Source organism: Bos mutus, chromosome 1 (genome assembly GCF_027580195.1).
Source record: "Bos mutus isolate GX-2022 chromosome 1, NWIPB_WYAK_1.1, whole genome shotgun sequence".
In the NCBI taxonomy this organism is placed as follows: domain Eukaryota; kingdom Metazoa; phylum Chordata; class Mammalia; order Artiodactyla; family Bovidae; genus Bos; species Bos mutus.
Window position 1 is genome coordinate 16,702,003 of NC_091617.1, and position 72,089 is coordinate 16,774,091.

The window sequence follows — 72,089 nt, forward strand, 5'->3', positions numbered from 1 at the left end:
TGAATTCTTAACAAGATCTGGAACAAAATAAGAGCTCACAAGATATTGATTCAGAATTTGAAACTGACTAATGGAGACAGATATCACGATAAAGGAATGGTAATGCATTAGTTTTCTGTGCTGCATAGCAAACAACCACACATTTAGCAGCTTAAGATAGTGCACATTTATTTTCTCACAATTTCTATAAGGTAGAAGCTGTAGCACAGCCTATCCAGGTCTCACCAGGTTGAAATCCATATGTTGACCAAGGCTGTGATCTCATCACAAACTGTGCTGGAAAAGAATCAATTTGCAGAATCTCTCACTTGCTGGAAGAACTCAGATTTATGGAGGGCAGAGAGGTCCTCATTTTGTCAGTGGCTGTTGGCTGTGCTCAGCTGACAGAGGTTACCCAGAGTTCCTAGCCACATGGTCTTCTCCATATACTGGCTCACAATGTGGAAGCTTCTTCAAAAAGAGCAACAGGGAGAAAGACTCTCACCCTCAAGGAGTCAAGTGTCTCTTTTAAGGCTTTTCACCTCATTTAGCAGGCCCAGCTAGAATACTCTCCCTTTTGATTAATTCAAAATCAACTTATTTGAGATCTTAAGTACATCTAAAAAATTCCTTAACCTTTGCCATAGCATGTGTTCTAGAAGCAAGTCACATTCAAAGAGAGAAGATTATACAGGACTGTGAATACCACAAGGTGGAAATCTGTAGGGTTTATCTGCTAAAAGATGAAATTTTGATGATCAAGTTCAGATGTCCAGCTTATCATTGTTAACATATGACAAAAGTGGAGACAAACTTCAAGGAGGTCACAGTGTCCTAAGATAGAATGTGGTAGTGCTGGGATGAGAGAAAGTTAAAAGAGTTAAAAGAACATTGAGAGTATACAACCATGGTGTAGCAACCATGGTGTTCCTTAGGGCTCTCTTACCCACTAGACAGGGTTTCTCTGATAGCTCAGCTGGTAAAGAATCCACCTCCAATGTTGGAGACTCAGGTTTGATTCCTGGATCAGGAAGATCCACTGGAGAAGGGATTAGCTACCCAGTCCAGTATTCTTGGGCTTCCTTTGTGGTTCAGCTGGTAAAGAATGCACCTGTAATACGGGAGACCTGGGTTCGATCCCTGGGTTGAGAAGATTCTCTGAAGAAGGGAAAGGCTACCCACTCCAGTACTTTGGCCTGGAGAATTCCATGGATTGTATAGTCTATGAGGTTGCAAAGAGCCAGACATGACTGAGAAACTTTCACTTTCACCCACTGAATAGCCGCTGCCCCTAACTGCCTATCATTTGTTGTTGGAAATAAAATGGTCTGAAAGGAGAGATATAAGTTGCTCCAGGAAAATTTATATTGATAATCCTTGTTTGTAATTTTTCTATAAATCTCTCTTTTCCTAGGATGTTGAGCTCAGATAAACAATAATGCCATTTACCTTTCTTTTAGAAGAGACACTATTTTCCCTATAAGAATCAATTCAGGACAAATAAAATTGTGTCTTTCGAACAACTCATCCCCCAAACTTAAGAGAAAAATGGAAGTGCTTGATTAAGCTTCATGGAGGGGGAAACATTTTTAAAAATTATATTTCCCACATTATTCAGCTTATTTTTAAAAAGCCAACATATTTTGGCATTTGTTTTCCCCTCTACAGTATAAATAACTGAACATGTTGTAAAAGTAGCAATACAGTTTCAACTTTTTCAACCTGAAATGCTATCTCCTGCCATTTTTCCAGCATAGAAGGGCATCACCTTTGAACTGAGAGTTGCTTATCATCCATCTGCCAGAAGGACAAGGTTACCCAGCAGTGAGCTGCTAACTTCTCCTTTCCAAAGTTTTGGGTTTTAGCAGGGCTGCATCTAAACCTCAAATCCAACCTCTAAAGTATAAGAAGAGGACAGAAAATGTCCTAATTATATACATTATTTTTTTCTACAAATACCTGCCTTGGAATATAACATAAAAAATTGTCAGGTAGTCAGGTAGAAATTGTTGCATAATTTTAGTTGAACTATTAATTACAACAATGAAAAACTAAAAAGTCATTATATTAAAAATTTTCTTCAGTTAGCACCTGTTATATACTGAACAGTATTCTAAATTCTGAGAACTGAAGATTCAACCTGAATTTCTAACAAACAGAGGATTGTTAGGCATAATAATGGAGTATATACCATGGTGTTTCTAAAGAATTGTTAATAAGATTTTTTAAAACATAAAAAAGTAAAAAAGTAAAACATTAAAAAATTAAAAAATTAAGAAGACTAAAAATTCTGTTTGTATGGGAAAATTGTAATACATTCACCCAATAAAATATGATATAATAGTAGAAATGAATGACCTAAAGAGACACATCAAATTCAATTAATCTCAAAAATAGGGCTAAGTGTAAAAAATAAATTACAGAGGAATAATAACAGCATAATCACATAATACTATGTAGTAAGAGTGAAAGAATGTATGGATGTGAGAGATGGACCATAAAGAAAGCTTAGTGTGAAGAATTGATGCTTTTGAACTGTGATGTTGGAGGAGACTCTTGAGTGTCTCTCGGACTGCAAGGAGATCAAACCAGTCCTTCCTAAAGGAAATCAGCCCTGACTATTTATTGGAAGTACTGATGCTGAAGCTGAAGGTCCAATAATTTGGCCACTTGATGCAAAGAACTGACTCATTGGAAAAGACCCTGATGCTGGGAAAGAGTGAAAGCAGGAGAAGTGGATAACAGAGGATGAGATGGTTGGATGGCATCACCAACCTGATGGACATGAGTTTGAGCAAGCACCAGGAGTTGGTGATGGTTAGGGAAGCCTGGCATGCTTCAGTCCATGGGGTCACAAAGAGTCAAACACGACTGAGAGACTGAACTGAAAAGTGAAAGAAATATATGCAAACAATGAATAACAAATTTTGTCTAGTGTTTAAATATGTGGGCCTGCATGCTAAATAGATTCAGTTGTGTCGAACTCTTTGCAACTGCATGGACTGTAGCCTGTCAGATTCCTCTGTCCACAGAATTCTCCAGGAAGAATACTGGGGTAGGTTGACATTTCCTCCTCCAGGGGAACTTCCTGACCCAGGAATCGAACCCGCATCTCTTACATCTTCTGCATTGGCAGCCGGGTTCTTTACCACGAGTGCTACCTGGGAAGCCCAAATATGTGGAAGAAAGAATTAAAGTGATTCCAGGGAGGAATGAAAGGGTCTTCATCATTTAGGTAATGTTTTATTTATTTTCCTTTATATGGGCATATGGAGCATAGTAAATTTTTGAAACCTGTTCTTATTCGCTCTTATTTTAAAAAAGATATATACAGGAGTAAAACTACCACTAGAAAAGAAAAGCATATGATATATAATTCCATTTGTTAAATAGCAGGGTTTTTTTTTTTTTTCACATTTTGATTCTCATCTTTCTTTCTATTCAATAACCATGTGTTCATTTTCATAACTAGAAATAACTGTCACTCAAAACAGTTTAAATGAGTCACTGTTAATGTACAATGGTGAGGAGTAGGGATTTTAGAATCTCCAGTGGGGCTGGGTTGTCATTTGGTCCAAACCAGAGCTTTCTCTTTTTATTGGACTAACAATTACTGAATTCCCAATTGTGTTTTTCATTTTCTAAGGCCGGTTGATGGATTTTTCTAGCCATTTTTCCTAAATTATCATCTTGGGAAATATCCCTTTGGAACATGACAGGGTTGGCTGCTGTGGGTCCCTTCAAGGTGCTTTCCCAGAGGCTCAGTAGTAAAGAATCCTTTGGCCATGCAGGAAAGGTGTGAGATGTGGGTTAGATTCCAGGGTTGGGAAGAAGCCCTGGAGGAGGCACTGGCAACCCACTCCAGTGTTCTCGCCAGGATAATTTCATGGACAGAGGAGCCTGATGGGCTACAGTCCGGTACATAGGGTCACAAAGACTCAGACACAACTAAGGCAAATGAGGATGCAGGACACACTGTCCCTTTCAGGACAGATTTCCTTGTAGAAATATCAGTGAAGTAACTTCCTCTAGCGTCTAGACAGTCAAGTTTAGAATGTCATAGATTCTGAATAACTGTTAAGCTGTTACTGTGGATATTGCATCCAGTAACTCCTGAATACAGGCATAGGGCCTACTTTTAATATTATTGTCACTGGAAATCAGGAAATTATGTTGCTTTCCCAACATTCCAAAATCATGAGCTACTCTGAAAGCATATTTACTATCAATATCGATATTGGCAGTTTTGTCCTTGGCTAAAGTACAAACACATATAAGAGCATATAATTCAGCTTGTTGGTTCAAAGTAGCCATAGGTATAGATGCTGATTCAACAACATCAAAAGAGATTGTAATAACATATCAAGCACAATATTTACCATTGTCAGCATTTAAATAGGAACGGCCAGTGAAACATGAGAAGTAAGTATCACTCAAAGGAATTTCCTGTAGATCATCACAGAGAGTCAGGAGGTGGTCTGTCAGGATCAGGCAGCTGTGAGAAATACTGAAAATGATGAGAATTCAGGAGAGCTTCTACTGCATGAGATACAAAAGTGGTTAATTCCACAGTGACTTTTTTTTTTTTTTTTTTTTTTGTAGCCTTAACTGAAATGGCAGTGACTATGATAGCCTTAAGGCAGGAGGAGCATTCCCAAGACACAGGGTCCTGAGGCTGGCTATACTCTCCTTTGTGTGTGGTGGTGCTTGTGTTCCTGGGTGAGTATCCCAAGGGCATTCCTTTCCATTTACAAAAAAGAAATGGGGAATCTGTTAATTGGAATGTCTATGGGCAGATAGATTCATCAGCTTCTTCTTCTTCTTTTTTTTTTTTGCAGCAATAACCTTGAAAACTGTAATTTGGTTCTTTCCATAAAATTGGAGTTGGATTTTTATTGTTGAATAGAACACAGAGGTTTGGCCATAAGAGAGAAATTTAGAATCCAATTTCAGCAATAATCAACTAGTCCAAGAGAGCCTCCAAAACGGTACTTAGTTTTGGTTCTAGACCATGGAGTCTATTTGGATATAGGTGGTAGTGTTTGTTCTGATGTCAAAGTCCCTAAATACCAGACCCAGGCTTGGGAAAAACTGCAGTTTTTCTTTAGCAACCCTATATCCCTTTAGGATAAAAGCTTTACCCAGTGGATGTTCTCGTCCTATGAGGAGGCTTGAGAAGGAGAGCAAGAAAGCAAACCATCCATATATTACAACAAAGTAGAATGTTACCACCAGTTAGTTCAGTCGCTCAGTCGTGTCAGACTCTTTGCGAACCCATGAATCGCAGCACTCCAGGCCTCCCTGTCCATCATCAACTCCCGGAGTTTACTCAAACTCATGTCCATCGAGTCGGTGATGCCAACCAGCCATCTCATCCTCTGTCGTCCCCTTCTCCTTCTGCCCCCAGTCCCTCCCAGCATCAGAGTCTTTTCCAATTAGTCAACTCTTTGCATGAGGTGGCCAAAGTATTGGAGTTTCAGCTTTAGCATCAGTCCTTCCAAAGAAATCCTAGGGCTGATCTCCTTTAAAATGGACGGATTGGATCTCCTTGCAGTCCAAGGGACTCTCAAGAGTCTTCTCCAACACCACAGTTCAAAAGCATCAATTCTTCGGCACTCAGCTTCCTTCACAGTCCAACTCTAACATCCATACGTGACCACTGGAAAAACCATAGCCTTGACTATTATATCATCCATATCAGCTTTTGGGATTTGCATTAAATAAGGACTGTCAGTAAAATCCTGAGGCATTACTATTCAGGTGAATTGTTTTTCTTCCCAAGTGAAGGGGAAAAATATTAATTACTTCATTAACTGAAATACTAAAGAATGCAGTGCATGAATCAATTATATTAAATAATTCACTTCAAGTAGGAATGTATGTTAGTGACATACAAGGGTTATGAGCAACCAAGTGACAAGAGATAACAATGTAGCTTAATGCTTAGAGGTCCTGAACAAACCTCCACTCTCAGCCTTTGAATTTTCTTACTGATAAAATAGGAGTATTACAGGGGCTAATACAAGGGATGATGAAGCTTAGTGACTTGTAACTTTCTATTATAGGCTTCGTACATTGAAGGACTTTTTTTATTTATAGGGTATTGATTAATTATTGAAAGAGGTTTTGAGAGGTCTATTTGATGAGAGGTGCTCTGTGAACTTTGCCAAAATCATTTGAAGATTTTGCCCATAAGAAAGGCGATAGCTGATTTAACAGGGATGAATGATTGGTATTTCCAGAATCATCTCTAGTACTATAGAGACAGAACAAATAAAAGATGTCAAAGAGTCATTTAATTTGCCTAGTGGGTTACTTTGACAACTACTATCAATTTCAGAATTATTTCTCACTTTTGGAAGAAATTTCAGCATGATACTTCTATAAGAAATCTCAGCCTGATAAATAGATAAGAGAGGAGATACTAAGGGTACAAGGGTGTATGCCTCTAAAAGAGTCTAAAAAATGGGAATAGGTTCAGAGACAGGAACCTCTTGAGGTTTATTAGAGATCCCCACTATTTGAACTTCTTAAGTATTCTGACGGAGAAGGCAATAGCACCCCACTCCAGTACTCTTGCCTGGAGAATTCCGTGGACGGAGGAGCCTGGTGGGCTGCAGTATTCTGAGGTAGGAGCTGTTTTATAGTAGTGAGATTGAACACTGAGAGAGTGGCTCCCTCTTGTGTCAGAAAAGACTAGAAGAGATTCAACTCCATCCTGGAGAAATGTTTCTCCTAAGAGAAAGGATTGGGGAAAGCACTTGTATTTCTTCAAGCCCCTATCTGTGAGTCAGATGTTCAAAAGGCCGGATACTGATGTATTTAAAATGGATAACCAACAAGATCCTGCTGTATCGCACAGGGAACTCTGCTCAATGTTATGTGGCAGCCTGAATTGGAAAGGCGTTTGAGGGAGAATGGATACATGCCTATGTATGATTGAGTCCCTTTGCTGTCCATCTGAAACTATCACAACATTGTTAATTGACTATACTCCAATATAAAAATGATTTTATTTTTTAAAAAGTGGATAGATGGCTGAAGATGCTTAAAGTGCTTACATTTATAACTCTTTTTTCCAATGTCCTGGATCATTTCAATAATAACAGAACACAGATGGTGGATTTTGGTTTTCTTTAGGAGCCTTCAATTTTCAGAGTTGAAGGTTAAGAATGTTGGCAGTCTTCCTCTAAGGCAACCCCTCTAGAGTACAAGAGAGATGATTTACCAGATTAACTAAATCTAGAGTGAGCATAGTGTTCCATTCCATTCTATTTTTAAAAATTATTTAATTATTTTTTACTAGAAAGGATAAGTCACAGTATAGCTGATTAATAAACATAGAGTTAAAAGCTACCCAGATAGAAATCAACACCTGAAGGAAGATCAGAATTTTATTTAAAAATTATCTAAAGTTGATTTTATAAATCATGAACAGGTTCATCAGATTTTTGTGTGCAAGACTGAGTTTTGTTCCACAGAGGAGTCTGATGGGCTACAGCCCATAGGGTCACAAGAGTTGGATATTACTAAGCGACTTAGCACACAATATAGATTAATAGGAAGTGTTGATGATAGTCTTTGTAATTTCAAGCAAGGCTTTTAAATCAGCAAGGCCAATCTATTTAGTTTTGCAGGTGCATAAGAGGGAGGAAAGAATATGCTTTTTAAACATAAAATCATCCAGGAGCACCTGTAGGATGGATTCCTCAAAATAGTTAGGTAACTGATATCCCATTTTCATAGGTTTTTCTCTAAAGAACAATTCTAAAACTGCTTACTGCACAAAGGGCTTGGTTCCAACTGCTTGCAAGCCTGAATACCAGCCAATTCTAAGGAAACAGCTTGCTCCCAGGGGAGCCAGGTCAAATGGTTTTTTTCATGCAATTTCCAAAAAATGGTCCCTGCCAGAAGAATGAGCTGAAGGCTAAAGGCATTTTCAGCCAACTTTAGGTGAAGCAGTTCACCGAAAGCAATTCTGATCTCAAACAGGTGCCAAAGGAATGCTTGTATACAGAACAAGGTCTTAATCTGAAAGATAAAACCTTAAAAATAAATTCCAAATAAAACCTGGAGAGTTTCAAATGCAAAGAAGGAATGAACTTGAATCATGAAGAAAGATACAGGTTTAATCCCAGGGTAAGTGAGAAAGCAGTGACAATAGTCTCAATTTCAAGTATCACACGTATTTGCTCACTAGCTGTAGACCATTAGACTGTTTTCTCTGGTCCCTGAACTGCACACCAAAATACTGAGCTGAAATAAATAGACAGTTATTTATCTAGCAAAAGTGGGTTTATTCAGGGTTAATAAAGATGTACCGGGTCTGTGACCCTCGTGAACCATGTGTAAGTCCCCAAAAGTCAAGGTAAGAATTGAAACACTTTCATAGAAGGGGGGAAAGGAAATTGAAAGGGTTACGGAAAGTAGAGTCCATTGCTTTTCACTGTGAGTTCTTGTCAGGGAAGAAAAGGAGTTTTTCTTTTTCCTGATGGGCTGTGCTGACATCACAGGACATGGAAGCTCTCCCTTCTGGTCTCCTGATTCTATTTAATTAAGCTTTCTGTTTATTAATTTTTTATAGGAGAAACCAATGCCACCAACACCTTGATCTTGACTTCTAGCCTCCAGAAATGTGATTAAGTACATTTCTGTTGTCTAAGCCACTCGCTCTGTGTTATTTTGTTATAACAAGCTAGCCATAACTTTGAAAAATGAAAGTCTCACAAAATATAATGATATATCACATGAAATAATAATAATAAAAAAACAAATAGCAAGAAACAGATTTTTAAAACTTTCCTTAGAAGCATTGTATTATTGAAGAAATCAATAATAAAATTGCTTCAATAAAATGAGAGCACAAACCCAGTGGCTAAAAGATAGGATTTACGAAAAGGTTGATGGCAGAAGTAAATATACTGAAATGTATGACAATGCTAAATCTATTAAATAAATCAAAAAGTGACAGAACTAGGATGAATACAGTTGAAAACTAAATTTCAATAAAGAGAAAATGTGTCAGAAGCCATAGTGAATGTAGAAAAAATCAAAGATATTAAATAATACAAAGAAAATTTTATATGTGTAAAACAAATATAATGCTAAAATAAGTTTATTGGTGTTTCTGAAGTAACCCATACAAATAATATTCACAGAGATATAGAGGAAAACAATCTCTTAAATTACCTAAGAAATGAAGGAATAAATAGAATCATACAATGAAACAAAAAACCTTTCAAGATTTATGATATATCAAGAAAAGATTATTTCAAAAAATCAATATTGAGGTTTATTCTGTATACCCAAACACCACTGAATTTAAAAGGTAATTTCTCAAAGCCCCAAAAAATACAAATAGTATAGATGCCAAAATGGATAGGTCCATAGAGATGTTGAAGCAATATATGTGTGCTATGCCTCTGACATCTTTCAGTCCAGGGAGTCATTTGACTCTTTTATATACACACATAATTCTGGTGCCTTAAAATTCAATATATATATATATATATATATATATATATGCTGAAAATAATATATGGTAAAATTTATATTTATAAAAATGTGAAGGAACATGTATTTTTATTCATCTCTGGACAAAAGCTATACATTTAAGTCTCTGTTATTTCTAAATAGTGGAATTAGCAATTTTGATTTTATTTCAGTTTTCCTGTGTTTCAAAAAATCACTAAATACTGCTTTAAAGTGAAATAATTTAGAAGAAATATAAAAGGTTATGATAGAAAATCTAAATATAGAAATGTTTAAAAATTTAACAAATCACAGATAATTATTTTTCCTAGGTTAAAAGGCCATAGAAATTTTGTATGGTCATGTATTTTATAATATAGCCTATGCACATTCAAGATTGATAAAAGCACTTTACCATGATATTAATCATGGCATAATGAAAGTCAAGGGTGTTGCATAGTGCTGGTATGAACACTGGAGGTTTCTCATTATTGTGTATCAGTGCACCACACAAACATGTCTTTGCCTGGGGAAAGTTTCTTAGGGAATGCTTGGAGCCTCAGTGGACATGCATTACACTTGTTATTTAATCAGAGTTCTGCATATTAGAGTGACACCTGCTTTCTTAATACTTATTTGTCTTTGATAAGCTAAAATACACAGAAAATTGTTCACTTGGGGAAAAGATTAACTAATTCAAGCCAAAAAATTCAATTTAGCAAGCCACATTCATTTGTAAACCATATTCTGACCATCTGATTGAAAAATTTGAATTAGGGACAAACTGATTAAGACTAATAAAGAAAGCGTTTTGTTTTTTTTTTCCTTTAGAATAATAAATAATTTGATGAGATATATCATACCTTATTTTCTTTTCTCATTTTACTATAGGTTTTCAAAGATGCTTACCCACACTTTTATGTATTCACTATACTTAATGGGTATGACACTGTATTTCTCTTGAATATTTACATTTCATTTTAATTTTTTAAACTAAGCTAAATTCCATCTACAAATAAAGCAAAAGATGCTCCATAATTGTTACCACCTAAAAATGTCTTGTAAGCTCATATATACCAAGAATAATTCAATTTCCTTTCATTTTCTAAATCTCTCCCTCCTGCTAGTATCACAATATTCAAGGCATTTATGTGCCAACTCTTCCCCAGAACACCTGGCCAATCCTTTAATGCCAGATGGACCTGCTGATGCAGAACAAAACAGGGAATAGTTGTAATAAATATGTCTGTGGGGGATATTGTTGGTAACATTATTGGTTGAGTCTGCTTTGACTGAAAATTGTAGCAGTCCATAGCCTCTATTTATCTGTCTACTACTAGCAAATTATTCAGAGGTGTCAGAAGGCAGGATGATATAATGAAAGAACTCTGATGTGTAAGTTGGTAGACTGCACAATCTGTGCTACTTATTCAATCTCTTTGGGGCTCACTTTTCTATCTCTAATTTGAGCAAATTAAAAATTGAGAAAATTGAGTAAGATTCTTTGGTACTTTTCTCAGTTTTATGGTTCAAAATCACAACGTGAACACAACATTTTGGCGTCAGAAAACTAACAGACTTTTAATGTCATATATAAATTAAAAGGTCTTCCCTGGTAGCTCAGCTGGTAAAGAATCCTCCTGCAAGGCAGGAGACTCTGGTTCAATTCCTGGGTTGGGAAGATCCCTTGAAGGAGGGCGTGGCAACCCACTCCAGTATTCTTGATTGGAGAATCCCCATGGACAGAGGAGCCTGGAGAGCTACAATCCTGCCAAGGGGCTGCAAAGTGTAGGACATGACTGATCAACTAAGCTCACAGGCAGCATAAAGGAAAAACTTACACTTTCTACATCTGGAGTTTCAAAAACTTTTTGAAAAATATTCCCATTTTAACAAAGTTATTTTCATAAAATCAGTGAACAGCTACTAAAAGATTTTTTTTTTTTTAGATTTTATTGCTGTTGAACATTAACCATATTACTATGTGCCAGGCAACATGGCATGAGTTGAGACCCTATTAAACACTACAAACTGAGGTTGATAATTGTACTGTTAAGAAAATAGCAAAAAGGCACCAGTGCAGTGAATAGGGAGCAGCAGAAGTTAGGTGGTGGATACACAAGTAGAAATCTCCTGACAGATATAAGTTGACTACATTCTCACTTGTCAAGAGGGATAGGAGAAGCATGAGAATTTAACAGAAGTATGTTTCAAATGTCAATAGGTAAGTGTACACAGGAATTAAATAATAAGGGCTTTTGTCAGATAGCCAAAACGTTAATAACATAAAGAGTGAATGTCACATTAGAGACAAAAAATTAAGTGCACAAGCAATTTCAAGAGTAAATTAACCCTTTATCAATGGTTATTAATGGATTTCCAGTTTCAGCTTCAGTATCTAAAGAGTTTAGAAGCATCATTCCCATGATAATAATAAATGGTTGTACAAACTAAAAATCGATGATGTTTCTTGGATCTGTCAGAGAACTGATGTTGCAAGGCAAACTGCCACCTTGAAATCTGGACAGACAAGCACATACAGAGAGTGAGGACTAACATATGCTTATGAGGAGCCAGGCAACCTATAGTCCATAGGATTGAAAAGAGTTGGACGCAACTGAAGAGACAACACATAGGAAAAACCGTTGGAGCCAAAAACGGATGGAAACACAAACGTTAATATTAACACATGGCTGGAAACTGAGTGTGGACTAGTTTGAAAATTGTAAACAGCTGGGGACTGGAGTCTGGGAAAAGGGACATATTTTATGGGTTTATCTAGGCACCCACAGTAAAACTCTGAGAAAGATCTACTGGTTTTATCAGGGGAAGGGAAAGAGAAATAGTTCTGAAATCTATCCAGAGGTGCCATTACAAAGCCCTACTCTTCAGGAAAAATAATTAATCAGAACTTATCCCACCCTGAAAAGGGGGCATTATCCCCACTTCTAGGGCCCTCTAGATTTTCTGTTTCACCTAACAGAAGAAGAAAAGCTATGAAACAATTCTGAAAGTCACAGTACTGGGAAATAGACCCATTAAAAGAATGAGATGCAATCATAATAGAGTATGCTTCCTTTGCCCTACAACTTATCCCCATATGAACAGGGATCCAGTGGATTTGCAGTGGAAATAGCTGAAAGATAAATCTTCTGAGGAAACTTCTTAGGGAAGCCTCAGATTAACAGAGGAAATTAAAATAAAATCACCATTGCCTGCGGGCTCAGTCGTGTCCAGCTCTTTGTGCCTCACTTTACTGAAGAGCTCTGTGTTCAGTAAATACAGAGTTATGCTAGAAGTTCACACCTCTGGGTAAACTCACCTTCTTGCATGTTTGGAGGTTCCATATTGGCCCAAAGTGATAAATTAAGGCATTATTAGACTTTTTTCTGGGTATGCCAAAGCATTGTACATATATATCTTTCTGGAGCTTCCCCAGTGGCTCACGGGTGAAGAAGCTGCCAGCAATGCAGGAGCTGCAAGAGATGGGGATTGATCCCTGGATCCAGAAGATCACCTGGAGAAGGGCATGGCATCTCACTCCAGTATTCTTGCCTGAGAATCCCATGGACAGAGGAGCCTGTTAGGCTACAGTCCATAGGATCACAAAGGGTTGACTATGACTAAAATAACTTAGAACACACATGTACTCTTTTTAGATCACCAGCAATGGAAGCTTATTTTTATGTATCTCCTTCATTTTCCTTTTTTTCAAAAAATATTTATTTATTTCTTGCTGTGCTGGATCTCCGCTGGATCATGGAAAAAGCAAGAGAGTTCCAGAAAAGCATCTATTTCTGCTTTATTGACTATGCCAAAGCCTTTGACTGTGTAGATCACAATAAACTGTGGAAAATTCTGAAAGAGATGGGAATACCAGACCACCTGATCTGCCTCTTGAGAAATTTATATGCAAGTCAGGAAGCAACAGTTAGAACTGGACATGGAACAGCAGACTGGTTCCAAATAGGAAAAGGAGTATGTCAAGGCTGTATATTGTCACCCTGCTTATTTAACTTCTATGCAGAGTACATCATGAGAAACGCTGGACTGGAAGAAACACAAGCTGGAATCAAGATTGCCGGGAGAAATATCAATAACCTCAGATACACAGATGACACCACCCTTATGGCACAAAGTGAAGAGGAACTCAAAAGCCTCTTGATGAAAGTGAAAGTGGAGAGTGAAAATGTTGGCTTAAAGCTCAACATTCAGAGAACGAAGATCATGGCATCTGGTCCTATCACTTCATGGGAAATAGATGCGGAAACAGTGGAAACAGTGTCAGACTTTATTTTTTGGGGCTCCAAAATCACTGCAGATGGTGACTGCAGCCATGAAATTAAAAGACGCTTACTCCATGAAAGGAAAGTTATGACCAACCTAGATAGCATATTCAAAAGCAAAGACATTACTTTGCCAACAAAGGTTCGTCTAGTCAAGGCTATGGTTTTTCCTGTGGTCATGTATGGATGTGAGAGTTGGACTGTGAAGAAGGCTGAGCGCCAAAAAATTGATGCTTTTGAACTGTGGTGTTGGAGAAGACTCTTGCGAGTCCCTTGGACTGCAAGGAGATCCATCCAGTGCATTCTGAAGGAGATCAGCCCTGGGATTTCTTTGGAAGAAATGATGCTAAGGCTGAAACTCCAGTACTTTGGCCACCTCATGCAAAGAGTTGACTCATTGGAAAAGACTCTGATGCTGGGAGGGATTGGGGGCAGGAGGAGAAGGGGATGACAGAGGATGAGATGGCTGGATGGCATCACTGACTCGATGGACGTGAGTCTGAGTGAACTCTGGGAGTTAGTGATGGACAGGGAGGCCTGGTGTGCTGCGATTCATGGGGTCACAAAGAGTCGGACACGACTGAGCGACTGATCTGATCTGATCTGTGCTGGATCTTCTTTGCTGAGCATGGTATACTCTCTAGGTGTGGTGCACAGGCTTCTCATTGCCATAGTTTCTCTCGTTGTGGAGCAGGAGCTCTAAGCATGCAGGCTTCAGTAGTTGCAGTGGCAGGCTCAGTAGTTGTGGTGCATTGAGGCTGCTGCCCTGCAATGTATGAAATCCTTAGGTTCACCAATGTCACCTGCATTGTCAGGCAATCTCCAACTACTGGACCACTAGGGAAGTCCTTGTAAGCCCTTCATTTTCATCTCATTACTCTGATGTTGTTCTGAGATTTTGGTCCAGATTTTTGATTGCCTGATTGGTATCACTGCCCTCAGGCAGCTATGATGTTAAAAACAAACAAACAAACAAACAAACAAAACAATTCAGTTCAGTCACTCAGTCTTGTCCAACTTTTTATGACCCCATGGATTGCAGCACGCCAGGCTTCTCTGTTTATCACCAACTCCCGGAGCCTGCTCAAACTTAGGCCCATTGAGTTGGTGATGCCATCCAACCAACTCATCCTCTGTCATCCCTTTCTCCTGCCTTCAGTCACTCCCAGCATCAAGATCTATTCCACTGAGTCAGTTCTTCACATCAGGTGGCCAAAATATTGCAGTTTCAGCTTTCAGCATCTGTCCTTCCAACGATTATTCATGACTGATATCCTTTAGGATTGACTGGTTGGATCTCCTCACAATCCAAGGGACTCTCAAGAGTCTTCTCCAACACCACAGTTCAAAAGCATCAATTCTTTGGTGCTCAGCTTTCTTTATAGTCCAACTCACATACCCATACATGACCACTGGAAAAACCATAGCCTTGACTAGATGGACCTTTGTCGGCAAAGTATGTCTCTGCTTTTTAGTATGCTGTCTAGGTTGGTCATAGCTTTTCTTCCAAGAAGCATTCTTCCAAATATATATATATATATATATATATATATATATTTCTTCCTTCCGATATATATGTATTTCATTTGACATATTTGTATTTCATTTGACATATATATGTATTTCATTTGACATATATTATATATATATATTTCTTCCAATATATATGTATTTCATTTGACAAGTGCCCCAAGGAAAAGATTATTCTTAACAAATTTAAATTTAGGTTGACTAAAGACCTGTCTTGAGATGGAGTGTTTCAGGGAGCTTCCAGACAGGTCAAATAGTGACAGTTCTCTGGGAATCAGACTTTTTGTTGAGCTCCATACTCATTCTGCTCCCTCCATTTGCTGCTATTTTACTGTTCTTCATGCATATGATAGTATTGCTATCAGATTTCTAGGCTACAAAAATGTTGAGGACAATACGATTTGAATAGAGCAAGTTAAAATGCTATAAAATAGCTTTTTACAGAATAGTGTTTACAGAGATTTAGAAATTTTTTCTTGGATAAACACAAGTGCATTTAGTGTATTTCAAATGCTCTGAAAAGGACAATTTTAGAAAGTTTTATCATTCTTCTCATTGCTTTCATGGGGGAGTGGATCTTTGGATGTTCTTTCTGTGCCATCCTGGAACTGCTACAATGAAATGTTAATAACTATCATGAGAGATTGGTTCGGATAACTTCTTACCTACCTGAGTATGATATTGAATATGGTAGGATGTGTTTGTCTGTGAGGTTTGCAATCCTGTGAAAACTAAATCTTTTTTTTTTTTTCTTTCCTCTTTTGAACTCTAAGTTTTCTAAAGACTTATCTCTATGATTTCCTTTTGGAACTCTATTGGGTAAAGACCAGATATGTCTTGAAGTAAAATAAAATATCTAATTCTCTTCAGATGCCATTCTTTAAGTTGGTGGTGTGTCTTCTCTCCTTCATTTATTTCAGTAAGAAATAAATATACTGTGCTGAGAGCAATGTCTTGAAAATAATTTTTGATATTGACATTATCTAATCAACCCTGCATATTCATTGGAAAGACTGATAAAGAAACTGAAGCTATAATACTTTGACTACCAGATGTGAAGAGCCAACTCACTGGAAGAGACCCTGATTCTGGGAAAGACTGAGGGCAGGAGGAGAAGAGGATGAGATGGGTGGATGGCATCACCAACTGGAGGGACAAGAGTTTGGGTGAACTTTGGGAGATGGTGAAGGACAGAGAAGCCTGGCATGCTGAAGTTCATGGGGTCACAAAAAGTCAAACATGACAGAGCAACTGAACAACAACAGCAAAGTGGAAATTGTAAAGTACCCAAGTCATGGTCAGAGAGTAAATAATCATTGATCAAATTCTAAGATCTTGATCTTTGAATTATAAACATATTAGGATGAGAGAGCCTGTCCCCCTCATTTAGTTCTTCCTAGTGGTGTCTGCAACTTCCAGGATCTTTTGCCTGATGATCTGAGGAGGAGCTGATGTAATAATAAAAGAAACAAAGCACACAATAAATGTAGTGTACTTCAGTCATCCCCAAATCCTCTCCCTTCCCTCCCCAGGTCCATGGAAAAGTTGTCTTCCATGAAATCCGTCCCTGATGCCAAAAAAGATTCTTCTATAGGACCAAATTTCTACACAATTCTCAATCTGTTTAATCAGTTATTCTTTATTTCAGTTGCTGTTTCAAGAGATGACTATTTATTGTTCTCAAGGGCAGAATGAGGTACTCACTGTTCTGCATTGCTAATATCTTTCCAAAATTGTTGATAAAATATAATGCAGAAATATACATATTCACTGATAATTTAATTTCTGAGTGAATGATTCATTTTTTCTTATTGTACAATTACTCAGAGACCATATTTTCAATCCTGAAAAAAGTAAAAGCAAAATTGCCCATAAGTCTCAAATTCTATTATAAAATGTCAAAAAGTTCAAAGTGAACTAGTTGCTTCTAATTCTCTGATCATTGTAATTAAGTAGAACTTGTTCCTTTGAAGAGGTGAAGGATCAATATCTGTTTGTGTGCAAAGCAGTTAGAAATAAATAAATAGAAAGACGATAGCCTTAAACTAAACATGAATACTATTCATCCATATTTTTTCCTAAATCAAATCTTTGAAGTAGTTCAAAACTAAAACAAAATTATAAACATAAGTATTTCTATACAATACTGATATTATACACAATTTAAAGCTACAAAGAGTAAAAGCTTGCTTTGTTTCCTGTAATGATAATCAAATCTTATAAACATAATTAAATATTGGTATATAAAACTTGCACCTTCATTACATTTTTTGACTCTTATAAACAACCTGTATGGACTGTGTTAAATTGAATGAAATGAACAAAAAACTTTAACTAAGAATGCATTGTCATTGAATGAAAGAAACTTAAATAAAACACTTCTAATTTTAAAAGCCAGGGTGTTGTATATTTCTTTTATTTAAATTTAAATCATATGAAAGCAGGAAATAAATAAGTTACAGTTATTTGAAATTTTAGACAAAAATTGAATAAGAAATTAAATTTTTGAGACATTATTTATTCCATTCCATATATTTAAAGGCAATAAATGCACTAGAAAAAATTAAGCAAATAATTTTAAAAATAAAATCTTTCCAATTCAATCAAAATATTTTGAAGGCAGGTTTTTACTTTATTTATTCATTTATTTTATACTGATTCTTCTATTGTGTACCTTAAAGGTTAAAAACTGGTGCTGGTTATGAGGTCATATGGAAAACAACTCAAACTGAATTTAATAAGCTAAATGACAAAAGGCTGATTTTCCTAAATTGAGAAGCTGTCTTCATAACAGTACAATATTTTTATTAAAGTCATCAAGATTATATTAACAAAGCCTTGAGCAACAGGATTTGGGATAGTATGTATTGTTATTTCTTAGTGTATGGTGTGCACAAATGATGTTATATATTGTTGTGAGTATTGGTGATTAAATAAAAAAATGCATGTAATTTCATTTAACTTAGCTATCAACGTTGTGAATGTACCTGATGTGTTTCAAAAAATGCTAGATTTTGTGAGAGATACAAAAAAGAAAAAAATAAGCACCTCAGTTTCTACCTACTTTCAAAGAGTTTTAATGCCAGTATGAAACATGTATCCATTCTAAAGGAGATCAGTCCTGGGTGTTCTTTGGAAGGACTGACTTTGGCCACCTCATGTGAAGAGTTGACTCACTGGAAAAGACTCTGATGCTGTGAGGGATTGGGGGCAGGAGGAGAAGGGGAAGACAGAGGATGAGATGGCTGGATGGCATCACCGACTGGATGGACATGAGTTTGAGTGAACTCCGGGAGTTGGTGATGGACAGGGAGGCCTGGCATGCTGCGATTCATGGGGTTGCAAAGAGTTGGACATGACTGAGCGACTGAACTGAACTGAACTGAACTAATGAAACATGTCATATAAACAGATAGCTGTAGGAAAAGATAAAACAAGAGAAAGGTAGATATTTAGGGTCCAAGTATCTTGAGAACTCAGAAAAGGGGGAAATGCCAATTAGCTAGCAAATTTGTCTCACTCTGATGCTGCACTGAATAGAACAGGAGGCTTTATCAACTGTGTGACAGCCAAATTTAGCTACCAATAACCAAAGTACAATGTGCTGGGACCTCTTCTGTTATGAGTTATTTAAGGCACAAGCTCCAGCTCATGTTGAAAGTCAGGAGAGAACAAAAATATTAATATAGTTACCTCATACACAGTTCCTATTTGGTCCAGGTAGCAGAGCAATTATTTAGTGTATTGTGCTATTCTACCACTTCGCCTTAGAAATAGTATATTCCATTGGCTGTAGCTTGCTTTTGAAAAAAAATTATTATTTTGTAAAAGTGTTGAGAGAAGTAAAATAGAAAAATATTGGTCTAATAAAGAAAGCATGGGCTATTGAATTAATCAAGTCAGTCAGTTCAGTTGCTGAGTCATGTCTGACTCTTTGTGATCCCATGAACAGCAGCATGCCATGCCTCCCTGTCCATCATCAACACCTGGAGTTTACCCAAACTCATGTCCATTGAGTCAGTGATGCCATCCAACCATCTCATCCTCCATCGTCCCCTTCTCCTCCTGCCCTCAATCTTTCCCAGCATCAGGGTCTTTTTAAATGAGTCAGCTCTTCACATCAGGTGGCCAAAGTATTGGAGCTTCAGCTTCAACATCAGACCTACCAATGAACACCAGGACTCATCTCCTTTAGTTGGATGAGTTGGACTGGTTGGATCTCCTTGCAGTCCAAGGGACTCTCAAGGGTCTTTTCCAACACCACAGTTCAAAAGCATCAATTCTTCGGTGCTCAGCTTTCTTTATAGTCCAACTCTGACATCCATACATGACTACTGGAAAAACCATAGCCTTGACTAGACAGACCTTTGTTGACAAAGTAATGTCTCTGCTTTTTAATATGCTGTCTAGGTTGGTCATAACTTTTCTTCCAAGGAGTAAGCGTCTTTTAATTTCATGGCTGCAGTCACCATCTGCCCTGATTTTGGAGCCCCAAAAAATAAAGTCAGCCACTGTTTCCCCATCTATTTGCCATGAAGTGATGGGACAGGATACCATAATCTTAGTCTTCTGAATGTTGAGCTTTAAGCCAACTTTTTCACTCTCCACTTTCACTTTCATCAAGAGGCTTTTTAGTTCCTCTTCACTTTCTGCCATAAGAGTGGGGTCATCTGCATATCTGAGGTTATTGATATTTCTTCCAGCAATCTGGATTCCAGCTTGTACTTCCTCCAGCCCAGCGTTTCTCATGATGTACTCTGCATATAAGTTAAATAAGCAGGGTGACAATATACAGCCTTGACGAACTCCTTTTCCTATTTGGAACCAGTCTGTTGTTGCATGTCCAGTTGTAACTGTTGCTTCCTGACCTGCATATGGGATTCTGAAGAGACAGATCAGGTGGTCTGGTATTCCTATCTCTTTCAGAATTTTCCACAGTTTATTGTGATCCACACAGTCAAAGGCTTTGGCATAGTCAATACAGCAGAAATAGATGTTTTTCTGGAACTCTCTTGCTTTTTCCAAGATCCAGTGGATGTTGGCAATTTGATCTTTGGTTCCTCTGCCTTTTCAAAAACCAACTTGAACATCTGGAAGATCACGGTTCATGCATATTGAATTCTAATTCCAAAAATGTCAATCTGGTAGCATTGACTTACTTCATTCAATCTCAATTTTATCATGTCTTGAAAGGAAATAATACCTTTGTGATTATTTTATTGATGACTATTGGTATCAAGAGAGAAGGATAAATTGTTAAGTAGTATTTAACAGTAAGTGCTTAAAACTCATTTTATTTCTTATTTTTAAATCTCAGCCAACATCATTTTTGACCTTTAGATTATTTTATTCTTTTTAGAACAGTGTCTGAAAGTTGACAGCATTATTGTACTGCAGTTTCTTTTGGCCTAGGGTAACATTATTAAGATTTCTACCCTCACCTCCTCCCAGCCTAGAAAATTTCATTATTCAACCTCTCTGGTTAAAATGTATTCATGGAAATGTTAAAAGCATATTTTATACTATCAAAAAAATAACAAAAGTTGAATATAATTAACAAAACTTAAAATACAGCTATTAAATTAAGCTTTATTTCATAACTAGACTTTTCAATTAATGATTCCTAATTGCCATTAACATTGTTATTTAGCTATTCTTATCACTGTTCTGAGGCTTTCCTTGTAACTCAGATTGGTAAACAGCCTGCCTGCAATGCAAGAGACATGGGTTCGATCCCTGGGTCGGAAGATCCCTGGAGGAGTGTGTGGCAATCCACTCCAGTATTCATGCCTGGAGAATCCTATGAACAGAGAAGCTTGGTGGGTTACAGTCCATGGGGTCCCATAGAGTCGGACACAACTGAGTGGCTAACACACACACATCACTACTGTGCATTCCTTTCACTCTTCTACTAGGGATTTTGCATGTTGCTAGCAATTTGTACTTTAATTATACCTTTAAATATCTATCAAATCTATTTATTCTACTAGAATAAATCATTTTAGTGAAAAATTTTGGCCAAATTAAAGATTCTTTCTTTTTTACTTATTTATACTACAGGCATAATATTATTAATTTAACACAGTAGGGTGAATCTTATTTGGAAATATTAGCAAGTTTACTTATAATATGGCATGAAGTAATTTAAAATTTTAATATTATTATTATTTTCATTTTTTGAATATACTTTATCAATGGTCCACAATAGGATTCATTTTATTTCTATTACTTTTGTGTTATTATTCAGTATTAACCTTCATCTCAGAGCCTCTTTCCAGTGAGATCCAACTGGTAAAAACAGATAGACTCAAGTTCAATTTGTTTAACAACCTCATGGTTGTCATGAATAAAATTGAAATAAATAGCTAATAAGCTATCATAGTCATTTGAAGAGATAGGCTTTGAAATCAATATAATTTCATGTTTAAGTAGTATTTATACATGACAACCCCGAGGTTCAGAGAAGCTAAATAACATACCCAGGGGAATCCAGCTGCAAAATAGATAAACAAATTGAACTTGAGTCTATCTGTTTTTACCAGTTGGCTCTCACTGGAAAGAGGCTCTGTAATGAAGATTAATTAGTAGAAAAGTTAGGTTATGAGAAGTTTATCAGTTTATCAGATGAATGAATGAATAAAATGTGCTATACCTATACAGTTGAATATTCAGTTCAGTTCAGTCACTCAGTCATGACCAAATCTGCAACCCCATGGACTGCAACACACCAGACTTCCCTGTCCATCACCAGCTCCTGGGGCTTGCTCAGATTCATGTCCATCTAGTCAGTGATGCCATCCAACCATCTCACCCTCTGTCGTCCTCTTCTCCTCCCGCCTTCTATCTTTCCCAGCATCAGGGTCTTTTCCAATGTGTCAGTTCTGTGCATCAGGTGGCCAAAGTATTGGAGTTTCAGCTTCAACATTAGTCTTTCCAATGAATATTCAGGACAGATTTCCTTTAGGATTGACTGGTTGGATCTCCTTTCAGTCCAAGTGACTCTCAAGAGTCTTCTCCAACACCAAAGTTCAAAAGCATCAATTCTTCAGTGCTCAGCTTTCTTTATGGTCCAACCCTCACATCCATACACGACTACTGTAAAACCATAGCTTTGACTAGATGGACCTTTGTTGGCAAAGTAATGTCTCTGCTTTTTAGTACGCCGTCTAGGTTTGTCATAGCTATTCTTCCAAGGAGCAACAGTCAAATATTATTCAGCAATAAAAAAGAATGAAGTAATTTCTTATGGGTTTTAATAAAAGAAGTAGTATTAGGTCAAAAGATAACTTAGGATGTGATAAAGTCAGAAAATGTGTCAGCCAAACTGGAGTGACCCTTCAGAGTTGTTCCAAGATGAGGCAAGGAACATAAAACTTTATGATACATGGTGCAGCATAGAAGAACCTTGAAACATTATGCTAAGCGAGAGAAAGCAATCCCTGGGTAGGGAAGATACCCTGGAGAAGAAAATGGCAACCCACTCCAGTACTCTTGCCTAGAAAATTCCATGGACGGAGGAGCCTGGTAGGCTACAGTCCATAGGATCACAAAGAGTAGACAGGACTGAGCAACTTCACTTTCACTTTCAAGCGAGAGAAAACAATCATAAGCCCTCCTCCAGGGGATTTTCCCAACCCAGGGATCAAACCCAGTTCTCTCACACTGCAGGCAGATTTTATTGACTGAGTCACCAAGGAAACCCATTAAAATTCAAATATTGTACAACACTTTTTTGTGTGAAATTCCTAAACTAGGCAAAGCTGTAAAGATAGAAAATGTATGAGGTTGTCGAGCACAGAGGACTTTGGGGGTAAATATTGAATGATTACAAATGAAAACAGAAATTATTTTTTGAGTGATGAAAATATTTTAAAATTGACCATGATGATTTTTGTAACTATACTAAAATCAATGAATACTATACTTTAAATGAGTTTTTTAAAAAAGAAGTTTCTCAGAAAGTACTTGCTTATGGGTTTTAACAAACCCTAGTATCAGGTCAAAAGATAACTTAGGATGCGATAAACTCAGAAAATGTGTCAGCCAAACTGAAATGACCCTTCAGAGTTGTTCCAAAATGCAGCAAGGAACATAAAACTTTATATCACTGCATCAAATGGTCTTTAAATGCAGGCTGCCCTTGGTAAGGGGCTTTGTCACTGCCAAGATAGCTCTCAATGGCCAAGGAAATTTCCAGAGAGGACTTCCAGCTAAGGCTTATACTCAGGTTTATGCCAGCAAATAGAGAAATAAATCCTTTAATCTTGAAAGGATGTATGTTTGTCTAGTACATCACAAAATCCGCTACTCCATTCCCTCAAAGTTATGCTTTCTGTGATGCTACTTTGTCAATCAGACTGCTGTATCACTTTGATCACATGGATGATGTAGTTGTAGAAACAATAAGGTTTTCTTTTTGTAGAACAGTTTCCCTTTCTTTACTAAAGGAAAGCTTAGCCTTTAGTAATCTAAAGCGCTCTAGTAATCTAAAGCGCTTTAGTTATCTAAAGCTCGGCCCATATCACTGAGTTAACGTGAAAAATAGAGGAGATGATTAAAGTTTGGCAGCACAAAATCTTTGTTTTGAATTTCAAATCTACAGGGCTCCCTACAGATAAGTTTATTTATCTAAAGACACATAAGCAATGTTTTTGATTTTCGAATTATTTTACTTTTGAAATTACAGTTTCAGTTGTATTACATATTAAATTGTATAGTGTAACAGAGATAAGCTAGTCATTCTTCAAGAAAATTTTCTTTGTCTTCTGACATCACAGTGAGGCTGTATTTCCCAGATTCCCCTACAATTGGTCTGGCCATGTGGCCAAGTTCTGATCAAGGGAAAATGTATCTGTTTTGATGTATGCTGCTTCTAGACATGACCCATAGAAAAAAGTAATCTGCATTCTTTTCCCGTGTTCTTTCTCCTTGGAAGCACTGAATAAAGGATGGTGGAGCTACAAGATGAAAGGTGTCTGTTTTTTTTTTTTTTTTTTACTTTACAATATTAAAAACTACCACTTTTAGGAGAGCTGTTGTCAGGTCACAATAAGCTACTTTGAACTTCCATGCATAGGAAATAAATTTCCATTTTTGGGAGACAGTAAAATTTTATCTCAGTTTACAGTGTGTGTATGTGAACTCTAAGCCTCCAGACTCCTCTGTCCATGAGATTCTCCAGACAAGAATACCAGACTGGGTTGCCATATCCTTTTCCAATCTCAGTCTACTAGTGTTATCTTTATTAATATTGGTGACATTCAGCATTTCACTTTATGTCTGCAGAATGTTTTAAACTTTGTTTTCTTTCTTAAATATATTTAAATTTATATAATGTGACTATATTTAACTTATACTGTATATTTAATATACCCCTGTTCTCTTAAGAAAAACAGCATTAAAATCATATAGTGATTTCACCTTTTAAAAGCTATTTTGTTTTATTCATAGTCTTATTTATGATGACCAAATATCTTTTCATTATATCCCTTTCATTTGCTTATTATTTGTATATAGTCTATTAATATATTTCTTAATCTAAGAAGTTTTCAGTTTTTTAATGAATCACAATTGATGAATGCTCCTTTGAAATTTAATGTAGAAGTGAGACAAAGATTAATTTCATTGTTTTCTTTTTTTTTACTTTCAAGCGATCGAATAATTTTCTTCAAAATATCACAAAGTGCTAAGATATTCACTTCAATACCCTGTATCCACTCAGGGTCTCCTAAGCACAATAAATGAGATTTCATATCTTACCCTCTCCTACTTCCTGACCCTCCTCTTTGGGGAGGATATGAGCTGCTTCCAATACAACTCATAATAAGTTGAGACAAGTTGTTTGGCAAGATTGAAGATACATTTATAGTTTGGAGAGTAACATTTAAGATGGCCCTTGAAGATGAATCATTCTATACAGAGTAGGTAAAGAATTTGGGGCAGGAATTCTTTGGTAGTCCAATGGTTAAGAATCCTCTTCTGCTGCAGGGTATGTGAGGACATAAGTTAGATCCCTCATCCGGTAACTAGGATCCCAGATGCTGTGGGACACCTAAGCCCTCGCACTACAACTAAGCCCTTGAGGGTGCGCTAGAGCCCATGCTCAGCAATAAGAAAAGCCCATGTGCCACAATTGGAGAAAGCCCACGCACTGCAATAAAGACTTAACACAGCAAAAATAATAATAATAATAAAAGAGATGGGGCATATGTGAGGTAAGGCAAATAGGATGGGATAAGAACACTCTTCTGTGCTAACCATAGCCTGTACAAAAGCATAGAGCTGACATATTTTTTGGCATGTTCAGAGAACCAAGAATAGCACAAGGTGGCTGGGGTAGAGATGATATGTTAATGTGTGATGTATGAGATAATTTGTGAATGATTTTCACTTTCAAGCTTTAGAATTTGGATACTGCATATTAATTTCAATGTTATTACAATATTTTCCCTGTCTCTCTCTTTTCCCTTTCTAAAGAGAATTAACATCATCATATCTGTATTATTAGATACACTAGGTGAATTGTGGTTAGTATGAAAGAGATTACATTAATTCACATAAGAGATTAGGAAGATCTGAATGAGGAAATAGATAAACCAGCATATTTTGAAAATTTAGCTTCAAAATGTTTCACATGATGACCTTTCCTTTTGTTCTTTTTTTTTTTAATAAGCTACTTTTTCTTAATAGTAACTTAAAGAATATTTATTTCTTAAAGAAACATATGGGAGATACTGTCCTTGTCTATTCAGTCCCCCTTTTGTTTATGGTGACCATAAAATTTGTTGTTCTTTTGTTATTTTCAGGGTATTGGGAGAGTTATTAATAATTGAACTGGATAATAGTTGAATTATAAATAAAAATATTAATTATAAATAAACATTTAATTATAAATAAATGAATAAAATTATAAATAAAAAAATTTCCTAACTCTCCAGGGAAAATTGGATAATATATGAAAAGGATGAAAATTTTTAAAATGAATACACATAATAATAGGATGAAAGAAAGAAAATGGGATACATATTATAATGCAAGTTTCAATTACTTTTAAAATTCTATTGCCAAAGAATTTCCCGTCTAAGCTTTTATGAATTTTTAAACTGAAAAGAAGTACAATGAAATTGATAATAATTTTTCCCTTCCCTTTTTACATCTTCATTCTGTTCTTCCTAATTGTTTTCTAAATTTATCCTTTTTTTTTTCTTCACTTTATCCTTTCTTGGTTTGTTAGAACACTTAAGGGAAATATAAGTGCTCAATTTTAAGTGCTATTTTCATTTCTTAAACTTGCTGCAGTTAACTTTCTACTGAAAAATAAATTCTAATGTACTTTATTCTTAAATTAACAGTGCTATATCAGTGTATGTATAACTTGTGGTAAGTTGTCTCAGTTATTTTTGGAAAGACCACATTATACATAAAGAAGATGTTCATATGTATGTTAATTTATACATAACATTAATTATATAAGATGATATAAATGTTCAAGTTTGGATGTTTACACTGCTAGATTTTTTCACTTTGAAAATATTCTGGAGTTACCAGAGCTTTGAATCTTATCTTTTTTTTTTTTTTTTTACTTTGAGTTAATCTCAGAGTACTAAAAGTGAAAATGAAAGTCACTCAGTCAAGTCCATACTCTTTGCGACCCCATGGACCATACAGTCCATGGAATTCTCCAGGCCAGAATGCTGTGGTGGGTAACCTTTCCCTAGAGTACTAAAAAACACTCACCAATTCAAATTCGTAACATAGAAAATCTACAAATATGGAATAGAAACTTTTTTAAGTCAGTACTAATGTGACCAGAACGTTTAACTAATATGGTAAATCATTAGCCCTCTAGAAGATCTATATTTAAGCACATGGTAGATGGCCATGCATTTGGTACTAGATTAAGATGTGAAGTGAATGATTTATTCTAGTCACTGAAAAATTTAAATATTAAAGACTTTATTTAGAAACAGCATATAGCCATTATTTGTATAAGTTAGTAGGATTAAATACAAGGTTACATCTCTCTGATAAGAAAAATAATATTCAGGTTTGACTTTCTGAGGGGAATCCTGCTAACTCAGTACAAACTGTCATATGATGACAATAGCCAAAATATAAACAAATACAATATGAAGCCTAGGGAGAAGAATCATGTATACTTGACATGATTCAGTAAGAATCATGTACTAGAATATTCTAGCAATGTTAGTTACTTTAGAATACATTGACACTTCTCCTACACAGCTATTCTTATTTTTATAATAAATTGTTATTGAGATTCTTATTTTTCAAATAGGTGAATGACCACTGAAGCCTAGAACCTATGCAATCACATATTTAATTATTTCCAAAAATAAATCTAATTCTTTATTAATTTTTATTGGTCATAAATTCTAGAATTGTAGAAGAATGAAATGTGTGCATGTGACAACTATTCATCATACATAATACTTCAGCTATATAAAAAATGAATATAGAAATTCACACTTAATGTTAATACAGCTATTTTAGTTTGCATACAAATAATGAACTATTTCTATTTAACATGGATTTTGCGTGCCATTTTCCACTTTATAGCAAAAAGAAAATATAACTCATATTTCATCTTTATTTAAGTTGTTACCACTTGACTTTTGGTTTTATCAAATTATTTAAGAGGATAAATTAGTTCAGACTATGGGGTTGCACAGAGTCAGACACGACAGAAGCGACTTAGCAGCAGCAGCAGCAACATGAATTTATTGAGTCTTATGGTATTTTTATATACAAACTTCAAGAAGGCTTATAAAAATCCTACACTTGACTAGGAAGGTAATCTGAAAATCCTAGGAAGATGTCCAGGTATGGTGGTGAAATAATCTTTTTTTTTATTTCTCTCTTGATACCTGCTTCACTTAATTCACAATATTGTACTTATGGAAGAATACTCCAACTGCAATCTTCATGACTGTTTGAATATCTTTCAGTTTGGGGATAACTAAAGAAGCTTTCATATAAAAGCTATTCAACCAATTATGAATATTACAAAGATATATATATATATATTATTTGGGCTTCCTTTATATATATATATAATTTTATATATTATAAAATTATAATATATAAGAATTACAATAATTAATAATTTGTTAATATATATAAATTTGGAGAAGGCAATGGCACCCCACTCCAGTACTCTTGCCTGGAAAATCCCATGGATGGAGGAGCCTGGTAGGCTGCAGTCCATGGGGTCGCTAGGAGTTGGACACGACTGAGCGACTTCACTTTCCTTTTTCATTTTCATGCATTGGAGAAGGAAATGGCAACCCACTCCAGTGTTCTTGCCTGGAGAATCCCAGGGATAGGGGAGCCTGGTGGGCTGCCATCTCTAGGGTAACACAGAGTCGAACACGACTGAAGTGACTTAGCATAGCATAGCATAGCATATATAAATTTATATATACTTATATAATTATATACAAGTATATGTAGTTATAAAATAAATTATAGCATACATAGAATTATATATATATAATATATAATTATATATTAATAATTATTGTATTGAATATTAAATATGTATTTTATATAATATCTAGAAATCTTTAAAAATACCATTTAATAGAATACTATTCTAATATAATACTACTTTTCAATAGTATTCTGTAATTCTATAAAATTTTGTAAAAATGTGATGTAGAATTGCTATTAAATTGTGCAAAATGTCAAAGAACAGATCAATAAAAGGTGTCATATGTATTGCAGCATATAGACCAGTGGTAGCATAATGCAGGATTCCATGATCAGCATTAGTATCCAATTTCCTGTTATAATAAGGAAGATTATAGAAGTAGTTAATATTACATGACATTTTCACATTTTAAAAATCTTTAAAAAAATATCCCGTAATGGCACTTCATCCTAAAAGTAGAAAAAAGAAACCATTTTCACATGGTTAAGAGAAACTGAAATTCAAAAACACAGATGCAACTCAATGTTCATAGTAGCATTATATACAATTGCCAAGGTATGAAAGCAACCGAAGTGTCCTACAGATGATTGGATAAAGAAGATGTGGTATATGCATGCAATGAAACATTACTCAGCCATTAAAAAAAGAAGGAGATTTTTGCCATTTGCAGCAACATGAGTGGACCTGGTGGGTATTAAGCTTAGTGAAATAAGTCAGACAAAGAAATATAAATACTGCATGAGATTATTTATATATGAAGTCTAAAAAATACAACAAACTAGTGAATATGACAGAAAAGAAACCGACTCCCAGATATAGGGAACAAACCAGAGGTTACCAGTGGAGAGGTGGGGAGGAGGAATATAGGGATGGGAAAGTGTGAGACACTAACCACTGGGTAAAAGATAGGCCCAAAGATATATTGCAATGTGGGGGTTATAGCCAATATTTTGTAATAACTGTGGAAAATAACTTTTTAAAATTGTATAAAAACTTAGCTTCATTTCCCCTTTGGGGGTAAAAAATGAGTAAACTGATAATGTCATAGAGTAAAGATGTGTGAGACATGTTTCAAATAGAAATACAGAAAAAATGCTTAGGAAAATTTGGGAGAATTCTAAAAGTACACAGTGTGTTTTAGCAGTTCAGCACATGAAATCTTAGATGCCAAATCACAAAATGCAGCAGAATTTTGTTTGCTTTTATTGCCATCATCTCCTAAGCAAAGCATGCAACGAAAAAAGCCATTTACTTAAAAAAAAATCAGATATCAAAATAAAATCTTAGTTATTAATTTAAAGTTATTCTTTTTTGCATAGCTTGAATATTATGGCTGAAGTTCAGTACTAAGGGACTTCTCTTTTATAACTAGTCTAAATGTTAAGAATTAGAACTTCACTAGCTTGAAGCTTATTTCAGAGGGAGTTTAAAAAGAGTTTCACAAATCATTTTCTTAGTTTCAACCAAACCTTGAAGGCTTGGATTTAATTGAAAATGTTAAAGTTTCATTTCAGGCTTCAGAGATCAAATCTTTTGAGAAAAGAAGGGCAATTTAAAGACAATTACGTTCTTTGGAATGTAATATGAAATCATCCTTATTTTCAAGTTAAGGATTTCCATGTAAAGATCACCTCTAGATTATGGCTGGTGAATAGTACATTGCTGCCATGAACACCTGTTCAGTTCAGTTCAGTCGCTCAGTCGTGTCCGACTCTTTGCGAACACCTGTGGGTACCTTTAGAGTAGCTATAAGTTAACTAGTTCCCTACCTCCTGCTGGTTCTCTAATGAAGAATGATGCTTTGCCTAAATTTAAAGGGACTCGATGTTCTGGCTCTTTTGAAATTGATCCAAGCATAGATTAATTTCTCTCTATGGCACCACTGTGGTGTTGTGGTATGTCTTAGATACATAATCAGAAGGCTGACGTTCCAGGCTGGTTATGCTAATGTAGAGGCTGTTTTATCTTACACATCTTTTTAGACCATGTGAGTCTCATTATCTTTAAATCTTATAAGGATGATATTTCTACTATTTGTTCTTTAATGGGGCCTGTATATTTTTAGTCTTCTTTGTCTTCAGAGGGTAGTTTTAAGAATAAACTGGAATTATCTATACCATAACAGTTGGTAATATACAGTGTTGTACAGCTGTTTAAAAATTTATTTTTTTCTGAGGTACATAGAAGCTATAAAATTCAGGGATGGCCAATGATTGTAGACTAATTCTATAATCTACAGATTACTACAATCTACTAATTCTACAGTCTACAGATTGTAGACTGCATGATGGCTAATTTTCTGGGTCATCTTGGCTGGGCTATGGTGTCCAATGTGCACACTAACATTGTTCTGGGTGTTTCTGTCAGAGTGCTTTGGGATGAGATTAATAGATAAATTGTTGGACATGGCATAAAGCAAATTGCCCTCCATCATATTAGGTGTGAGATGTGAATAGAAAAACATCTGACCTCCCCTGATCAGTCACTTCTGCAACAGAAGGCCTTTGGACTTGAACTTAAGACTCAGCAACTCCTTGATCTCTAGTCTGCTGTCCCAACCTGCAGATTTTGAACTTGCCAACCTCCATGATTGTGTGAACAGTTCCTTAAATTAAATCTCTTTCTCTCTTTATATGCCTATTCCATTTGTTCTGTTTCTCTGGGGAACCCTAACACACAGCAGAAAACCTACATATTAAAATGAGAGAAATTTAGAAATTATATTTATATATTATCAAAGCCTATTATTTAAAAACAATATCACCTTTCACAACTTAGGTTTTGTTTTGGCTTGGCCTTTGTTTATTTATGGTGGATCAGTTCAGTTCAGTTGCTCAGTCATATCTGACTCTTGAGACCCCATAGACTGCAGCACACCAGGCTTCCCTGTCCATCACCAAATCCCAGAGCTTGCTCAAACTCATGTCCATAGTGTTGGTGATGTCATCCAACCATCTCATCCTCTGTCATACCCTTCTCCTCCTGCCTTCAATTTTTCCCAGCATCAGGGTCTTTTCCAATAAGTCATTCTTCACATCAGGTGGTCAAAGTACTGGAGCTTCAGTTCTTTCAATGAATATTCAGGACCAATCTCCTTTAGAATTGACTGGTTTGATTTTCTTGCTGTCCAAGGGACTTTCAAGAGTCTTCTCCAAAACCATAGTTCAAAACCATCAATTATTTGGCCCTCAGCTTTCTTTCTGGTCTTTTATTTATGGTGGATGGTAGACATTCGCTTGTTTATATTAAGTAAACATATTTATTTATTGTGGGTGGTAGATGATATCCATCATCTCAAAATAGCTGCGGTCTTAGTGTATGGCTCTTCATCAAAATAGGTCACAACTCCTACCCTAAGACAAAGTTCCTCCTCTTCACTCAAGTTTTAATAAGATCACTCATAAAAGCATTGTCTCTACTATTCTGGATAACTTGAAACATTCCTTACAGAGAAAAGTGGTCTGTTTACTCCTTTACCTTTCTTTCATGAGACTTAGACATCGTTATAGTCCTTGAGAGGTCATTACCCCTGTTCTCAACTAATTTTTATGTTCTCTTATTTTCTCATCCCTTGATAAAACTGAATCTCCCATCCCTTGAAGGCTCCCAATATCAATTCCCCTCCAGCTCTTTCTCTTCACTGCTTGGAACACTTGTGCCTTTGTAAATAAAACTGACCAATCACTCTCTATCTTTTCCACAGCTTTGTCACCTGCCTGCTTTGACTATCATTTGGTTCCCCCTGAGAACACATTCTCCTATGGCCCTCCACTATGGAATTACTTCCATCATATTTCTTGTTTCTGAATCTGTTGTATGTACATGTTTTTGTGAGTTTCAGGCAATCTGGCTGTAAGACGCTTTGTCTTCTTTAATCCAGGTAATAACCTTCATTTCATAACATCTTGCTGATAGGAACTTTTTCTGTCATTACTACAAATGCCTGTGATAATTTAAAGATAGTTTAATATCCCATTTTGGCAGGTCTATCAGAAAACCATTCTCAAAACTTAAAGACTGCTTGAATTGAAATGCCCATCATACCCTACATCTGGAAGAATTTAGGAAATATAATCTCTTATATCTCATGCATTGCCATCCTTCTAATTTATTTATTTTTTCCTAATTTCACTGCTTTTGCACTTACTCATTAACATCCCATCCCCTTCAACCCTTTATCCTTGCCATAAAATATCAGGCTTAGCTAAAATTCTGAGTCAGTGCAACAATGCATCTTTTTTTGTTACTAACCCTGGAAGCTAAGCCCTATTGGAGGGAAGTATACAGTTAGGTGTATGTTGGTCATTCAGTCATGTCCAGCTCTTTGCGACCCCACGTACTGTAGCCTGCCAGGCTTCTCTGTCCATGGGATTCTCCAGACAGGAATACTGGAGTGGGTTGCCATTTCCTTTTCCATACAGGTACGTAGACTTGCAAAAATAAAATAAAATAAAATACATGAACTCAAAATATAGTCAGAATCTTGACACCACCACGATTTCTTTTGTTTTATCTTTTAAATATACAGCCTCTGATTTTCATCAAGACTGTCTTCCAATTATTAACCATTCTCTTCAATACTTTAACAATTACCTTACCTCATACCTAGAGAAAATGAAGCCTTAAATGATAACTATCACAATAAAAAAATTCAGTTTCACTTAAATAAATATTTTCTTTCTCTTAGCCTTGGAAGATAAAGATTACTTTATGTTTAAAGCTAATTGAAATTTTCAATATATCCATTTCACCTCTTTCTGTATTAAAGTATGTTCAAGTCTCTATCCTTAAAAAGAAACAAATAAAAAGCAAAATAAAAAGTAAATTGTGCCTTTATCCCCAAAGTCCTCTCACTGCTGTTCTTTTATTATTCTCATCCATCTTTTTTAAAATCTATATGTACATTTCTTGTTCTCAACTCTTCATTTTTCATGGATGCTCTAAACCTCACTCCCGCATCACTTTACTAACAATTTTATTAAAGTTACCAATATTTACTCACAATCAAACTGGATTACATTTTCAACTCATCATTCTAGACTTTTTATGCACTTGAAACTATTCATTTAATCCTCTTTCTCTAGGTAAACAAATACATTTAAAGGTAATACCTTAGTGAAAAGTAATTTGCCTGACACTAAAGGTATAGAAAAGGAGTACATCGAGGCTGTATATTGTCACCCTGCTTATTTAACTTCTATGCAGAGTAAATCATGAGAATCGCTGGGCTGGAAGAAGCACAAGCTGGAATCAAGATTGCCAGGAGAAATATCAATAACCTCAGATATGCAGAAGACCCCACCGTTATGGCAGAAAGTGAAGAGGAACTGGGATGATTTGGGAGAATAGCATTGAAACATGTATAATATCATATATGAAGCGAGTCGCCAGTCCAGGTTCGATGCATGATACTGGATGCTTGGGGCTGGTGCACTGGGATGACCCGGGGGGATGGTACGGGGAGGGAGGAGGGAGGAGGGTTCAGGATGGGGAACACATGTATACCTGTGGCAGATTCATTTTGATGTATGGCAAAACCAATACAATATTGTAAAGTTAAAAATAAACTAAAATAAAATAAAAAATAAATAAAAAGCCTCTTGATGAAAATGAAAGTGGAGAGTGAAAAAGTTGGCTTAAAGCTCAACATTCAGAAAACGAAGATCATGGCATCTGGTCCCATCACTTCATGGGAAATAGATGGGGAAACAGTGGAAACAGTGTCAGACTTTACTTTTGGGGGCTCCAAAATCACTGCAGATGGTGATTGCAGCCATGAAATTAAAAGACGCTTACTCCTTGGAAGAAAAGTTATGACCAACCTAGATAGCATATTCAAAAGCAGAGACATTACTTTGCCAACAAAGGTCCATCTAGTCAAGGCTATGGTTTTTCCTGTGGTCATGTATGGATGTGAGAGTTGGACTGTGAAGAAAGCTGACCGCCGAAGAATTGATGCTTTTGAACTGTGGTGTTGGAGAAGACTCTTGAGAGTCCCTTGGACTGCAAGGAGATCCAACCAGTCCATTCTGAAGAGATCAGCCCTGGGATTTCTTTGGAAGGAATGATGCTAAAGCTGAAACTCCAGTACTTTGGCCACCTCATGCGAAGAGTTGACTCATTGGAAAAGACTCTGATGCTGGGAGGGATTGGGGGCAAAAGGAGAAGGGAACGACAGAGGATGAGATGGCTGGATGGCATCACTGACTCGATGGACGTGAGTCTGAGTGAACTCCAGTAGTTGGTGATGGACAGGAGGCCTGGCGTGCTATGATTCATGGGGTCGCAAAGAGTCGGACATGACTGAGTGACTGAACTGACTGAAAGGTAAAACTTTAGTTTTTGTTACACTTTACAGGTTATTACCAGGTTAATATTCAATTTCCTGTAAAACCCTATGTATATGACACATCTATTTCTTTGTTTTTTCATAATTGTCTATTAATCATGGCTATTATTTATAATTATTATATATTTATTTATACTTATTATTTGTAACTATTTATTAAATTATTTTGCTTCTTAACAGTGAGTTCCTTGAAGGAAAGAGATATTTTATTTAATTTTGTAGCTTCAAAAATTTTTAATGATATTCAGTGGGTACTACATACATTTTCATTAAATAAACGATTAAGATATGAATGAGCTAAAAACTAAAGGATCTTTTTACTAGACACATTGCAGTTAATTTAAAGACCTTCTTACATGAAAAATGTGTTTTAACCTCAACGTACATGGTAAAAAGGACAGTGAAGTATATTCTTGGGCATACCCAATGGATGAAGTGAGGACTGATACTAGTCCTCAAAGAAAGATTAGGTAATGCTCTAGGAGTGAAATCTCTCAAGAAACAGAAGAGCAGTAGATGATAACCTCTTCACAATTGCTCTGATACTACTTAAATCATAAAATTGAATCCCATTGGCAACATGATGTAATGCTTAAACTTTGCCCATCACTTTGCCTTTTTCCTCCTTGTCTCCCTCTTTTCTTTCTTTTTTCTTTCAAAGTATAGTACAATAAACTTTATACACCATGGCATTGCATCCGGTTATGGATATTCTGAGAAGCAGGATGGACCTGCCACCCAAAACTGTTTCAGAAATCAAGACTGATATCTTGCTATGAAGATATCAAGATACACATAAAACAGAAGTGTGTGGAAAAGTTTATTAATCATATAATAAGGCACCTGAGGAAGAAGTCACACTTTTCAAGCTAGTCTGAAAAATGGCTTGGGAGAAGAAGGATTAGAGCCTAATTTCGGATTTTTATTGAGATTTGGGCACAGAGCTGGGGTGAGGGTCCCAGTTGTTCATGGGCTTGCATGTTTTGAATATCCCACCAGCCTCAAAAAGGGAGCTTTCTGACTTTCTTCTCATCTTGGCCAGAAATGAGGCAGAGGGAAGAGCGAGCAGTAACATTTAGAAGATGTCAGCAGTCAAGCACCCAAAAATGGAGGCAGCCTCTTTAGTATATACACTCAATACTGCACATTCTGAAACAAAACCAGGCCTAACAATAAAAATAGCAATAACTCTTTCTATTATCCAACATTTAATCTATACTCAAATCTTTGTGATTGTCTCAATTTTTTAAATACTTAATCTATTAAAAAGTTAGGATCTGATAAAGTCTAAAAATTGTATCCTTATGTCTTTTAAGCCTATTTTATGCTTATATAGACCTCAGCCTTTATGTCTGTCATAGAATTCTTAATGATGTCAAATGGCCAGTAAAATGTCCCATTGTCTAAATTTTTCTAATTGTTTTGTTGTGCTGTCATTTAATGTATTAGTTTGACTCTGTTATTTCTGTAAACTGTAAATTACAGGTAGAAGCTTGAAGAGATGTGAGTTCAACTTTACAGCCAGAATATTACATAGCACTTTATACAGTTCAGCCGCTCAGCCGGGTCCAACCCTTTGCAACCCCATGGACTACAGCACACCAGCCTTCCCTGTCCACCACCAACTCCTGGAGTTTGCTCAAACTCAAGTCCATCAAGTCAGTGATGCCATCCAATCATCTCATCCTCTGTCATCCCCTTCTCCTGCCTTCAATCTTTCACAGCATCAGGGTTTTTTCCAATGAGTTAGCTCTTTGCATCAGATTGCCAAAGTATTGGAGATTCAGCTTCATCATCAGTCATTCCAATGAATATTCAGTACCAATCTCCTTTAGAAATAACTGGTTGATCTTATTCTTGTCCAAGGGACTCTCAAGAGTCTTCTCCAACACCACAGTTCAAAAGCATCCATTCTTCGGCACTCAGCTTTCTTTACGGTCCAACTCTCACATATGACATCAAGTCATGAACACATGGTATCTGCTTACTCCACTTTAAGTTATACTATAATTAACTGATTGGTGGAAATGTTAAGACCTCTCCATTGTAACTTGAACTTTTGATTCTGTAATCTTCATTTAATCTGTGGAATGTAATTTGGCATAATGCAAATATCCATATTTCCACACTAATCTAACAAAAGTGTTCTTGATAAAATTTTTAGTCATTTTGATGTGACTAAAACAATGGACAAATTTTACCTATTGCTTAATCAAACCACAGCTTTTGACAGAGTTTCTCTTTTCTTCTTGTGGCAAATTCTTCACTTGTCTTTCATAGTACTATTCTTGCTTGATAATCACTTTTTCATCTCTACCCTCTCTCCAGACACTTTTCTGGTTTGTACAGTTCTTCTTAACTCCTAAACATTTGAGGATCCTATGAACTCTGACAAATTTTGAGATTCAATAATATATATATAATAAAAAAAATTTTGTTGCAGGAAGTGCATGAATTTTTACAAACTCAAAAACCAGGGATTCTGAAAATAGACAAGCTGAGGATGTTATACCTGAGTAAGATCAAAGAATGAATATTTACAGGGCTGTTTAAAAATACTGACAGGAGGATACGATCACAAAGAAAGGGAACCAGTTCACCAAGAGCATGTCATGTCAGATTAGCCTTGTTTCTTTCACTGACAGAGTTACTGAACTAAAACAGATTTTTATCAAAGCATTTGAGAATGACTTTCAATGATATCCTTTAGAGCAAGGAAAAGAAAAAATACATATCTAGGAAAAGATAACTAGAGGATTAGCAAATGGTAGGACAAACAATCAAAGAATTACATTAATGAAAACTTGTCCATTAAGAGATTTCTGTCTGGTGGATCCTGAATCAACAAATGAAATGCAAAAACAAAAGATGAAATTACAGGATCCTAATAGCTCTGGAGCTTTCTTTCTTCTATCTAGAACAATGATTTTCGATTGGAGATTATTTTGCTCACATGGGGTATTTGGTAATACCTGATAACATTTTGGTTTGTCACAACAGGAGTTACTGCTGGAATACTGTGGCTAGAGGCCAGGGATGCTACTAAACATCCCCACAATGTACAGGACAGACTTCTAAAACAAGGAATTATCCAGTCCTGCAACATCATTATTGCTATGATAGAGAATCATGATCCAGTACTCAGTTCAGCAAGACATATACTAAAATGGGAATGACACAGAGAAGATTAGCAAGGAAGCTGTGCAAGGATGACACACAATTTGTGAAGCAGTCTATATTTTTTTAATAAATAAATAATCCTGATCTGTACTCACTCCCTTGTGATCTCATCAATCCCAAGGCATTGAATATTAAAATCTAATGGCTCACTCAGAGAAGGCAATGGCACCCCACTCCAGTACTCTTGCCTGGAAAATCCCATGGACGGAGGAGCCTGAAAGGCTGCAGTCCATGGGGTCTCTGAGGGTCGGACATGACTGAGCGACTTCCCTTTCACTTTTCACTTTCATGCACTGGAGAAGGAAATGGCAATCCACTCCAGTGTTCTTGCCTGGAGAATGCCAGGGATGGTGGAGCCTGGTGGGCTGCCGTCTATGGGATGGCACAGAGTCAGACATGACTCAAGTGACTTAGTAGTAGTAATGGCTCACTAGACAGCATATTAAAAAGTAGAGACATTATTTTACCAACAAAGGTCCATCTAGTCAAAGCTATGGTTTTTCCAGGAGTCACGTATGGATGTGAGAGTTGGACTATAAATAAAGTTGAGCACCAAAGTATTGATGCTTTTGAATTGTGGTGTTGGAGAAGACTCTTGAGAGTCCCTTGGACTGCAAGGAGATCTAACCAGTCAATCCTAAAGGAAATCAGTCCTGAATATTCACTGGACAGACTAATGCTGAAGCTGAAACTCCAAAGCTTTGGCCACCTGATGTGAAGAGCTGACTCATTGGAAAAGACCCTGATGCTGGGAAAGATTGAAGGTGGGAGGAGAAGGGGATGACAGAAAATGAGATGGTTGGATGGCCTCACTGATGTGATGGACATGAGTTTGAGTACATTCCAGGAGTTGGTGATGGACAGGGAAGCCTGACGTCCTGCTGTCTGTGGGGTCACAAAAGGATGGACAGGACTGAGCAACTGAACTGAACTGAATGACTTTCAAATTTAATTTCCCTCATTCTGACTCATAAGTCTATTGCCCACTATCTGTCTCAGTTTATATGACTAATAAATATTTCAAATTTAATATGTATTAAAGGAAGTTCTAATTCCCTCTGAACACATCCTACCCAAACCCTTCCCAATTTTAGTTAATGGCAATATATTTTAAAGCAAAAACCAAGAAACAAAAAGGGTCATGCTTGATTCTCTTCCATTCAACTCCATGTGTTTGATCAGTATTTACTGTTAGTTCAACCTCTCAAGTCAAATCAGTTTTCGTCACATTCTCTGGTTCAAGCCATTATCATTTCTTTTTTTAGATTATAGCAGTAGTTAGCATTTGAGTACCATGTTTTGAACCTCAAATATTTTATGGGTTTCCATTTCTAAATCACCTGGTATGTTTTAACTCTTCTCAACTTCCAATATATAAGCCATAATTCTATTCATTTTATTTATTTAAAATGTGTCATAGATGTGACATCTTTTTTATTCATCAATTGAGGGAAGATTTAATTAGTTTACCTGAATGTAACAGAGTGTTAAGTACACAGTAAGTGGTTAATAGGTTAGTATTTTCTAACAGTGAATATGACAGTAAACTCAGTATCCCCCCTACAATTCTACAGCACAAATTAATGTTTAAAGTCAAAATAAGACTCCTCTGTTTAGAAATAAATGTGTTAAAATATTAAATTATTTGGGTAAAATTATGCTAAGTTGAATTCAGTATGCACATCAATATTTAAGAAAAATTATTATAGATCAACTTATATGCTGTTCTAATTTACTTTAACAATCAATTATCAGCAAGAAAATATTTTAGACATTTTGAATATTTGTCAATGAACTAAATAACATACAACTTATAAAGGTTTATTTGTGTTTATTAGTTAAAGCTGATCATGTGTAACTTTAATTAAAAGTGGGAAATGTGTTTTTTTAATGCAGCAGGGTAATTGGAAAAGATAAAAAGAAAGTTTGATAATAAAGTGTGTCCCTTTTTCTTACCCTGAGACAAATGCATACTATTATGAATCGTACTTCCTCTATTTCATTTTAATGGAAAATATGGCCTCAGTGTCTCTGTAGTTCCCCTAATATTAAGGACTTTTCCTTCTATTAAATGTATTGCATTCTGAGGCAAGTAATTATTTCTATTACTTGTATAATAGCTGATCTCATTAATGATTAGGTTATTGCCAAATTCAATTTATGCTTTTTAAAAACATGCAGCCAAATTCTTCATGATCATTCATTTTTAAAGTATACCATTTGACATCTCTTCCTGCAGCAAATTCCTAAATTTAAAGCTTTATTTACACAAACACATTTAGATTTTATAGATATAATAAAATAAATACATATTAAAAGATTGATCATATGTAAAAAACTGTTTAGAAGAAAATTATCAAGACATCATGCTGAATTATGTCTATCAAAGTAAACAGATCTTTCATCAAATGCAATACTTTGACACAGTAATTTATCACTATTTTATTATTTAAAAATATTCTATTTATTTACTGAATATGCAAATGCTAAGACTATATATGAAGTGAAGTGAGAGTTGCTTCAGTTCAGTTCAGTTCAGTCACTCAGTCGTGTCCAACTCTTTGCAACCCCATGAACTGCAGCACGCCAAGCCTCCCTGTCCATCACCAACTCCCAGAGTTCACTCAGACTCACATCCATCGAGTCAGTGTTGCCATCCAGCCATCTCATCCTCTGTCGTCCCCTTCTCCTCCTGCCCCCAATCCCTCCCAGCATCAGAGTCTTTTCCAATGAGTCAACTCTTCGCATGAGGTGGCCAAAGTACTGGAGTTTCAGCTTTAGCATCATTCCTTCCAAAGAAATTTTTTGTATCCAACTTTTTGTGACCCCATAAACTGTAGCCTGTCAGGCTCCTCTGTCCATGGAATTCTCCAGGCCAGAATACTAGAATCAGTAGCTGTTCCTTCTCCAGGGGATCTTCCCAACCCAGAGACTGAACCCAGGTCTCCCACATTGCAGGTGGATTCTTTACCAGCTGAGACACAAGGGAAGGCCAACAATACTGGAGTCGGTAGCTTATCCCTTCTCCAACAGATCTTCTCAACTCAGGAGTCAAACCGAGGTCTCTGGGATTGCAGGAAGCCCCACTTGAAAAAGCATCAGATAATAAATTTATTGATCATGTTTCAAATTGAGCTAAATCTTGTTACATGATATATTAGTTTCCTAGTGCCACTATAGGAAACTACCACTAGCTAAGTGTCTTAAAATAGAAACTCACTCTTTCATAATTCAGGAAGCCAGAAATATGAAATAAAAATGTCTTTAGTGATAGTTTCTTCTAGAGGTTCAAAGGGAAATTCTATTTTGTTTCTGTCTTCTATCTTCTGGCAGTTTCTGGCAATCCTTGGCATTCCATGGTTTGTAGATCACTCCAGTCCCTGTCTTCATCTTCATATGGCCTTTCTCCTTGGGTGTCTCTGTGTTTCCTAAGCTACCCACCCCACTTACAACATCACCAGTCAATTGTGTTTAGGGGCTTGGCAACCCACTCAAGTACTCTTGCCTGGAAAATCCCATGTATGGAGGAGCTTGGTGCAGGCTACTGTCCACGGGGTCGCAAAGAGTTGGGCATGACTGAGTGACTTCACTTTCACTTTAATCTAATATGACAACATCTTAAATAATTACAGCTGTAAAGTCTCTATATCTGAAAAGGTCAAAATCTGAGATTCTGGGTAGACGTGAATTTGGGGAGACTCTTAAGTATATGGAGACACTATTTTATCCAGCCTAGTTTTCCCTTCCCCAAATTCATGTCTGTCCTATATGCAAAATGCATTCACCCCATCCCAACATCCCATCAAATCCTAACTTGTTTCAGCATTAACTCGGAATCTGAAATCTTCTCTGCCCTTGGAATCATTCTTCCCTTTCCTGGATCACATGTTTACAGCTGAGTTGCTCTATTCTATCTCCTGCTTGTAGAACCCCCATGCTCCCACTCCACTGCAGATGTTAATTGCAGATCCTGTGCTTCTGACCAATTGGCTATAAATCTGAGGTTCTCATCAGCTCTTTCTTAGGTTAGATTACTTTTCTAGAGAGGCTCCTGGAACTCAGACAAACACTTATATTTGATTGCTGTTTTTTTTTAAAGGATGTGATAAAGTATACAGCTGAACAGCCAGATGAAAAGATACACAGCTCAAGGTCTGGGAGGAGTCAGAGCACAGGAGTCTCTGTCCCTCTGGAAATAGAGGGCATCACCTTCCTTGTACTTGGCGTGTTTACCAATCTGGAATTTCCCAAACTCCATACTTGGGAATTTTTATAGTGGTCTCATCACATAGGCATAATTGATCATTAACTCTATTTCTAGCTTTTCTCCTTTCTCATGAGAATGGTGGGAGGAACAGAGGATCCCAAGCTCCAGTCATGGCTTGGTCTTTCTGATGACCAGTTCTCATCCAGAAACCCACCCAGAGTCATATCATTAGAACAAAGACCCTCCTATCATCCAGGAAACTACAAAGATTATGTAAGCCCTGTTTCATGAACTGGGGTCAAAGAGTAAGTATTAGAACAAAAGGTGCTCTCCCCACTTAGGAAATGACAACAGTTTCAGGAGTTCTGTGCAGGAACAGGGGTCAGAGTCCAATATATAATTTATGTTATCTCACACAACATCTACAAATTATCTTTACAGCAATACTTAAGACACTGGTTGATAGCTGAGTATTATAGTCTAGCGAGGTTGACACATAAAATTAGCCTTTCCACATAGTTTAATGGCTTCCCTGGTGGCTCAGATGATAAAGAATCCACCTGCAATGCGGAAGACCTGGGTTTGATCCCTAGGTTGGGAAGATCCCCTGGAGGATACCAACTCCAGTCTTCTTGCCTAGAGAATCCCAATGGACAGAGGAGCCTGGCAAGCTACAGTCCATAGGGTGGCAAAGAGTAGGACACGACTGAATGACTAAGCACTACACATAGTTTAAAACTTTTGTTGTATTTTTTTTTCCCCAAATCGCTTCAGTCGTGTCCGACTCTGTGTGACCCCATGGACTGCAGCGTACCAGGCTTCTCCGTCCATGGGATTCTCCAGGCAAGAACACTGGAGTGGGTTGCCATTTCTTTCTCCATGTTGTATTTTAACATGCATATTAAAATTACATTGTAAAACTGGCCCATGTTCAAGTAAATTTTTACAAAAAATATATTTTCACATGCCAGTTATATTGGTAAATAAACATGTCACAAAAATAAAGGTAACTACACAGGATGTGGGGTTTCCCAGGTGGTTCAGCTGTAAAGAACCTGCCTGCCAATGCAAGAGACTCAGATATAGATTCCATCCTTGAGTCAGGATGATGCCCTGGAGAAGGGCATGGTAACCCACTCCAGACAGAGGAGGCAGGTGGACTTCAGTCCATGGGATCACAAGCACACATACACACACACACACACACACACAGGATGTGCTTCTTCATTATTGTGTCTAAAATTAAAGTTGTGTTGAATACCACATTTTTAATCACAGAAACTAAAACTTTGCATGTGTATTTTTAACTTATGTAAAAGTTAAAATAAGTCTAAGAATTGTACAAGTGAATTTTCATATCACAAACAATACTTTTAATTATTTAGCTTCTTACAGTACTCACCTAACAGAAACTGACAAATCCATGTTGTTCTTTAGTCGCTCAGTCCTATCTGACTCTTTTGCGGCCACATAGACTGTAACCCCAGAGAAGGCAATGACACCCCACTCCAGTACTCTTGCCTGGAAAATCCCATGGACGGAGGAGCCTGGAAGGCTGAAGTCCATGAGGTCGCTGAGGGTCGGACACGACTGAGCGACTTCACTTTCACTTTTCCCTTTCATGCATTGGAGAAGGAAATGGCAACCCACTCCAGTGTTCTTGTCTGGAGAATCCCAGGGACGGGGGAGCCTGGTGGGCTGCCGTCTATGGGGTCGCACAGAATCAGACACGACTGAAGTGACTTAGCAGCAGTAGCAGACTGTAACCCACCAGGCTCCTCTTTCCATGGGATTTCCCAGGCAAGAATATTGGACTGGGTTACCATCTCCTTTTCCATACAAAGTGCCGGGAGCCGGCATATTGCATATTGAGTGCATAGTGCATATTGCATATTGAGTGCAGCACTTTCCACAGCATCATCTTTCAGGATCTGGAATAGCTCAACTGGAATTCTATCACTGCTGGGAGCCAGTGAGGAACTCCTCCCATGACGGCTTGGCACACGCAAAGGCGGGATCGAGCCTCAGGAGTCCCCCTGGAAATTCTCGAGCATTTACACCCAAAACCAGAGTCTGCCTACTTTCTGCTTTGTGCTTTCACCTACACCTCTGACTTTACGGGGGGCTGTCCCCCACTACCTCTCTCTGAAAAAAGAGTTAGCTTACAGCTCCAGTTAATAATTCCTGGGTGTGACAGTGTTTAACCTACAAACTCCTTTGGAAATCCTCTAGCCTGCCTGAATAGGTTTTTCCGGCCACATGTGATTGTTCAGAGCCTCCCAACTGTGAGAGGCAGGAGATGTTCTAAACTGTCTAAACACAGATTCTTTTGAGTAGTTAAAAGATTGATTAGAAATTGTATTGGTGAAGGGATTTTCACTTGTTGGGCCAATGTTTGCTGCTAAGTCTCCATATCCCTTACCTGCTGTGTCCCTGGCAGTGTATTGATTAATATAATTGGTGTAAGTAGTAGCTTTAATGTTTGTAACCTGGGACCCTTGAGTTAATTCTTTTTCTTGTTATAGCCCACCACACCTTTGCTCTGTAGGCATGCAACTTTATCTAATGCTTTTGGAGGGTGGCTCCTGACCAATCACCTTTAGAGAAAAATAAGTTTTCTGAAGAAAAGGTCTTAAAATGTTAACAGGCCTCCGGGCCAGAAGATGATGCAAATCACCTAAGCTTTTGCATATGATAAGTTTGCAGGAAGAAAGCCTGGCTTGCTGCCTGACTCTACCCCTTCCCCCATTATCCTCTATGCATAACTTAAGGTATAAAAACTACTTTGGAAAATAAAGTGCGGGGCCTTGTTCACCGAAACTTGGTCTCACCATGTCGTTCTTTCTCTTACCTTCTGGCTGAATTATTCAGCCTCTTTTCTCCACTGAATTTCCTCACTGAGCTATCCTTATTTCAGCCTCTTTTCTTCACTGAATTCTACTGAGCTATCCTCAATCTATTACTCTTTATATCCTTAATTAACATTTAATTAAGCAAGTGTTTCCTGATCTTCGCCTACGCCGTCTCTCCTTCGAATACCCTGGATCAGCCGGGGCTGGTCCCCGGCAACAAAGTGCATTTTGTCTTGAATTTTTACATTGTTAATGGTCCCCCCACCTTTTTCTAAAATAGTCTTTCATTTTAGGATTCTAGTCAGCCACAAGGTATTTCAATTATTCCAGTTATAAAATAGATTCATGATAGGCTGAAGTTTCATGGCAAATGCTGAAAGACAAATGATCAGTTTTATAATTACTTACTCTCTCTATAGTCTAACTATGCTTTATATATGCTCTGTGGCTAAAATAGAATAATATTTTCTGAATCTATCTCAAATTATGGAACTTTTAGTTTAGAACTGAGTTAGTCGACTAGGAAAATATTTGGTAATAGGGAGTTGAGTTATTCTTTATAGCTTCTCATTTCATAGATTTAAAGAAACTCATTATTTTATTTAATACATGTGCATTTGTAGATATAACTTACAAAAATAAACACTTTATTGTGACTGAGTTTATGGATGTATCCAAAGGTTATATTGTTTGAATCATTTTAAAAAGTGCAAATGAGCACACAGTAAATGGATTTTCTTTTGACCTTGTTACTTTTCTAATTACTGTACCTGAATTGGTCAGCCAGGAAGTAAACGATAATTGTTTTGCAGTCCAGGTGCTTCCATGCATTTCATGATTGCTTACTGTTTGGCAAATAAAAGAGATGGGGTGAGCAAGGAGAATTTCCAGCAGCATTGCTGGACAGGGTCATTATGATAACAATATTGTTGCGTTTTAAATCACATAATTGAAAAATAAACATAAACATAATAAATAAACATAAGGAATCACTAGGCCTCTGGATAAATACCAAAGAAGTCTCATTATTATTTTTGTTCCTCCTGAGTGGCTCTGATGGTATTGTAATGCTTACATCAATATTTTGCTCTTAATAACTTCCATATATTTATGTGGTCTCCTCATCAGAGGAACTAAAACATTCATAAACAGCAAGCATTTATGAAATCCTTTCTCATGCCCTTATATGCTGTTAATACTTATTATAGATATAGAGAAAAGCTCTTGTGTTAAGCGAAGTGTCAATATATCACAGTGGTTGTCTAGGTAGTCCCCCCAAAAAAACAAACATAAAATGTCTGCTTCCACTGATATGTTCACTCTACTTACAGTCCTTTCCTTTAGAGCAAGCTGACTCACTCCCTTAACTCAGTTTCCATACTATAATATGGGAATAATAATATTTACTTCTTAACCACCCTTATGGCAGAAAATGAAGAGGAACTAAAAAGCCTCTTGATGAAAGTAAAAGAGGAGAGTGAAAAAGTTGGCTTAAAGCTCAACATTCAGAAAACGAAGATCATGGTATCTGGTCCCATCACTTCATGGGAAATAGATGAGGAAACAGTAGAAACAGTGTAAAACTTTATTTTGGGGGGCTCCAAAATCACTGCAGATGGTGATTGCAGCCATGAAATTAAAAGATGTTTACTCCTTGGAAGGAAAGTTATGACCAACCTAGATAGCATATTGAAAAACAGAGACATTACTTTGCCAACAAAGGTCCATCTAGTCAAGGCTATGGTTTTTCCAGTGGTCATGTATGGATGTGAGAGTTGGAGTGTGAAGAAAACTGAGCACCGAAGAATTGATGCTTTTGAACTATGGTGTTGGGGAAGACTCTTGAGAGTTGCTTGGACTGCAAGGAGATCCAACCAGTCCATTCTAAAGGAGACCAGTCCTGGGTGTTCATTGGAAGGACTGATGCTGAAGCTGAAACTCCAATACTTTGGCCACCTCATGCGAAGAGTTGACTCATTGGAAAAGACCCTGATGCTGGGAGGGATTGCGGGCAGGAGGAGAAAGGGACAACAGAGGATGAGATGGCTGGATGGCATCACCGTCTCGATGGACGTGAGTTTGAGTGAACTCCGGAAGTTGATGATGGACAGGGAGGCCTGGCGTGCTGTGATTCATGGGTTTGCAAAGAGTCAGACACAACTGAGTGACTGAACTGAACTGAAGTGAAGGCATAATATGGAAATAATTCAAATAATGTATATGAAACACTCATTATATAGCCTGGCACAAAATTAAAAAAAAGACTCACTAGATATTAACTTCTAAATTTCAGCATTCAGAAAGTTATATTTGTATTATATATATATATATATATGTATATGTATGTGTGTGTATATATTTTTAATAAGTTTATACTATCATCCTCAAGCTTTTTCTTCAAACACATCTTCCCATTCCTCTCCTCCTTGCCTATACTTTCCATGATGCTGGCTAAGTTCCCCTTCTATTGTTGATCAGAACATGCAACACTCAGAAATATTTCAGAGAACTCTGCCTAATAGCCTTAAGTGAAACCTACTAGTTGTCCAATAATAATGTCCCTGCCCTGGTTCTATTCACATTACCAAGGGTCCATTCAGTTATTTTTCCTGAGAGTTGGGGGTAAAACCAAACATTGCCCTGTGCAGCTCCTAGGCATACAGGCCTTTCTGTCTCCCATTTCTTACAGGCAAGTCTCCAGCATCTATGACCTTCCTCAAGTTCCAAAGTATTTGAACCGTTGCTAATCAAGGGAGAAGGCTCCAAGAGACAACCTGTTGCTTTTCAGTCACTCAATCATGTTCAACTCTTTGCAACCCTATGTACTGCAGCATGCCAGTCTTCCCTGTCCTTGACTATCTCCTGGAGCTTGCTCAGACTCATATCCTCTGAGTTGATGATGCCATCCAACCATTGCATCCTCTATCACCCTTCTCCTACCTTCAAGTCTTTCCCAGCATCAGGATCTTTCCTAATAAGTCAGCTCTTTGCATCAGTTGGCCAAAGTATTGGAGCTTCAGTATCAGTCCTTCCAATGCATATTCAAGGTTGATTTCCTTCAGGATTGACTCGTTTGATATCCATGCTGTCCAAGGGATTCTCAAGAGTCTTCTCCAGTACCACAATTTTCAATCAATTCTTTGGTGCTCAGCCTTGTTTATGGTCCAATTTTCACATTCATACATGACTACAGGAAAAGCTATAGCTTCGACTGCTGCTGCTACTAAGTCGCTTCAGTTGTGTCCAACTCTAGGCAACTCCATAGACGGCAGCCCACCAGGCTCCCCCACCCATGGGATTCTCCAGGCAAGAATACTGGAGTGGGTTACCATTTGACTATATGGACCTTTATCAGTGAAGTGATGTTTCTGCTTTTTGATACACTGTCTCGGTTTGTCATAACTTTTCTAAGTCACCAAAAACTTTGTCTCTAGGATTTGATTTGGCACCAGTGTATAGAGAAGTTGAGATTTTGGTAACAGGGGAGTCCCTGGGGAGGGGGACAATGGTTTTGGTTAGGTACTTTCCTAACCAAAATTTAATTAAGGAGATTGGTATCATGAATAGTGAAAGGAATGAGCATCTAAATAGAGGTTAGTGAGGCAACAACGTTTTTGCAGTTGTAAAGTTGTAGAGACCAAAAGAGTAAGTAGAATTATCACAGTGCAAAGATTAAGTTTACTCAGTGTATTAGTTTCCTAAGTTGGATTTAACAAATCACTAAAAATTGTAGTGTCTTAGAATAGTGTAAACAATGTTTTGAAGCAAGAAGCCTGAAATCAGTTTCATTAAGCCTAAATCAAGGTTACGGCAAAGCCACACTCTCTCCAGGGGACTACAACAAAATTTTATTTCTAGCTTGTGTTTTCTAGCTTCTGACTCTGTGGTCCTTGTATTTTATGTCTGACAACCCCTTTTTTTATCTTTATAAAGTCTCAGTTAACATCTTGTTTAGTTATTACATTGTCTTCTTCTTCTGCAATAAGATCTGCCTCTACCTTCCTTTTTTAGTGCTTCCTAAAAGCACTTGTAAAAAATAAATAAATAAATAAAAGCACTTGTGATTACATTTATGATCCACTCAAATACTCCAGGATAATGCCAATCTCCTTATTTCAAGATTGTTTACTGAAAATTACATGTGAAAAGTCTTTTTTTTTTTTTTTCCAATATAGCTAACATTCAGAAATTCCAAGGATTAAGGCTGACATTTTGGGTGGTCATTTTCCATACTCCCACAGTCTTCCCTTTGACTCTCAAAGACTCACATCTATCCCACATGCAAAAACCAGTCCCTGCTTCTCAGCATGCCCAAACATATCAGTTCAACATATCATCATTCAATCTAAAATCTTATCTAAATATTATGAGTTCAAAAGTCCCAGACCTCACTATCTGAATCTTCTAAATAAGATGTGGAAGAAATTTTGAGTATGATCCATCCTAGAGCAAATTTTCTGTCCACCTGTGGACCTGTAAAACCAGAAAACAAATTTCCTGCTCATAAAATACAACAGTGGGTCAGATATAAAATGAGTCACAGACATTTGCATTCTAAATGAGAGAAAAAGAAATGAAGAAAGGAGTCACCAGTCCCAAGCAATTGTGAAGTCTGACTGACCAGTTTCCATTTGGTTTCAAAACCTGGGAATAATCCTGTCTGGATCTTGACTCCATCCTCCAGGTCGAGAGCCCCAATCTCTGGGTCCTAGCAGTGGGAGGAGAATAGACAATAAAAGCTATCTTGCTTTCTTATTAATCTTCTGACAGGAAATATCACTGCGTGTGTTTGTGATGTAAACAGGTACTTTGTGAAAAGTGTTCTATCACAATAATAATTTTATACATTTGGAAACATCTACACAAATGAAGTAAATTATCTTACAAGACTAACCTGGGGTGCTGACGGTTGTCATGTTTTATTCCTCTGTCCTGAGATCACATGTTTCTCTTTTTACCATTTTCTATATAGACCCAGGGAATCTACCTGCTTTCATCTCCTTTATAAGCCCGTGTCTTCCTGCACCTTTTCTTAAGAGTTCCTTCCTATGTCTTCAAAATTCACGACATTATGACATATTTTTTTCATGCCCTTAAAATAAATCAAACAGTAGATTTCTCACTGATTCAAATGAAGTAATAGAAAAGCCAATAGTTAAATAAAGGATGCCTAAAAAAGTTAGATAGTGGGGTATATGATGTATGTGTGAGTGCGTTGGGGTTTTGTTTTTTGGGTCAAATATTTAAGTGTCTCTCCCTCATTCTTAAGATCTTGGTGGGATTGTCAGAATTGGGGCCCTATGTGATCAGTCACTTGAGCAGTGTCTGACTCTTTGGGACCCTATGACCTGTACCCCCGCCAGGCTCCTCTGTCCATGGGCATCCTCCAAGCAAGAATAATGGAATGGGTTGCCATTTCCTTCTCCAGGGGATCTTCCCATCCCAGGGATCAAGTCCACATCTCTAATGTCTCCTGTTTTGACAGGGAGGTTCTTTACTGCTAGCACCACCCTGGAAGCCCTGGGGCCCTACACCCATCTCTAACAACAGTTGAATTTAATGTAGTTGCTAAAATGAGGAGTAATTATTGAAGTGAGTGAGTGAGTGAAGTTGCTCAGTTGTGTCCACCTCTTTGCCACCTCATGGAATGTAGCATATCAGGCTCCTCTGTCCATGGGATTTTCCAGGCAAGGGTACTGGAGTGGGTTGCCATTACTGAAGACACATCATTAATATGAAAAGTGAAAGTGAAAGTGGCTCAGTCATGTCTGACTCTTTGAAACCCCATGGTCTATACAGTCCATGGAATTCTCCAGGCCAGAATACTGGAGTAGGCATACTTTCCCTTCTCCAGGGGATCTCCCCATCCCAGGGAACAAACCCGGGTCTCTGGCATTGCAGGTGGATTCTTCACTAACTGAGCTATTTCTTCATTTACCTATAATATAAATATATTAATAATTCAAAAACTAGTTTTCAAAATGATTCATCTAATCTGTAAGATTAAATTAAGTGATAATATTAAAAAATGTGTTTAAAGTCATGCCAGATTTATTAATATCTTGCTTTTGTGCCAGAAATATTTCTGCAAATTAATAAAGGAATAAGCATGGAAGTGGTGTGTTGTGGAAGAAAGAAAAGAAATTCATATGGCTTTGAACTAGTCATAGCATGAGAGTCATATTTAGTTTAAAGAAATTCTAGGCTCAGATCAACTCTTCAGGATATACAAGAACATAAGAATAACTGGTCACCCCCAAGGGCTAAAATTGATAACCAACTGTGAAACACACAACTCTGGCAAAAATCTAGGTGATATGCATAGGAAATCCTGATTAAACTTCACTTTATAATTTCAGAATGATTGCTAATATTTCTCCATGGAAAGGAAAAGCAATTCTAATATTTCCAAGTACACTTTCAAAATTATTTCATAATTGCAGTTACTGTAATAATATAATTGTCATTGATAAAATATAAAATATCTATATATTGACTAGTAAATACAAAAATGCATAAAAATTAAAACAAATTAGACACATTTTGTCAAAATCTGAAATTTCACCTTTTGATCCTTTATGTACCTCTAGAATTATGGAGGTTTACCAAAACTTTTGATTCCAGCCTTAAAGAGAGTTACAATTTCTACATTTTATCTTTCAATAGACAACTAGCTGCATTTTTCTGTTAGTCAAATTATGACCAAACACTTTTGACATATAGTTTTTCTGTTCAGTTGAATGTGCTGATGCTGTCAATACTTGCACAAGCATTGTATATTGATCAAGAAGCATGAAGACCTCTTTGCCTCCATTCCTGACCAAAGCCCTGTATAAAAAGTACTCTCCATGACCATTTATTGGTGCAAATCTGCATTTTCATGATGTCAAAAGCTCTATGCAAAGTACAAAATTTCATCAATCACATGTGAATGATTTTCCCTATAAATACCCATCATGTTAAGACAGAAAATATACTGTTGCAGCTTAACTTTGTGTTTCATAACCACTAACAACTTTCAAGCATGCTTTCTGCATTTTAAAATGAACTACCTGAGCCTATTCCTTTCCAAGCAGAGGCCATAAATGACATTCTAGCCTTCCCTTGTAAGCAGACGACAGGCACGTGACTTGACTCCTCTTATCAGTCAACAGTTGTGATTTTTGGTCAGAAATAACCAACAGTTTGTGACCCTGTGGACTGCAGCATGACAGGCTTCATCATCTCCCGAACTTTGCTCAAACTCATGTCCATTGAATTGATGATGCTGTCCAACCATCTCACCCTCTGTCACCTCCTTTTCTCTTTCCCTTAATCTTTCCCAGCATCAGTATCTCTTCCAATGAGTTGACTTTTCACATCAAGTGGCCAAAGGATTGGAGCTTCAGCTTCAACATCAGTCCTTCCAATGAACATTCAGTATTGATTTCCTTTAGGATTGACTGGTTGGATCTCCTTGCAGTCCAAGGGACTCTCAAGAGTCTTCTCCAACACCACAGTTCAAAAACATCAAATCTTTGGTACTCAGCTTTCTTTATAGTCCATCTCTCACATTCGTACATGACTACTGAAAAACCCATAGCTTTGAGTATATGGAGCTTTGTCTGAAAAGTAATGTCTCTGCTTTTTAATGTGTTGTCTAGATTTGTCATGGAGAAGGAAATGGCAACCCACTCCAGTATTCTTGCCTGGAGAATTCCATGGACAGAGGAGCCTGGCAGGCCATGGTCCATAGGGTTGCAGGGAGTCAGAGACGACTGAAGCAACTAAGCAGGCACACATTATAGGTTTGTCATAGCTTTTACTCCAAGCAACAAGCATCTTTGAATTTCATGGCTGCAGTCACTGTCCACAGTGATTTCGGACCCCAAGAAAATAACCAGATCAGGTCTTCTTTCTTGTAATGAAGGTCATGATGGAGAAAATAGACTTGGGGATCATCTAATAAACTTTTTTTTTAATACCTGGCAAAATATGATGTTCAGTGTTTGAATACACTTTCTAAGATTCACAGCCAGGCAGGTAAAAAAATCAGGATTAGAATCCATGTCTTTCAAATGCAAATCCTAAGTATTCCCTTGGTGAAGGGGAACTGCACATAATGTTTTGATATTTTGTTTTGTCTTTTAAATTCCAGATGATTTTAAATAGCTTAAAGTCTGAATATCTTATTCCATCTCTTAATTTACAACTGCATGAATTTACTTATTTTGTCTTAGCAATAGATTTAAAACTGGGACTTAACTGACAGTCCAGTGGTTAAGACTCTACACTTCCAATGTAAGGAGGTGCGGTTCCATCCATAGCCTGGGAACTAAGAACCCATTTGTTGTCCACTGCAGCCAAAAAAAGAAAAAAAAGGAAGAAAATTAAAAAAAATAAATTTCATTTGAAATATATAATTAAAATTAATTAAGATGTAAATTTCTTTTGTGGCATTAAAACTACAGAGAAAGAAACTGATCACATCTTACCAACTGTGACAAGAAAGCTCCTTGGATTTCTAGTCATTTGGTACAGAAAGGACAAAGCTAGGTTTGGCAAACTATCAATTCAATAGATCCTAGAGGGGAGGCTACTTACTTTCCATTGCTCCCTGGGCCTTTAAAAAACTGTTATAGTGAAACGATCCAAGAAATGTTTCCTTTGGGTCACAGTTACTAAGCTTTAAAGCTATTATTTTTAAAAAGGAATGATAAACTACAGGAAATTATTTATAGGCTAAGATTGTCCTTCTCTGTAATTTGTGACTTGCTCCCCTGACCTGAAGGTTGGTTGGTTGTCTTGGGTCTTTTAAAAGATATGGATGAATGAATTTTTGAGCTAAGAATCATATTATGGTAAGCATCTTTCTCCTTGAATACTTTTCATTCTGCTCTCAGCTCTCTAATTCAGGAAATATTAGATTAGAAACACTAGAAATTCTCAAAGGTTATAGCTGCATATGTGAAGAAAAATGATCTTAAAGATAGCTAAGGACTAAGCCACATATCAAAACTAACACTAGCACCGCTCTGAGGAGCAAAATGGCTCCCCCCACACTCTATAGAGCAAGCCATATAACTCACAGGGGAGACATGATTAAGGAAATCACATGTATCATGGACATAGCACTCCAAAATGTCCTTTTAGGATTGCCCTGGAAATGTGTATTGTAGGAATCTATTCTTGAGAGTTAAGTCATAGAAAAATATAGATTTTGCCTCTTAAATTTTAAAAACATAATTTATAATATTTACACATTTACAATGTGTTTTTATTTCATGTTTTTATTACATATTTTTAAAATTTATTTTCTTTATATATATTTATACAGCTCAATGCTCAAATTGCTAAACTAGCAACTAGGGCATCTGAAAAAAGATCTCTCATTTATGGAACATATATTCCAATGAGAAAGATAAAAAAATTAGAAAAGAATTATAATTACTATGATAAGTTCCCAGGGAAAAGTAACAGAGAAACACATACATGGACATCTAATATAGGCTATTGTATTCAAGCAAAGCTTCAAAGTAGATATAAAGTTTGAACTAAGACTTGAATAGTGAATTGTATTTAGTTAAATGAAGAAACAAGAAAAATGGCTCAGGAAAAGAATATATTCAAACTGAACCTGACCTTAGGCTCAACTTTGAGATTTGGTAGTTGATTTGATAACATGCCTAGTCACATGGCTTTCATCTTTCCTGATTTCTTTCCTAATGCTTATTTATTTTATTATAGCAACACTGGTGTGCATTCTACCTCTTATATATCCCCCAAAATCCTATTACTCTTCTCTTCCCAATGCCATTGCTTTACTTGGGACAATATGATTTCTTTTTTGGGATTACCAACTAACATCTAGAGGATGTCTCTGTCCTATGCTATGAGTTCCTGGTTCCTCTACCTTCTTCCTCTTGGGTTCACCCTTCACACTGAAGCTAGTAAAAATATTTTTAAAACATATAGTGACCTTAGCTCTCCAGTGGGTAAAATGCCACATCACTGATATATTTGTTTAAAATTTGAAGACCTTAGTACAAAGATCTTGGTCATATTTTTTGACCACCAGAAAACTTTGAGCACTTTTTCAACTTTGGGGGAGTTAATAAGTCAAAAAAAAAAGAAAAGAAAAAAAATTAGCATAAGTTTACTGAATTTTTAATTGAGTTATACTTGATTTATACTATGGTGTTAGTTTCGGGGGTACAGCACAATAATGCATTTATGTGTATATATATATCATATATAATTATCTTTTCAAGTTCTCTTCCATTATAGGTTATTACAAAGTACTGAGTATATATTTTGCTATATAGTACTGTATAGTAGGTACTACTGTGTATAGTAGTATGCATATGTTAAAATTTACTGATTTTAACCAGAAAAGGTTGACTATACTTTTATTCTAATTATGTTAAAACATTATTAGATCTTTATGGACAAAGAATCATAGATATTCTGAGCTCTTGTCAGAAACAGTAGTTACAAATTTTCTTTGTTTATCTAGAGAAAATTCCACATTGCTTCTCTGGCTATTCAAGGTTTTATCTTTGAATTAGTTCATATAATCAGTAAGTTTATGAAATCTCACTTTTATTTTCAATACATTTTGATTCAAATTTCTAATGTATGTATCAAGCAGAGAATCTATATGACTTTCTTCCCTGACCCAAAAGTTGGTTGGTTGTCTTGGGTCTTTTAAAAGATAAGGATGAATGAATTTTTGAGCTAAAAATCATACTATGGTAAGCATCTTTCTCCTTGAATTCTTTTCATTCTGTTCTCAACTCTCTAATTCAGGAAATATTAGATTAGAAACACTAGAAATTCTCAAGGGTTATAGCTGCATATGTGAAGAATAATGATGTTAAAGATAGCTTCAATTACTTTTATGCTAACAAAAGATGACACATTTTTCTTTAGAAATTTTTTTCTTATGGAACAGCCTACGTAGCTTTTGTTCTAAATTGTGTTTCCCTCAAGAAAATGCTCACTGGACAAGACTGCATCATAGCTGCAAGTTGTTTACAAGTGTAAAAATAAAGATCCATTTGAAATTCCTTTCAGATCTTAGTTTGAAAATAGTATTTGCTACATTTTCAATTTTTGAGATGATTAAAAGAAGTGGGAAAAATGAAGGTAGAACTTTTAAAAAATCATATTACAATCAGGGTATCAGTTTTAATTTAGAAGCTACTTGTTTTAGGGAATTTTTCTCCCTAAATGAAGTATATGGATGCTATGACTAGTTTCCAACTTCCTTATTTTCTCTATCATAATATTTGCAACAATTTATGTTGATTATTTGCTTGTTATCTCCATAAGAAATTATGTGTTACAAGCTTTATAAGAATTCAACCATTCTGTCCTTGAAAATATTCTATGTTCAGAGTGGTTAGTAACTGTCAGACACTTTTAACCTGAAAGCATGTTTGATGTATGAATCATCAACATAATTAAATAATGGTACATGTGTGAATCCACATACACCCTTGAATGAACATTGCATGACTGTACATTTCTATTCTGTGACTGCAGTTCCTCAACTCATGCTGCTTGAAGAAGTGTATCATTATGGTGGCTACCTTTTACCTTTGCCACTGTAGCTTTGATTTTTCTTTACAACATTCCCTAACTTTACAACACATACTCCCATATATCAAAAAATAAAAGTTAAAAGCTGAAGGGGGGTGTGTGTGTGTGTGTGTGTGTGTGTTAGTTGCTAATCATGTTCTACTCTTTGCAACCCCATGGACTGTAGCCCACTAAGCTCCTCTGTTCATGGAATTCTCCAGGCAAGAATACTGGAATGGCTGGCCATTCCTTTCTCCAGAGGATTTTCCTGATCCGTGGATTGAACCCAGATCTCCGGTATTGCATCCAGGCAGATTCTTTACCATCTGAGCCACCAGGAAGCTTTATATACAAATGTATAGAACTTCCTGACATCCAGGCTCAAATATCCCAAACAATCTGAATTTCTGACTTCTATAATTCTTCTCTCCCTGTTCGTCTCACAGTCTGATAAAACATAGCAAAATACTTCTACTTGGATACATGATAAACATCATCTCAAATTAGGGATAAAAAAAAATTGAGGTGTGATCTATATCACCGCCCTTCCACTTGCTCCTTTTTCCTTCTCTAAAGGAAAGCTTATCTTTCATTTTTTGTGCCCCAGAAGCATGACTCAACAGTTTTTTTCTCCCTTTTTCTCCTGCAGCTTGCATTCGATTCATCAGGACTCTGTTCTGTTCGATTTTTAAATTACATTGAAAGTCCAACTCATTTCCCCCATCTCTGTCACCACTAACCTGGCTCAAACACAACAGTCTCTCAACTGGATTACTGCAATAGCCGCCTGAATGATCTCTTCTTTCTTCCTTCTTTGCCCTCAAAAAGATTACTCTCCAGACAGCAGGTAGAAAGATCCTATTAAGTTGTCAGTCAGAACACATCACTACTCTGTTCAAAACCTGTTAACAACTTCCATCTCACTCAGTATCGAACCTGAACTTCCGGCCACGGCTTTCAAGGTCTTGTACAATTGGATTCCTTGTTAAGCCTGTGATCTTATATCCTAGTTCTCTCCCCTTTTCTCACTCTGAACAAGCCTCAGAGGCTCTTGGGCTCTGTCACTATCTCTTGAATGTGCTAAGGGTACTTTCACCTCGCAATATTTTATTTGTTATTCCCTCGGTCTGGAAATTTTTCCTTTGATATCTGTCTGATTCAATTCTTGCCTTTTTGAGTTCTCTGCTCAAATGACATTTTACCAGTGATGCTTTTTCAGGACCCGTTATAAAATGATCTCCTATATCAAATACTCTCTATTAGTCTCTAGATACTGTTTTTTCTTTATATATTTGAAAAATGCATTTCCTGTAATTTCATTAGGATATAATATTGAGAACAGAGACTTTGTTTGCTTACTGTAATAAACAGAGTAATTAGAAAAATAACAGTCACAGTTTGGTAATGTATAATGATGAATAAAGTGTCCACACACCATGTGAACTGTGCATCTATAATATCTGTTTACCTACTTGCTTGTTTGCCAAGTTTAATATTTAATCTGTTTAAAATTCCAGCTTTTACGGAAGGAAATGAGAAGAAAACAAGCTGAATACTTTTGACCTCTAGTGCTCTTTCTTTTGTCTCTTCTTTGTATTTTTCTTTTCCTGAAAATGTCACCAATTTTAGGATAAGTTGTTGTTTTTTTTTTTTCCAATCATCATGCTGTGTCATATGTCCTTTATTGGGTTATCTCTAAAAACAATAGCCAGTAAAGAATCTGCGCTCAATGCAGGAAATCTAGGTTTGATTCCTGGGTCAGAAAAATCACCTGGGGATGGGACTGGCAATCCACTCCAGTATTCCTGTCTGGGGCATTCCATGGACAGAGGAGCCTAGTGGACTGCAGTCCATGGGTTTGCAAAGAGTAGCACTTTCACTTTCATAAACAATATCATGCCATAGACTTGATGGATACTATCTTTTAGTTATGTATATCCATTTCCCGATGCCTTTACACAAGCTGCAATACTTATTCAACCTAAATATAAAGATGATAATATCAATATAATCATTGGAATTTGGTTAAAATGAGCAAGCAATAGGAAAAGTAACATTTTTGTTGGCTCATTATCATTTTATTACTCATCAAATATTATGGGTCCCTTCTGTGTGCTAGACCCTGTGTTGGGCTACACAAGGCAAAAGAGTGGTGTTCCTTGCATGGAACCTAGCATTTTCTAAGGATTATACATACTAGATCAAAGCATACAAGAAAAAAAATTAAAATGGTTATATAGAAAATGAAAGGATCCTATGGAGATACATGAGTGAAATAGAATAAATGAAAAACATATGATATTGTCACTTGTAATAAAGAAAGGCACAGATGAGTGTGTCAAAATCACACACTTGAGTTGTATGACTCAATACTTGACAAAGCTAGAGAGGTTAAAATTGTGCTTCTAAATAAAATAATTTCTTTGTAACTTGTGATCAACCATCAGTGGATCAACCACAACAGCAGTGCCATCAAATTATATAAAATAGCTGTAAAAGAAATTTATATTTCTCTAACTAATCACAGGAAACACAATTGACTGTCAGCTATGTTAACGTATTTTTCCCACTAGAAAATATGCTATGCAAGTATTTTGAAAGTTCAATATCAGGTGGATAGTTTGTCAGGTGTTTTTACACCACACAGAATAAATCTTATCTTTGCCAGACAAGAATAAATGTGCTAGTTCTTTTGTATTTTGACTTTTAAGTTTGTGCCAGAAGTGCCGCTGAATTCAACTTCTGACTACAGGAGATAAAATAAACTCTCCAAAGAGCTGAGCCTGTCAAAGTAGATGAAAAAAACATCTCTCTCGGATGCTCAAATAATGGATGCTGCATACATAAGTAAAATTCAAGAGAAACTTCAGTTCTTCTCACATTTAAATTAAGTTTTCTTGTTCGAGCCTGTGCTAGATTTCAGCATCTTTACTTAGTCACCCTAGACAGAAAAATGTATTTGGATCCATAAATATTAGAGTTTTCATTGATATGATACTGAATTTCTTTTCACCAAATGAGGCAGATTCTGGTGGAAAAGAAATGAATGAAGTATACTCAGGACTTGGTTGCTATGGAAACAAGCAATATCCTTTCCTCATGATTAGACATTGAAGTAACTGATATTTTTCTTTTAGTGCAGAAGAATTTATCCTTTTTTCTTTTTTTGTTTGTTTGTTTGATTTTAACTTCTAAACTAATCTATGATGTTTTCCTTTTGCACTAAACTCTATGGGCTTTATTCCAGGAGTCTCTGAATTACTATTAGTTACACATTGAAACCCTATTGTCAGGCAGTTGTATGAAAAAAAACAATGCTGGGTTGTCATTTAACCTTGAAATTGCTCTGAAACTGCTGTTGTAGGAAATAGATGACATGAAAATCTTTATCTTCAAGGAAATAGTTTCTACTTATTGTATCTAATCAGTGTGTATCTACCTGTAGACATGCATATGTATATTTAGAGTATATGTAACAAGATGTATTTCTGGAAATATGCACTTGCATGAAAGCTTTTAAGTTACAAATGGTTGCTCAAACTCCTGCTACTGCTGTAGCTTCCTCCAGCTACTATTTGGGGCCCCTGGATCAGATATCCTCAATATGAGGATTAGGAGAATATGTTGCCTCACCAATTTAGGGACAACACCCCTTGTCAGCTCGGAAGTAGTTATGGAATGAGAATGACGCCCCTTTTCCCTAGGCAACATAATTCTCCTAAAAGAAAAGGGGGGAATGATAGAGTCAGTTCCTAGACAGGTTGATAGGGAGTCTAGGGGTCCCCAAGGAGAGAGGGGTCTGAAATTCTCAAGGAGGAAGAAAGGACAAACTTTTTTTCTTTCTCCACATTCCTTAGGATTATATACCAATAATGTATCCTACCTAAGGACAGTCTTTGGATTAAACCTTCTGTTATCTTAAAATGTTAATTATGGGAGTAGACCTGGTCTTTACAAGGATGTATCTTGCCTGAGGACAGTGTTATCTTAAAATGTAAATTATGGGAGTAGGTCTGATGAGGTCTTTACAACCTCCAGACATTCTTTGGATTCACTGGAGAGTATATAACTTCATTGTCAACACTAGCAAGCGGGTACTCTTTCTACCCCCTTCTGATGCCTATGTCAGAAGCTTTCTCTATCTCCTTTATACTTTAATAAAACTTTATTACACAAAAGTTCCAAGCGATCAAGCCTCGTCTCTGGCCCCGGATTGCATTCTTCTCCTCTGGGGGCCAAGAATCCCGGTGTATTCGTGTGATTCAACAACAACCTTTCACTCCTTGCAAAGAAATGGAACAGACTAGAATAATAAATTTGTAAAGAATTAAAAAAAAAAAAAATAAACTAACATGTCAATAATTTTGAGCTCTCTTAACATCAAACTCCAGTACTTTGGCCACCTCGTGTGAAGAGTTGACTCACTGGAAAAGACTCTGATGCTGGGAGGGATTTGGGGCAGGAGGAGAAAGGAACGACAGACGATGAGATGGCTGGATGGCATCACCGACTTGATGGATATGGGTTTGGGTGAACTCCGGGAGTTGGTGATGGACAGGGAGGCCTGGCGTGCTGTGATTCATGCGGTCGCAAAGAGTCGGACATGACTGAGTGGCTGAACTAAACGGAACTGAACATCAATATAATAAAAAACAAAAACTCTTCTGTTAAGACACTGTCACCTGAAAACAGAGGAGACCTCCCTACACATAAGATAAATATGTGCCTTTGCATATCTATTAATGATATAATTTATATCAGTTAAAGTTTTTATACATTAAGAAACATTAAATATTTAGTCTTTGAAATGCGGAAGTTCATTGGTGCAACATTTTGGAAATTTCAACTTTGATCAACAAATTTGAGAGGCTTTTCTTTTTTTCCTCCATAAATATTTCTCTCCGAGTTCAGCACATCTCACTGCACAAAAAATAGCAAATCTATTTTCTCTCACTTAAGATTTCTTCCTTATGTGGTCACCTGTCTTTAAGTTTATGCTGAAGTGCGTGCTACAAAAATTGCTTTGGCTATATTTTAATGTAAATCTAGACATGTTGAAAGCAATTTCCAGACATAAACATTCTTCTAATTAATGTATTCCTTAGTTACTGCCTACAAATATAATACATATGTATTTGGATTATAATAATGTTAAAAGGATTAATAGTGGAATAAAATTTTATAATGTCCTGATTTTTTCTATGCACTTTATATTAATTTTTTCATATGAACTCTCACATGAAAGAGACGGATATGATTTTTTTAAATGCTTTCTTATCTTATCAACATTATACTTAATCTTCCTCCCAAAAGATAAGCTCTAGCTAGTTCGTACTTTCAGTCTAAATGCCAGTTCTGATTGGGCAGAATCTACCATTCATTTCAAATGTCATTTGAAGTCTGAGAATTAATACAAACTGGACAAAAGAGAATCAAGGATGTTCCTGTTCTTTATCTCAATGACAAGACTAATCACACAATTTGAAAACTTGAGTCATTCAAAATATCTCAGTCCTCACATGTAATACATGAGTAAGTTCTACCTTGCTCACATCCATTCTTTCTTTCTCCATTCCTATCACCAGTGTCAGAGACTGGAAATTCAATTTTTGTCTCTTAGGCTATTAAGATATTAAATAGTATTTAATATTTAAATAAGATATTAAGATAATAAATAGACTATTAAAATAGTCACCTATTTTGCAGCACATTGATCTGACTCAATTTTATCTATTAACCAGTCTAATTCTGGTTAATCAATCTAAAGAATTGGTTAGTGAAGTCGCTCAGCCATGTCCAACTCTTTGCAACCCCTTGGACTGTAGCCTACCAGACTCCTCCATACATGGGATTTTCCAGGCACAAGTACTAGAGTGGGTTGCCATTTCCTTCTCCAAATCTATCTAAAAGAATTTGGTTTTGCCTAGATCTGCTTTAGAAATGTCATTTTCCCTGAAGACTTTTTCAGAAAATATTTGTCCCTATATGCCTTTTCTTGTCACTGCCATCTGAGAACTGCCTCTATCTTTTTTATAAAGTTTTCTTAGAGGTTGATGTGCTTCTCTTCTGCTTATTTTCTCAAAATATTCATGTTCAGATCCATGGGTCTAAATTTAACATTCTTGCATTTGAACTTGGACCCTTGGTTATAAGGAAAGAAACTTGAATTTCATTTTAATGCACCCATACAGATGCAGGTAAACTTCTCCTTTCTGAATGCAGTTTGGGGTTGCTCATGAAGAGTGGCAAAGATCTAGGCAGAGATCATTATACTTATCAAGGGTCTTCTTTGAAGTATAAGCTGATATTTGAAAAGTTTGTTAAATTTTCTAGGTCATTAACATTTCATACCGTATTTTATTTATATTTATCAAATATCTGCACATCATTAAAAATTAAAGTTACCCAATTAAGTCTCAATCATATCTTCAGCCCCTAGACCAAATTTTCTCTTCCATTTCTACTCTTATAGAAAAATGACTTTCAAGATTTTAAGTCTTTCTTCTGGGATTTATCTACACATTTCTAACTAAAATACATATATATTATATATATATATGTAATATACATATATATCTAAGCAATATACACATATTATTTTCAGTTTTAGACATTTTATATTAACTGGAAAAAGGACATTCTGCTCTCTTACATTATAGATTTAATTTCCCTCTGCTACCCCACAACCATAAGATGTCATACTTCTCATGTTATCATTCAGTATAATTTTTTGCTGATTTCTTAAGTCAATATTGTGATTATAATGTTATAAACTCAAAGTAAATATAGCTGAACTATGTACTGCAGTATGATTACATTTGCTGTCATAATTATTTTGTTTTCCTTAGAATTAATAGTTGCCTGTTTTATGTACTTAGTACCTAATTTCATTCATGCCTGCTATCATAGTCTTCATAATTTATTCATCATCGTCTTCTGCTAGGAAAAAAGTCAAACACATCAGTTATTCTGTCATATTAATTTGCATTTCTGTTTGGAAGCAAATTACCTGAAGTCCTTTGTCATCTTGCTTCTACCTAGGCAGGTTTTCCTCTAAATCAGCTTCAGATGGTCATCCTGGCTACTTCCTAAAATAATTCCTGGGAATTATCACCCATTTCACCTCTTTGTTTCTAATTCCATGGCTTTCTGTTCTATAGTTCATACCTCACTTTGGAGGATATTCATGTCCTTTGGGTATAAGGAATTTTCTAGTATTAATTCTTTAATATAATTTTCCCTTCAAGTTGTCACTTTCACTTTTATTTATGTTTATTTTATTTTTTCATAAGAATAGTTTCCTGTAGGTGTCCTGTTTTCTTAATATTACATTGCCAGCACTTTTTATTCCCAAATAATTTTTTCATGCCCTGCCTACCCTACCAAATATTCTTTATTTTTTTGCCTACTGGTCTCTTTTAAGGACATAATCTCTCTCTCTTTGAAGATTTAGTGTTTCTTCTCTATTTTATTATATATATTGATATATGTCTATACCAATATTTTCAGATTTTTTAACCATAAAGAACTAAAAATCTGAATGAAACCTCTGTGTTCATATCTCAGGCTTATCTATGCCTGAACTTTTCTTTAAGCAGATCAGTTGAGAACCCAGTGGTCTCAGCAAACAGAATAGTGTTGAGGTCCTTTAATGGGCCAGAACCTGGTGGCCCAGAGTTGACCAATAAGAAAGTAAAGGAGAGAGAAAGAGACTGATATTCCTTGGTTTATGCAGAAAGCCAATAAAGCCCCTGCGCGGGGTTTGCTCTGTTCAAGAAGGCCTCAGGCGCCCTCTCAATGGGGTGAAGGCTCAGAGTGCCTTCTCAAGAGGGTCTTAGAAGCCAGGGCAGGAAAGTGAACTCAGAGAGCCTCTGCGCTCCAGGGTATCAGCCTGAAAAAGAGAGAGAGGGAGAGAGAGAGAGAAAGCAAGACACGGGGACCAAAGCTCTGATGGAGCAAAGGTGTTTTTATCAACATAGTGTGGGCATATATACTTATACTGTCTTACAAGGTAGTTATTCTCAGCAAAGATAAAGATTAAAATTCCAGACTTACAAAACATAGGTGATCCATAATAAAGAGAGAGAGAATTGTAAACAATCACTTTTACCATATGGTTCACAAGAAGGAAGAGGGTACTTATCACAGTATAGAAAAACTAATGAAGGAAATGCCTGGATTCCTCAGCCCCCGGGAGAGGCTTGCCACTCTTCTTAATTCCTGAGTATTCAGGAATTAATAAGGAACAGAGAATTCCTGACAGATCCAAAACAGCACACAGGAAGCCTCCTGTTAAATGTTTCCTGACAGAGTAGGAAGGAAATGTTAGTGTCCCTATGTCTTTTCTAGCCTATTGGTCAATTCCACACACAAGAAGCATTCTGTCTTCTGGGCCGAGGTTAATAATATGGACTACAACATAATTTAATATTTGTAATAGATTATAGAGTCTTAATATTTATTATATTTATTATTATGTAGTATTTTACATTTTAGTTGTGGCACCTATTCTTTGCCCCCAGAGGTACTTTTTGACTTCAAGGCTAGAAAAAAATTAGTTTCAATTATACAGGTTCAAGATGGAAACTTAAACTTGAGAAAGAAACTAAGAGATTTAACCATTTTTGTATCCAACAGAATGCCTAATATCCTCATTTACTGAATGTTCCCAACTTGCTTTATTTTTGAGTTCTTCAATACCACACAAATTTAGTTTCCAGCTGCCATCACTCTACTTGCTGCTGCTAAGTTGCTTCAGTCGTGTCCGACTCTTAGCGACCTCATGGACTGCAGCCCACCAGGCTCCTCCATCCATGGGATTTTCCAGGCAATAGTACTGGAGTGGGTTGTCATTGCCTTCTCCGTTCACTCTACTTATTTGTTGCTTATTTATCAATGTTCCTCTTACTGAGCTTTCTTCTAAATTTCTTATAGACTGCTACTTCTTTTCCTGCTCTCTTTGTCATTCTGGAATCTTATCTTTGTTTGGAGATGTGGTGTGGCTAATCTTTTAGTACTGTTTTAGTGGAAATTGAGAATGGATTGAAGATAAATATATGTGTTCTACCTGAATGTTTATAAGTCCTTTATTTTGTAGTGAAAAACTAAGGATCAGAAATAAAAAATGACTTGTCCAAGATATTACAAATTCAGGCTGAGATTCAGCCCAAACATATTTTGTATATGTTCTTTCAACTCTAAATAATTATCTACTTATTAGAACTGTATAAGTTCTTTTAATTACAGTATACAAGAGATAAGGCCTAAACTTTCTGATCTACTTTCCTTGAAAGCTTCGAGGATCTGAAAAATTCTGTTTAGGATCACCATGTGTCTATAACAGTTCCACTAACCTTCATGTTGTGTTCTTTCTAAATGATACTCCTGGATTTGTAAAATGTGGTGGCCTTGATCCACATTAACTACAGAAACTTAAATTCAGACTGAAATTACTGGGTTCCTAATTCATGCTTAAGGTTGTTTATCTCTCTACCAGCCCTGACTAAAATCTATTCCAGGCCCATTTTGGAAATCATGAGAATAGTGGATACCTGTAAGCAAGTTTAACTTCAGGATTCAAAGTTCTAGGGTGGAGCCTGGAGAATGGAAACACCACTGGTGAAGACTTTGTTGTAAACCTACTGCCTTCATGCTGGATGAGTATCCACCAGAACAGCTCTCTATTTTCCTGATTATTTTAGTCTCTCTTCTCTGTCATTAAGAAACAATTCCTAAGTTCTTAGAAAATGTTTCTTTCTACCTACATGTCATTTATTTTATATGCCAAAAGTTAATTTTATGTAATATTTCATAATGTATTATTTATTTTATATTGTATGAGCGGTGGCCAGAAATGAAGAAAATAAACTATGTACATAAAGAAGTTTAAAAATTGTTTTTAGAATAGTAGATTATTTTAAAACATTTAATGTGGATATGTGACTGGGTTTTTGTAAATAAAAAATAAGATGTGAAAAGTAGCACAATATTGACCCTGAACTGGATATATTTCAGGGATCATAATAGAGCAACAGGGCTGACCCTGGGTTATTTGGATTGGATTTACTAATGCAGAACCCGAGACAAGGAATTTTGTTCAAGCACCTTGCTAATGGAGTACTGTCTGCAAAATGCTGTGAGTGACATCAGTTTTGGACAAGGAAAGAGCACTAAGAGACAGTATAGTGCTGTCTCTATAATCTTAGACAGATTAGTCTCACTTGGGATAAGGGGCCAGTCTTCTGTATCCTCATACAAACCAGGTCTTTAGGAAGGTTCGGATGAGCTGAAATGGGCTGTAAGTTCCTGGGCAAGCAGCTTTCATCTGGCCAAGGACTATTCACCTGAGAAGGGAGAAGCTATGACTTGGTCTCAGCCAACTCTCATAGCCACTGGGAAATGGGCAATAGGGTGGAATACTGATAGCATTCTTTATACTTACCAAGCATGATGTGGGCTACATCTAGGTTTTAGCATCATTTCATGAGTCTGTTATGATAGTATGTTCACTGGGCAAGAAGAATTGTGAATAAATAGATCCCCAAAGTTAGAAATATAAATCTTACTTCTCAACTGCATTCTAGAGACTATAGAATTATATTTATTTCCCTAGCCAAACTTCTAATAAAACCAAATAGTTAGTAAGAAAAAAAGACAATAGGCCCTGTTATTTCAAAATAATGAAAGAGACAAGAAAGAAAAGGGAAGGAAAAGAAAGGAAAGACATTCAAGACTGTCACTAAAGAAACACAGAAATTAGCATGACTACAAATTCAAGTACATTGATATGTTCTATTCAAGTATATTTCCTTCTGATAGCATTTACTGATCCTATACTGGGGACAGCAATGCCTATTTACTGGGGAAAATATTCTTCATATTCCTGTCACTTTAGATATGAGAGGAGGATTTAAATGCTGGAAACAACAAGGCAGCTTTGAAAATTTCTCACCAGATGACTGAGGTCTAAACTGGCCTTGCACCTGCCCAGTGTATACTCGGGTTACATGGTCAAGGAAGACTATGAAGGCTGACACTAAACTGCAGTCACCTAATTTCATAGTTGATAACATTTTTGGTCAGAAAATTTCATGTATTTGATAATATATAAAGGAGAGAGGGAAGAGAACTAGAGTGCATGTAATTGATATTTTTAGTGGAGTTATAACATATTTTCTCCAAATTAGCTATCACTTTAAGCAGGCCATCCATTACCACAATGATTGTGCATTTGCAGAAAGTGAAATGTTAGAAGATGCTTTTTCAATCCGAGTACATCCTGATTCCATTGAGAAATACTTAAAGCTTCACTTTGTAAATTAAGTATAAGTGCTGATATGTTCTCCTTATAAAATGCAGAACCTTTTCCTCTGCCTTCAAAGACAAATAGATGCATGACTGATCAAAGTTGTTGAGAAGATGGGGAGGTTATATAAGGACAACTGTGAACACTAAGCACTCCCTTAATTTCTCTCTGACCTAGAAATTACAAATATCTCTTATAGTATGCAATGCTAGCTTGAGTAAACTTTACAGAGCATTAGAAAGAATTTATGTTGAAAATTTCTAGTAGAAATACTACTGAAACTTCTCATTCAATATTAAGCTACAGTGATATTAAGAATAAAATAATATAAATGAATATTTGAAAGCCATACAAAGCATATTAAATGCATAATATTAACAATTATGTGTATTATAATGATAATTACTACAATTATCATTACTATAATATGGTGCATTTATTTAGTGCTTATTATACATTGTTATGGGCTTCCCCGTTGTCTCAGACAATAAAGAATCTCCCTGCAATCTGGGAGATGCAGGCTTGATCCCTGGTTCTGGAAGATCTTCTGGAGAAGGAAGTGGTCACCCATTCCTGTATTCTTGTTTGGAGAATTCCAAGGACAGAGGAGTCTGGCAGGCTTCAGTCTATGGGGTTGCAAAGAGTTGGACACGACTAACACACACACACACAAATGCACATACACAATCACTATTATAAGCACTTTGTTTTCACTAATTTATTCATGACAAGAACTTAAGTGGATGGTATGTTTATCATCCTAACATCACAGGTAATTAATATTAAAACCTAGAGGTCTAAGTATAGATATGCTGTGCTTAGTCACTTCATTTGTGTTTGACTCTTTGCAACCCCATGGACTAGGGCCTGCCAGGCTCTTCTGTCCATGAGATTATCCAGGCAAAAATAGTGGAGTGGATTAAGTATAGATACCAGAACTCTAATCATAGTGCTTCCATAATATGTAGTTCCATTTTGCAATAATATTAGGAATTAAGGTGATCATAATCTAAATGTTCATTTTGAGCCATTTTAAGAAAATATTTTCTTCCCATTCATGAGTTACTTTGTTGTTGTTGTTCAGTTGCTCAGTCATGTCCAACTCTTTGTGACCCCATGGACTGCAGCACACCAGGCTTCACTGTCCTTTACCCTCTTCCAGAGATTGCTCAAACTCATGTCCATTGAGTCAGTGATGCCATCCAATAATCTCATCTTTTGTCAAACCCTTTTCTTCCTGCTCTCAATCTTCCCCAGCATCAGGGTCTTTTCCAATGAGTTGGCTCTTCGTATCAGGTAGCCAAAGTACCGGAGCTTCAACCTCATCATCAGTCCTTCCAATGAATATTTAGGGTTGATTTTCTTTAGGATTGACTGTTTTGTCTCCTTGTTGACCAATGGACTCTCAAGAGTCTTCACCAGCACCATATTTCAAAAGTGTCAATTCCTTGGCATTCAGCTTTCTTTATGGTCCAACTCTCATATCCCAATGACTACCAGAAAAACCATAGCTTTGACTATATGGACTTTTGTTGGCAAAGTGATGTCTCAGCTTTTTAATACACTTTCTAGGTTTGTCATAGCTTTTTATCCAAGGAGAAAACATCTTTCAGTTTTATGGCTGTGGTCACTGTTCCCAGTGATTTTGGAGGCAAAGAAAATAAGTCAGTTGCTGTATCCATTTTTTCCTCATTTATTTGCCATGAAGTGATGGGAACAGATTCCATGATCTTAGTTTTTTGAATGTTGTGTTTTAAGCCAGATTTTTCACTCTTCTTTCACCTTCCTCAAGAAGCTCTTTAGTTACTCTTCACTTTCTGCCATTTCAGTGGTGTCATTGGCATATATGAAATTATTGATTTGCTTTTCATTATTCATTTGAGTTATCTTCCAGTACACAGTTTAGTATGAGATGTTCCTTCCACTGGATGGTAAGTTATCTCCATAAGAAAAAGTCAGATGGGTGTCCACATTACCTTAATACCTAAGAGTGAGAGAGGAGTAAGACTTTGTTTATGGAGCTATTAATAATGCTGACCGTGGATGGGGATGGCCATAGTTAAACATAGTCTACATCATAAACAGATGTTAACTATCATCAAACAGAAGCACAGGCTCACATATCATCAATTAACTTTGTGCTAAAAGTAATTTGTCTAGTCTGTTCCCATATATGCTTTTGTAAGATTTCCTCTCTAATTATCTAAGCAAACAAGTCACACAGAGATTTTAAAAGTTCATAAGGGGAAAAAAAAAGGACTTGGTTGTTTTAATTGAATTGTAATTCAGTATGAAACTATAATGCAATACAGCTTCTAAATTTTGCATGGAAACTAGGAAATAGATACAGTTAAGATCAGTACAAGTCATGTCAATGCTAGGCAGTCTCTAAAATACTGTGTTCAATTCTTTGAATTGTGTATAAAAGTGACAGTGATAATGAAAAGATGTAAACTATGCTGGTGAAGGATCCAGAAATGATTTTTTTAAGGAGCATACATTCAACTGCTTGTGATTCAAAAGATTTTACTGAACAGTTTTAACAGCTCAAGTCAAGGGCTTTTTCAGAACTTTTCCATTCATTATCAACCTAATCTTTACTATGACTGTTTTGAAGTGAGACTTATTTCCTCATTCACAAAAATGAGCATTATTTTCTCATTTTATTGATGATGAAACAATATTTCCAATAAGTGAAATAATTTGACCAAAATTCACAAATAATAAGACTAGTAAAGATAATGACAATGATAATTATTATAGTATTAGATATAATTTGTCACTGATAAGTGCTAGGTGAGGCATTCTTTAATAATCATTATGGAATTTAAATCATTACGTCCTTACTATAACCCTCAGAGAAAGTTGCTAATGAAGGCTAGAGTCTGAAATCAAACCATGTTCTTTTACTCTAAAGTTTATGCCCACTCATGTAGGTTTAAAGAAGGATACATAGCCTTGTGGCTCAGTGGTAAGAGTCCACCTGCCAATGCAGGAGATTTGGGTTTGATCCCTGACTCCCTGAGTCAGGAAGATCCCCTGGAGAAGGAAATGGCAACCTATTGTACTATTTTTGTCTGGGAAATCCTATGGACAGAGCAGCCTGACAGGTTACAGTCCATGGAGTTGCAAGATTCCAACACGATTTAAAGACTAAACAACAACAACACTTAACCTGGGAAGGAGGTTTAGGTGAGAAGTAGAGCTCTGTGACTATTTGCTGTTCAATCTCAGGCATACTGCTTTTCCTGTTTGGACCTTGGTTTCTTCCGCTAAATGGGGATGATGACTATGTCACGGTTCTTTTGTAAAAATAATTTATCCTTTACATGTTACTATTTTCCCCTCTTAATAATTTTACTTATTCTTATCTGAATAATATTTTTTCTAAATGTTCTCCAGTAAGATTCACAAATTCTGCTTAAATTTCACTGTATTGTTCTAATAGCTTGTTGATGTCTTGTTTCATAGACCTCAGTGATTTGCAGTTTGCTTTAGACAGTGAAATTGTTATCAGGCTTTCATTCTGTTTTTGTTTTCCTTTTAAAATCACTCTTTCCAAGCATCTTTTGTGTATCACCTTCCATATTAATCTCAAAGACTTGGCATAAGGTTTCCCTTTTTTCTATGTATTTAATCTAATGGGTCTTTTTTTTTAATGTCAGGTATTTCTTTTAAAACAGTGTCTATTCACCCTACACCGCCATATCCTACTTGATTGATTTTCTCATTCCTCTGGTATTTTCCTGACTGATTCTTCACTCCACTTCAGCTACTTTTCCCATTACAGAGCCAAATCTGGATATTATCACCTGAAATTATTAGTTACCGGAGTCATTAGCTCAAGCATTTCATTCTCTGATAACAACCGCTACTTCTGCGCTATTTATACACTTACACCCTTGACACCAATAGTTT

At 36.4% G+C, this 72,089-nt stretch overlaps 1 non-coding gene across 1 annotated transcript; it reads left to right on the forward strand.

Moving 5' to 3' along the window:
* The first annotated feature begins 38,202 nt into the window (after window positions 1-38,202).
* Window positions 38,203-38,308, forward strand: LOC138989429 (U6 spliceosomal RNA). Its single transcript, XR_011465733.1, has one exon. It is a non-coding gene; the product is annotated as a U6 spliceosomal RNA (small nuclear RNA).
* The last annotated feature ends 33,781 nt before the right edge of the window (window positions 38,309-72,089 follow it).